Consider the following 72089-nt stretch of genomic DNA (forward strand, 5'->3'; position numbering starts at 1 on the left):
AATACTCTCAGAATATGACCTACCTCTAATCTCGTGGTTTGGTAGGAAAAATGTCATCCAAACGTATATTCTCCCCAAGATTCTATATAAAATGCAAATGTTACTGATTGCTTTACCACAAACATTTTTCACCAAATTAAGATCACTGTTCTCGAGTTATATATGGAAACAGAAACGCCCCAGACTGGCACATGAACTTCTGGTTAAAACTAGAGAGAAGGGAGGGATAGGCTTGCCAGATGTGCATACACTATATAAAGCGATTCAATTGAGAAGATGGATCAGTTTGGCTGGCTTCTCTGATCCGCAGAATATGTTCAGATGGTCTAAGAGAGCTTACAAAGGGGATTTACTGAGAGATTTATGGATCCCAGCCAAAACACGTATGAAGTTTGACCCATCAGATAATAACTTGCTTTTCAAAGGTGCTATAGTAGGCTGGACTTCTCTGTCACCCTCTCTAGCCCCTAAGATCTCGCCGTTATTACCTTCCAGCTTAATACCTGTGGTCGTTGGTAGGGACTCTTTGACCTTCAAACCTATGTGGGATCAGCTAGGACATGTGACAGTCTCAAAACTATTCCCGAGCGGAGGGATTCCGGACCTCACAGAGTTAAAGGAGCTACTTCCAAACTTTGTTCTCACTTTTTTGCATATTTCACACTTTAATAGATGTTGTGAGATCTTTTTACAAACCAACTATCCCTTCAGAGAACTTACTGATTTTGAAAGGAACCTTTATTCTACGGGACCAGAGTTTGGTAAGCTTTCTAGGATGATATCTGTAGTGAGAGAGGCTAAAAATCTGTTTGATCCTGGGTATATTGCGTCCTGGGAAAAGGAACTGGGTCTATCCTTTTCTGAAAATGATAAGCGTCAAATCCTCCAGAAGTCCCATGGCCATTCTAGATGTGTACGCTTGCAAGAAACACATTACAAGATTTTAGCTCGTTGGTATAAAACGCCTGAGTTTCTGTGTTCTCACGGATTATCACCATCGAACCTATGCTGGAGGTGTAACTCTCAGGTCGGTACACATGCACATATATGGTGGGTTTGTGTGCTCATACGCCCCTTTTGGTCTGAAATTGAGGGTAAAATAACAGACATCTTGGGCATAACGCTAACATTGACCCCGACCCTGGTTTTACTTGGGCTTCCTTTATCGGACAGAAGTCAACAGCCCTTAGTCTTAATTAGCCATTTACTTGCAGCAGCCAAGTCTCTAATCACCTTGAAATGGTTAAGTATTACTCCTCCTTCTACTAGTGAATGGATTGAAAAAGTACATCAAATCTGCAGATTTGAAGAGATGTCCAATAGGTCATGTCGCACACATCATAAGTTTCTTAAAACTTGGGATGCTTGGCTGAACTCTTCATATTGTGGAGAACATGAGCCAACTGTTCTTCCTAATGCATGAGTTTATGCCTGTAGAAATAGCTTGATGAAACACACTTACCACCCACCTCCTTCCATACCACCTCTCCTTCACTTCCCCCCCCCTCCTCCCCTCCCATCATCCTCCCTTACTTTTTATTTTTTACTTTTATACTTATTATTCTATGCATATTCTACACTAAATATACATCAACTCCTTATCTAGCTTATAGATATAAATAAAGTTGTTGTTCGGTAAGATGTCATCAGAATATGTAATCTATAGTTGCTGTAACACTAGTCATACATTGTATTGAGAATGTGTCATGTAAACTATTGTCGTTTTGATCCCGTTTGGGAATGCTTGTAACCTGTCATGACATTGTTGAGTGGCTTCCTTTAGCTATTCAAATTAATAAAAACACAGATGACAAAAAAAGAAAAACAATCATCCACGATACCTAGTCCCAGTTTGCAGGGCGGCACAGGACATCACTCTTGAAGTCAGACCAGTGCAACCAGGTGGTCGGTTGCATTGCAGCAGATAATGCTTCCAGTCGGTTAAGTACCACCGTGTCTTCCACCCTGTCTTCCAAGTCCAGTCTCAGTAGCCAAGAGTCTGCTCAATCCAATGCTCACCCTGATCCTCCTTCCTCCCACCATGAAGAGTCTGGGCAAACAAGTGATCCCACACTCGGATATTCCGAGGAGCTCTTTTCAGCACCATTCCTTGATTTGGAAGAGGAGATGGTGGATGATGAAGTCACTGACCCAACCTGGGAAGGTGGAAAGCCGAGCGAGGACAGCAGTACAGAGGGGGAGGGATCTGCTGCACCGAAACAGGCTGGAAGAGGCAGTGGGGTGTCAAAAAGGAAGAATGCGGGCCAAACCAAACAGGCCCGCAACTGTTCCATGGAGCACCCCCTTGCGGAAATCTCCCTTGCCAAGGGGTAGGTGTTCCACAGTATGGCGCTTTTTTGAGGAAAGTGTGGATGACAAAAGAATAGTAGTTTGCAACCTGTGCCGTACCAAAATGAGCCGGGGCGTGAACACTAGCAACCTCACCACCACCAGCATGATCCGCCACATGGCATCCAAGCAGCGTAATAAGTGGGACGAACACCTGGGTCCACAATCTGTGTCTGCGGGTCAAACCACTGCCTCCGTCCTGCGTTAAACAGTCCCTAGCCGCTGCAATTTTTTATTTTTCAAGGTGTGCCGTGCCCGCCTTACACCAACATGTGTCCAGTAACATCACACATGCCCTGACCAACGCAGTTACTGGGAAGGTCCACTTAACCACGGACACATGGATAAGTGCATTCGGCCAGGGACGCTACATTTCCCTGACGGCACACTGGGTGAATGTTGTGGAGGCCGGGAGTGAGTCATACCCTGGGATGGCACAGGTGCTACCGATGCCAAGGATTGTGGGTCCTAATTCCATCAGAGTTTCCGCCACCATCTACGTTAGTGGCTCCAACCCCCACTTCTCCTCCTCCACTTCCACCTCCGAACTATCCGTGTGCAGCACCAGTCAGTCATCAGTCGGTAGCTGGAAGCAGTGTAGCACTGCGGTGGGGAAGAGGCAACAGGCTGTGCTAAAGCTGATATGCTTAGGGGACAAACAGCACACCGCCGCAGAGCAGTGGCAGGGGATAAGAGACCAGACTGAGCTGTGGCTCTTGCCACTCAACCAAGAACCAGGCATGGTTGTGTCTGATAATGGCCGTAACTTGGTGGCGGAATTGGAGCTCACACACATCCCATGCCTATCCCACGTCTTAAACTTAGTGGTTCAGCGGTTTCCCTGAACCTACCCCAATTTGCCTGAGCTACTGGTGAAGGTGCACCGCGTGTGTGCACATTTCCAAAAGTCATCGACAGCTTCAGTTGTGCGACATGAGCACGCGCTGGAACTATACGTTCCACATGTTGGCCAAGCTTTGTGAGCAGCAGAGGGCAGTAGTGGAATACCAGCTGCAACATGGTCGTCGCCTTTCCAGTCAGCTTCCACTCTTCACAAGCAAGGAGTGGGCATGGATGTCTGACCTCTGTGAGGTTTTAAGAAACTTTGAGGAATCAACACAGATGGTGAGCGGCGATAACGCTATTATCAGCGTAACCATCCCACTTCTGTGTCTACTCAAACGCTCGCTGCTCACAATTAAGGATGACGCTTTGCATGTGGAAGAGGTGGAAATGAGGAAGACATTACATAGGGTGATAGCCAGACCACCCTCAATTCGTCTTCCAGCGCGAATTGGACGATGAAGAGGAGGAGCAGGAGACGGTTGCCTCCGCTACAGAGTGTAGTACCCATGGAAGTTTAATTCCACCTGTTCTGCATGGGTGGGCAGAAGAGGATGAGGAGATAGAGAGTGATCCCCCTGATGACAACAGCGAAGTCTTGCCTGTTGGTACTATGGCATACATGGCTGACTTCATGTTTGGCTGCCTTTCCAGCGACCCGCGCGTTATACGCATTTTAGACAACACGGATTACTGGTTCTTCTCCCTTCTCGACACCCGCTACAAAGAGAACTTCTCATCTCTCATTCCCCTGGCCTCCCATCACTGAGCCCAGTGGGAGCAACACCGTCAGAACCCACAAAGCCACACTCCCGGCGCTCACTGTCCTGCCTCTTCTCCTTCAACTCTCTCCTCCCAGTTGTCCTCCATTCCATCTTCCATCGTCACAGCGTCGCGTTCATCTGTCAAAAGGCAGGCTTCCTTGCCCCAAATGTTTGAGTGAAAAAAGATGATCACGCCAGATAACCCTCTTGCCCAACGGCTGACCACTGGCTTGTCAGAACTGCTAGCCCGCCAACTACTGCCATATAAACTGGTGGACTCAGAGGCCTTTAGAAAATTTGTGGCCATTGGAACACCACAATGGAATGTCCCCGGAAGGAAATATTTCTCCCAGAAGGGCATCTCGAAGCTATATGGCCACGTTCAGCGGCAAGTGAATGTATCTCTGGCACACAGTGTCGGTGCCAAGATACATCTGACCACAAACACGTGGTCTAGTAAACACGGGCAGGGAAGGTACATAACTTTTACTGCCCACTTGGTGAACCTTCTGACGGCCGTCAAGCATGCAACCCGTTACACCCGTGTAGATTTGGTATTACTGCCATGGATTGAATGCAGGCCTGCCTCTTCTCCTCCTCCTCCATCCTACCTCTCCTGACTCCTCCTTTTCTGCTGCTACCGTCTCTTCCGCTGCGCCCCCCAGAACCTATTTGACGTGCCAGGTGAGATGTTGCCATGCTGCGCTGCGTCTGTTGTGACTGGAAGCCAAGAGCCACACCGGTCCTGCACTCCTTTCAGCTTTGCGGTCACAGGCCAATCAGTGGCTAATCCCGCTCAATTTGACAGTTGGTAAAGTGGTGTGCGACAACCATGCCAATCTGCCGAGCACGCTGAAACAGGGCAAAATGACACACATGCTGTGCATGGCACACGTCCTGAACTTAGTCGTGCAGCGATTCGTTGCCAAGTACCCCGGGGTCCAGAACGTCTTGCGACAGGCCAGGAAAATCTCTGCCCATTTTAGAAGATCTTACATGGCCATGGCTCGCCTTGCTGACATTCAGCGGCGACACCACCTGCCCGTCAGACATCTTATTTGTGACTGCCCGACGCAATGGAACTCCACCTTGTATATGCTTGATTGGCTGCTCCAGCAGAAACGTGCAGTTAACGACTACCTGTACGAACTCTGCGGCAGGACAGGTTCTGCCAGTGGCTGCTAATGCGTGACACATGCAGACTTCTGCGGCCATTTGATGAGATCACCAAACTGGTCAGTCGCAGCCAGGGCGCTATCGGTGACATCGTACCTTATGCCTTCTTTCTGGAGCATGCAGGAAGATGAGGAAGTCGCAATGCTGGATGAATTCCCGGGGGGGGGGGGCTACTCCATCTGAGTCAACAACAGGAGTCTGAAGAGGAGTCAGAGGAGGAGAGTGCCGGGCGGAGGAGGATCAAGAAGAGCATGCTTTAAACTTTTCTGGGATCCCTGGTGTTGTCCGAGGCTGGGGGGAGGAGAATGAGGACGACATTATCCTGGGTGATGAGCAGGAGCCAGGCCACTCTACCGCTTCCAGTTAAGTGCAAATGGGGGCCTTCATGCTCCAGTGTTTGAAAAGGGACCACCGTATAAAAAGCATAAAGGGCAAGTGTCATGCCCTGCTCAGACGATGTGCGGAGGTCTGTCAGATTAGCAGCACGTGTCTAATCATTTGTTTTGGAGTCGTGCTAGATTCGCCTCCCTTCAGGTGCTCTGGGTGGGGTCATTGGCTTAAATTACTTTCACTCCCAGGGGGCCGTGCGAGTTATAGCTCAGTCAGTCTGTGGAAGTAAGGAGTGAATGATTGGCTTTTCCGGCTCAGATAAGATAAGTTGGTTTCTTATTTCTTTGGTTTGCTGTCTTGGCTTTTGTGTGTCGTCTGTCCCCTCCTGGTTCTGAGGGAGCAGGCTGTCCCTTTTTCCCCTTTCCCCATCTCAGGGATTCTAGGGTATTCTCAGCCCGCACGAGGGTCAATTTGAGAATCTGGTTATGCCTTTTGGGTTGACGAACGCGCCAGCGGTATTTCAGCGATTCGTCAATGACATTTTTCATCATTTGGTGGGGAGGTTCGAGGTAGTTTACTTGGATGACATTTTAATTTACTCTCCTGATCTGAAGACCCATCAGGATCATGTGAGACAGGTTTTGACGATCCTTCGGGAGAATAAATTTTATGCCAAATTGGAGAAATGTGTGTTTTCTGAGCAGGAGCTTCCGTTTTTGGGATATCTGCTTTCTGACTCTGGTTTTCGTATGGACCCCGAAAAGGTCTGGGCGGTTCTGGAATGGGACCGACCAGAGAATCAGAAAGCTTTGATGTGGTTTTTGAGGTTTACTAATTATTATAGAAAATTTATTTTGAACTATTCTACCATTGTAAGACCTCTGACTGATATGACAAAGAAGGGCGCCGACGTCTGTTTGGTCGGATGAGGCATTGCAGGCCTTTTCGACTATTAAGCAGTGTTTTGCGTCTGCTCCCATTCTGGTGCAGCCCGATGTGTCTCAGCCATTCGTGGTGGAGGTTGATGCATCAGAAGTGGGGGTTGGAGCGGTGCTATCGCAGGGTTCATCTCCTGGCAAGTGGGTCCTGTGTGCTTTTTTTTCCAAGAAGCTCTCGGTCGCCGAGAAGAATTATGATGTGGGAGATAGACAGTTGCTGGCCATCAAGTTGGCCTTTGAGGAATGGCGTCACTGGTTGGAGGGGGCGTCTCACCCCGTTACTGTATATACGGATCATAAGAATTTGGCTTACCTGCAATCTGCCAAGCGTCTTAACCCTAGACAGGCCAGATGGTCACTGTTTTTTACCAGGTTCAATTTTGTGGTTACTTTCCGCCCAGGGGTTAAAAACATCAAGGCAGATGCGTTGTCTTGCAGTTTTCCTGGGGGATGTGATTCAGAGGATCCTGCTCCGATTTTGGCTGATGGGGTGGTGGTCTCCACTCTGTACCCCGAATTGGAGATGGAGGTGTTGGGAGCCCAGGAGGGGGCTCCTGGTTCTTGTCCCCCAGGGAGGTTGTTTGTTCCCAAAGAACTGCGATACAAGGTATTCAAGGAACATCACGATACTGTCCTTGCTGGACATCCTGGTGGTAAGTCCACCTGTGACCTTGTGTCCCGGAGGTTCTGGTGGCCCGGGTTACGTAAGAGCATTGAGGATTACGTGGCAGCTTGTGAAACCTGTGCACGATCTACGATCTAAGGTTGCTCATACTCGACCGGCTGGTTCACTCCTTCCTTTGTCTATTCCATCTCGTCCTTGGACGCACTTGTCTATGGACTTTATTACGGATCTGCCGAGTTCCTCCGGGAAAACAGTTGTCACAGCCAGACAGTTGAGAAGCTCTGACAGGAGCCTTTCAGATCCTCCTCCTTGAATTTCTTTGTTTTGGTTTAGTTTCTCATCTCGTTAGTCTATCTCAGCTGTCATGCTGTTGGACTGATTACTGCCCTTTAAGTTCCTCCCCAGAATGCAGTAGTGTGCGGCTTATACAACTTCCTGGAGTGTGTGTGCATGCTGTTCCTTGTTCCCAGTCCACAGTCGTCTGCAAGATAAGATCTGTTTATGTATTTATGATTTTCTGTTTTCTGGATCCAGGTGACCCTGACTCCCTCCGTGTCTGTGTAGGGAGCCGGTGGTCATGTCCCCTCACTATTGTAGGGTCTTCAGGTGTAAGATAGTCGAGGTACGTGGATATGCGCCCATCCACCTTTGGGGTGGTCGCATAGGCTGAGCAATAATGGAGAGCGGCAGGTCTCTTGCAGGGGTCTCCCTTTTGTTCCTTAGTTGTGGATCCAGTGAGTCATTGTTTATATTGTATTGTCTTGTTTCCTGTACACCATCCGTGACAACAGTAATTTTGGTGGTAGTTGACCGTTTTAGCAAGATGGCTCACTTTATATCGTTAACTAGTCTGCCTAATGCCAAGACTCTTGCGCAGATTTTTGTTGATAATATCGTGAAATTGCATGGTATTCCTTCGGATGTGGTTTCTGATAGGGGCACGCAGTTTGTCTCCAGGTTTTGGAGGACGTTCTGCTCTCGGCTTGGCATTCAACTTTCGTTCTCTTCGGCTTTTCATCCGCAGTTGAATGGACAGACAGAGCGTACTAATTAAAACCAGGAGACCTACTTGAGGTGCTTTGTGGCGGAGAATCAGGAGGACTGGTCCTCATTCTTGTCCCTAGCAGAGTTTGCTTTGAATAACCGTAGGCAGCAGTCCACGGGTAAGTCGCCATTTTTTGGCGCATATGGTTTTCATCCTCAGTTTGGTACCTTTTCTGGGACTAGTTCCTCTGGGAGGCCAGAGGAGGAGAGATTTTCTTCTGCCTTGTCTTCTATCTGGCGGAGGATCCAAGTGAATTTGGAGACGATGGGTGAGAGGTATAAGCGAATGGCTGACAAGAGACGAGTGACTGGTCTGGACCTGTGTGTGGGTGATCTGGTGTGGTTGTCCACTAAAAATATTAAACTGAGAGTGCCATCTTGGAAACTGGGTCCAAGATTTATTGGCCCGTACAAAATATCTGCAGTGATCAATCCAGTAGCGTTTCGGCTGGATCTTCCACAGACTTGGAGGATCCATGATGTATTCCATAGGTCTTTATTGAAAAAATATGTGAGACCGGTGGAACCATCGCCATTGCCCCCTCCTCCTGTTCTGGTCGATGGAAATTTAGAGTTCGAGATCTCCAGGGTTCTTGACTCTAGAGTTCTTCGGGGTTCCCTTCAGTACCTGGTACACTGGAGGGGATACGGCCCTGAGGAGAGGATGTGGGTTCTGGCGCTGGATGTCAGTGCCAGCCGACTGGTTAGGGCTTTTCACAGATCCCACCCGGATAAGGTTGGTCCGGGGTGTCCGGAGGTCACCCGTAGAAGGGGGGGTACTGTCATGCCCTGCTCAGACGATGTGCGGAGGTCTGTCAGATTAGCAGCACGTGTCTAATCATTTGTTTTGGAGTCGTGCTAGATTCGCCTCCCTTCAGGTGCTCTGGGTGGGGTCATTGGCTTAAATTACTTTCACTCCCAGGGGGCCGTGCGGGTTATAGCTCAGTCAGTCTGTGGAAGTAAGGAGTGAAGGATTGGCTTTTCCGGCTCAGATAAGATAAGTTGGTTTCTTATTTCTTTGGTTTGCTGTCTTGGCTTTTGTGTGTCGTCTGTCCCCTCCTGGTTCTGAGGGAGCAGGCTGTCCCTTTTTCCCCTTTCCCCATCTCAGGGATTCTAGGGCATTCTCAGCCCAGGCATGAGGACACATTATTCCTACCTTCAAGGTCTGAATGTGGGCAAAGCAGAATAGGGAGAGCAGTTAGGGATTAGCTAGGAGGTGACCTTATCCCCAGCTTCTCGCCTAGAAAACGTGTTTTTTGATTTATGTATCTTATATCCTGTCCGCCGTGACAGCAAGGACCAGTACTGGGTGGCAACGTACTTAGACCCCCGATACAAACACAAAATGGCCAAAATGTTACCACCATCACAGAGGGCTGTCAGAATGCAGCACTTCCAGGCCTTGCTTCGAGAAATGCTGCACTCTGCTTTTGCGGACACTGGCAGAGGAATATCCACTGACAGAGAAACTGTTGCGGGTACCAATCCAACATAGCATGCAAGAAGAGGGTGGTTTGAAGATGTGTTGGTGACTTTGGATATGCGATCATTCTTGCAGCCAACCCATCGACAACTGTCCTCCGGATCCAGCCTCAGGGAACGCCTAGACCGACAGGTATCCGACTACATTGGGTTAACGGCCGATGTGGACGCTCTGAGAAGCGATGAACCCCTGGACTACTGGGTGTGCAGGCTTGACCTGTGGCCAGAGTCGGCACAATTTGCCATGGAACTGTTTGCTTGCCCCTCGTCCAGTGTCCTGTCCGAAAGGACGTTCAGCGCAGCAGGGGGGATTTTGACCGATAAGTGCACTCACCTAGCTCACGACAGTGTGGAATACCTCACATTTCTAAAAATGAATGAGGCATGGATTTCGGAGGAATTCAACACATGTGGCGAGTCGACCACGTTTGATTGAATTTCCTCAAGACAGCCCACAAATATCCATCACCACCCAGAACAAATCATGGTCCCTGTCTTAGGTAAATACAGAGAAAAACAAAATTACGTTAACGTATGCTTTTCTTTAATAGATACAAAAACGTGGAGTGCTGCACATTTGTATACATCAAACTGATAGGAAATAAAAAAATTATAGGCTCCAGCAGGGCACATTTTTGAGAGTTTCCTTTTAAGACGCATAAAAATGGCCCCTGATTAAAATACATATTTTTTGTGGTTCGTGAACATTTGATCTCGTTCGCACGATAGCGTTTGCGAACCGTCCCGGCCGATGTTTGGCAAACACTACAGTGTATTATAGAAACAATCATAAAATCACCTGTCAAAGTTCCCTTGTGGGACTAGTAAGAGTTAAAGAGTCACTGTACATTTGCACAATTTGTTTTAATAGAGAATGGTTTAACTTGCAAAATTCTAAATCACTAAAATCTAAGTCATGGCCACTAGGGGATCTCACTTCCACTTGATTTCTAGTCCACTCCCTGTTGCCACGCAAAATTCATGCCTACTAAAAGACACATAAGATGGCTCACAGGAAATGGCTGAGATAGAGATAGCTGAGATCCTGATCTCGATAAAAGAACCACTTCTACAGAGCTTTTGAAGATTTATAAAAGCCTCATTTTGTGTCTTTAAGTGTCATTTCCCCCTCCTTATCTGTTCTGTAAGCCCCAGAGCTGAAAACAGTGGGAAATAAGGGAAAGGACATCACAGCAGTACAGTGCTGGCAAATTTCACAGAAGGGAGATGCCCCTTGGTTCCGAGTGAAATGCATCTAGCTGTGCAGATGAAATTGTAAATAATATGGCTGAAAGAGACTTAGAGAAACCCAAAAAAGCCCTGTTCCTTCACAGTTATGATTGCACAAAGAAGCACAGCCATTATACAAACTTTGAAAACTCAGGAACTCTTTAAATTAAGTTTTATGAAATAAAAACCCCACTTTTACAAACAACTCTTTACTTTGAAAAAATAAATTGCAAAAATAAAATCCCCACCACATATTTGGTATCACTATGTCCATAATGACCCTATACACTATACAATTATGATGTCATTTATCCCTCATGGTGAATGATGTTTAAAAAAAGCTAGAATTGCTGTTTTTTACTTATTTGCCACAAAGAAATTGAATAAACGATTGAAAAATGTCAGGTACCCCAAATGAAACCATTGAAAAGTATAAGTCATTCCTCAATAAGGCAATGCAAAATAAATAACTTTATAGCTCTTGGATTGTGACAAAGAATAAATGAAAAAAAAAAAAACTACTTGGTCACTGAGACCCAAAACAGGTTGGTCACTAAGGTGTTAAATTTTCTTACTAGTCGGACAATGCCTTTAGCAGTAGGGGACACAGTATACCATATAAGATATATCTTAAAGGGGTTCTGCACTTTGTTTAAACTGATGATCTATCCCCTGGATAGATCATCAGCATCTGATCGGTGGGGGTCTGACACTCGGGACCCCCGCCAATCAGCTGTTTGAGAAGGCAGCGGCGCTCCAGCAGCGCCGCGGCCTTCTCACTGTTTACCTCTGGCTCAGTGACGTCACGACTTGTATCAACTTGCCTGGGCGCGGCTAAGCTCTGTTCACTTGAATGGAGCTTAGCCCCGCCCAGGCAAGTTGATACTAGTCGTGACGTCACTCGACCGGTGGTAAACAGTGAGAAAGCCGCTGCCTTCTCAAACAGCTGATCGTCGGGGGTCTCGGGTGTCGGAACCCTGCTGATCAGATGCTGATGATCTATCCAGAGGATAGATCATTTGTTTAAACAAAGTGCAGAACCCCTTTAATATGTATTTCAATATATTCCCTTTACTTGAAAGGGAACAGAAAACCAGAGACTGACAAAGAACAAAAAGCAGGAATTCCACATATGAGTAGAAGCATTTAAAAGTCGAAATTTCTTTTGTGTGCACAATTTGATTTGTCTTATCCAGATACGTATAATACACATACAGTGGGATGCGAAAGTTTGGGCAACCTTGTTAATCGTCATGATTTTCCTGTATCAATCGTTGGTTGTTATGATAAAAAATGTCAGTTAAATATATCATATAGGAGACACACACAGTGATATTTGAGAAGTGAAATGAAGTTTATTGGATTTACAGAAAGTGTGCTATAATTGTTTAAACAAAATTAGGCAAGTGCATAAATTTGGGCACCACAAAAAAGAAATGAAATCAATATTTAGTAGATCCTCCTTTTGCCGAAATTACTGCCTCTAAACGCTTCCTGTAGGTTCCAATGAGAGTCTGGATTCTGGTTGAAGGTATTTTGGACCATTCCTCTTTACAAAACATCTTTAGTTCATTCAGGTTTGATGGCTTCCGAGCATGGACAGCTCTCTTTAAGTCACACCACAGATTTTCAATTATATTCAGGTCTGGGGACTGAGATGGCCATTCCAGAACGTTGTACTTGTTCCTCTGCATAAATGCCTTAGTGGATTTTGAGCAGTGTTTAGGGTCGTTGTCTTGTTGAAAGATCCAGCCCCGACACAGCTTCAGCTTTGTCACTGATTCCTGGACATTGGTCTCCAGAATCTGCTGATACTGAGTGGAATCCATGCGTCCCTCAACTTTGACCAGATCCCCAGTCCCTGCACTGGCCACACAGCCCCACAGCATGATGGAACCACCACCATATTTTACTGTAGGTAGCAGGTGTTTTTCTTGGAATGCTGTGTTCTTTTTCCTCCATGCATAACGCCCCTTGTTATGGCCAAATAACTCAATTTTAGTTTCATCAGTCCACAGCACCTTATTCCAAAATGAAGCTGGCTTGTCCAAATGTGCTTTAGCCCACCTCAAGCGGCACTTTTTGTGCTGTGGGCGGAGAAAAGGCTTCCTCTGGATCACTCTCGCATACAGCATCTCCTTGTGTAAAGTGCGCCGAATGGTTGAACGATGCACAGTGACTCCATCTGCAGCAAGATGATGTTGTAGGTCTTTGGTGCTGGTCTGTGGGTTGACTCTGACTGTTCTCACCATTCGTCACTTCTGTCTATCCGAGATTTTTCTTGGTCTGCCACTTCGAGCCTTAACTTGAACGGAGCCTGTGGTCTTCCATTTCCTCAATATGTTCCTAACTGTGGAAACAGACAGCTGAAATCTCTGAGACAGCTTTCTGTATCCTTCCCCTAAACCATGATGGTGAACAATCTTTGTCTTCAGGTCATTTGAGAGTTGTTTTGAGACCCCCATGTTGCTACTCTTCAGAGAAAATTAAAAGAGGAGGGAAACTTACAATTGACCCCCTTAAATACTCTTTCTCATAATTGGATTCCCCTGTGTATGTAGGTCAGGGGTCACTGAGCTTACCAAGCCAATTTGAGTTCCAATAATTAGTTCTAAAGGTTTTGGAATCAATAAAATGAAAACAGTGCCCAAATTTATGCACCTGCCTAATTTAGTTTAAACAATTATAGCACACTTTCTGTAAATCCAATAAACTTCATTTCACTTCTCAAATATCACTGTGTGTGTCTCCTATATGATATATTTAACTGACATTTTTTATCGTAACAACCAACGATTTACACAGGAAAATCATGACGATTAACAAGGTTGCCCAAACTTTCGCATCCCACTGTACATTATGCAACAGTTGTCATATACAAAACCCCATAGTACAGTTAGGGTGCATTCACACGACCGTATGAACAGGTCTGCATCAGTTCAGCAATTTTGGGTGTGGATCTATTCATTTCAATGGGGCCGCAAAAGAGGCAGACAGCACACCGTGTGCTGTCTGCATTCGTAGTTCTGTTCGGCGGCCCCGAAAAAAAAGATAGAGCATGTTCTATTCTTGTCTGCAATCGGACAAAAATAGGCATTTCTATCATAGGACAGGCCATGTGCGGTCCGCAATGTGCGGACCGCAAAACACATACAGTCATCTGAATGTAACCTTATACCGTAAAGATAGAAAGTCGCGAGTTTGTGTGGTAGGCAATGGAAAACTCCCATACTTCAGGAGTTAAGGGTGAGGTCCACAAATGGCAGATCCGCAAAACACGGATACCGGCCATGTGCGTTCCGCATTTTGCAGACCGCACATGGCCGGCACTGTGATTGCGGACAAGAATAGGGCATGCACTATCTTTTTAGCGGGGCCGCAGAATGGAACAACGAATGCGGACAGCACATGGTGTGCTGTCCATATCTGTTGCATCACCATTGAAAAAAATGGGAATGCGGAACATATGCGGAACCATTCATATGGTCGTGTGAATGAGCCCTAAGTCCAAATGGTGCTTTATTTTTCATCCAGTACAACACAATACTTAGATGAAGCCACAGCACATTTCTATCTATAGTATATATTTACTCCTAATCATTGAAATTGCAACATCAAGGGGGACAAGTCGTAAGGTTTTGCAAATCAAGGAAGTAGGAGGTGTCACTTAGATCTGCAAATGATCAAATTTTCTGTCAGGCCAGGTTCACATCACAGTTTATTTTTCTGTTCATCTGATCCATCCACTCAATGGTAAAAAAAAAAAAAAAAGTATACATTTTTTTGTTTTACAATTGACCTCTATGGTGATCGGATGCCACTGTATTGCATCAGTCTGAGGCGTCCAATTGACATATATAAGTTTTTTGTATAAGTTAAATGGATGGGAAAAACATGATGTGAACCCAGCCTAAGGTGTATAAGCGCATATATTTCTGTGCATGGCACCCATACTAATAAATAAATCTGGTGTTGAAATATCAATGTTGAGGAGTATATATATAAATGTGTGTGTATAAGGTATATACAGTATATGTGTGTGTGTGTTTATGTCTGTGTGTGTAAATAAGTGTGCCTATAAATAGTGTACCTGCAGAACTTTAATATAAATATAATGAAAACCATTGTTATCTAATTGCACGTCTTTTGTTATACACAAATGTATAATACTGTATAATACTGTAGGTGGTTTTTGCTAGACACTTAAAATATTGAGCTCCAGATTATACCTGAATGATCCCCTTCTTTGCAGAATTTTACTGTAATGAGCTAAACAAAATACACTCAGTCTGAAAAAGTTAATCAATACCTTCTTTGTAGATGAAATATAGAGGAAAGGCGACCCCTATTGGCAACACGCATTCCACAAGGCAGTGAAATCCATGCTATAATGTGGAAGTAAAGTGGTCACAATTTCACACTGAAATGTAAATGCAATAATATCTTGTGTTATCAGAAAAATGAGGTGCAACAAAGTTGTTTTCTTATATGATGCCGCAGTGTTGTGTTGTTTTCCATAGTCTAGCAAAGGACAGTTATGGTATATTCCAAATCAAGCTGTTAGAAAAAATTGCCCCAATCATGGTTATAGATAGATCAGAGAGATTATGATAGATAGATAGATAGATAGATAGATAGATAGGAGATAAATAGGACCCCCGCCAATCTGAAATTGATGACCTTACTAGAGATAGGTCATGAATTGTCATTTTATGGAGAACCTCTTTAAGGGCACATTCAGCACTAAGGACTTGTGTACACCTATAAAAATGGCAGTTTTATGCCCCTTTTGTTTGAGTTGGTCTTTAGAGCATCAGTTATGCTCGGTTACAGTCCACTATGTCATGTATGTGCTATTTTGGGCTTATGAACAAGTCCTGTTTTCAGGACTCTTGGGGCTGGTTTCACATTTAGCCCTCTGCAGGGGTTTCGATTGAAGGGATATATCTGAATAGCTACAAATGCTATACAGTATACTGTGATGGGTCAAACAAAGCTCAAAGAATTCATCTTTGGACTCCATTTGACCATTTCCATTTGTTTCCAGCTTTTCCTCCAGACAGAACACTATGGTAAACCGCTGTTGTGTCCACAAATAAGCAGAACACAGACAGAAAGCAGGTCAGAGTCCAAAGATGAATCCTTTGATCTTCGGTCCACCCATTAAAGTGAAGGTACCCATTGCAGTATATAAGCGTATACAGTGTTCAGGTGTATACCCCTGACGACAAGCCCTGCAGAGGATTAAAACATGATGTGAACCCAGCCTTATTATGTCAAAAATAATGGATACACGATGAAATGGATCAGTGGATGATGGATATGAAGGGAATATGTTCTGTTTACATCCATCATTCATTCGGGTATTCCCATCTTAGACAATGGGGGCATATCGTTAGGATATGCCCCCATTGTCTGATAGGTGCGGGTCCCACCGCTGGGACCCGCACCTATATCAAGAATGGAGCGGGGAGCGCTGTGGCTGGAGGACCCCAGATTTCCTGGGGTCCATCCACCACCAAACGCTAATCCCCGCCTCTCCCATAGAAGTGAATGGGAGCGTGCCACGCATGCGCGGCCCATGCTCCCATTCATTTCTATGGGGCAGACGGAAATAGCTGAGCCAGTGCTCGGCTATTTTCAGTGGCCCCATAGAAATGGAGAGCGGCTGCGCATGCGCAGTGTGCTCTCCTTCACTTTCGGGGCTCCGTTCTCGATATAGGTACGGGTCCCTGTGGTGGGACCTGCACCTATAAGACAATGGGGGCATATCCTAGCGATATGCCCCCATTGTCTGAGATGAGAAAACCCCTTTAATGAAACCATTTTTCCCCAATTGTATTGCTCTGACAGATCAGAAGAACAGAAGGCTCAACGCAGATGTGAACAAGCCCTTAAAGGGAACCTGTCACCGGGATTTTGTGTATAGAGCCAAGGACATGGGTTGCTAGATGGCCGCTAAAACATCCGCAATACCCAGTCCCTATAGCTCTGTGTGCTTTTATTGTGTAAAAAAAACCGATTTGATACATATGCAAATTAACCTGAGATGAGTCCTGTCCCTGAGATGAGTCCTGTCCCTGAGATGAGTCAGGGACAGGACTCATCTCAGGTTAATTTGCATATGTATCAAATCGGTTTTTTGACACAATTTTCATACATCAGTCTAGACCAAACACTTGGTGTCACTACCACTATATACTAATGGATAGGGTGACTTTCAGTAATAAAATTAGGAAGGAAAATACTTGCATCCGTTTCTAATGGTGGGAGGATGAATCACCATACGCCTGACCAGGTCCGTTTAGAAGAAGGGAATAGAGTTCATTGACCAGAACTTTTTCCCATTGGGACAGCTGTTATTAAAGTGTGCTCTCTATCTCAGAAGACTTTGCCGTGTATAATCTGTAGCAGTCCCGCCCACAGTAGCAGGTTTTAGTGACTGACGCTATAGGAGATATATTTTTGTGTGTAAAGGGGCGGACCGGGAACCTAAAGTGGCCCCATTTTGTAGGCAGGTCCAAATTAACAGAAGGCAGGGTCAACATTACCCTAGTGCAAAACACCATCCTAGCAGAACCAAATAACACAGTGTAGCACAATATAATGCCCCAAAAGCTGGCCCTCTGTGGTGCCCATCAATAGCTACCATCTTCTGTCCTCCTCCTCCTCCTGTCTACGGAGCGGGGAGCTTAGGAGGTGAGGTGCAGGCCACAGCAGTTGAATTCAGGAGGACATGTGTGGTCACTGGCTGGGTACATGAGTACCTGATTCTCACAGTGTTAATTACCGCTGAGGACTTGGGTGGCCCCCTGGGGAATTGGCCCACCGGGAAATATCCCTGTATGGTCTATGGCCAATGCACCCCTGTGTGTGTAGAATGTAGGATTATTTTCTGTCCGCAAAAAAAACAGATCCATTAAAAATGGATAGCGCTTGGATGGCTTCCATGTGCATTGTTTTTCCACACTTCTACACGTGAATGGGCTGTCTCAGTTTGTCTCCACCGACAGCCCAGAGAAGCTCACACATTCAGCATGGAAGAGAATCCTGGATTTTCTCCAACAAAATGTGGATATATAACAAAGCAAGATATTTCCAATACGGGGGTGAGCAATACAATAACGAGTTATCTGCTGTCACAGCCTTCAAAAAGTACATTTTAGTATAAATGGCATATTTACGAAGTCCCAGAACCTTTTCATGAGACACATACAAGCAGAGGTGTAAAGCTCCTGGGCCCTTATACAAACTACAAAACTGGTTCCTTCATATGTGGGGGCCAAGGTGCAACCACTATCTGTGCACCCGTTGTAGCTGCGCCCCTGCATTTATTGTGGTGGGCACATTCTGTTGCTTACGGACTACATTCTAACTGGAAATACTGACGGTGTCCGTCACGACTTTTGTGGTCCGGCGAGCTGGCGGACGTGAGGCGCAAATCACAACCGGATTTGACAAGTACGGTTTTACGACCTATTCATCCTATAAGCGCCTTTCTCATCCTGTGGCCACATATTTACATTCTAACTATGGGGCACCAGAATTGCTTGGTGCTAGTGAATGAGCCCCATTAATTGGAGTGTTCTTGCTGCTCTGGCTTTCTAAATCCCTGGGGGCCATTTTATGGATTGGTTCCTACACAGCAGCCGCTGTCACCCTGTGGGACTCCCCCTGCCCATACACAGCCACTTCAGTTCTAGCTCTTCCTGAGAATTCCCATAACCTAACGCCTGCACTTTCCAAATAAATATGTGCTCAAACAAAAGGAGCCAGTGCCCCCCTCTCCTCCGACGCATTAATGGGTGTTCTCTGAGGTACACATGAACACAAATCAGATTCAGAGACTCCCCTTCTCCTCCTCCTCTTCACTACACCGAAGGCTGAATTGCGCATTGCTGGCTCGCCTCTCTGGCCGGACGTTATGTACTATTCATATGCCGGGGCGTGTCTGGGGCTCACTCTCTATATAGCCACAACTTGAATGAGAGAACAGATGGGAACCAGAACCTGGTGAGGGGCAAGTGGCAGGCCTAGAGCTGTCTACAGCAGGGGTAAAGTGTCGGTTCAGTGCCCTGAGTGGGGCGGATACCAGTGGGACTTCTCGGACTCCAGAGGTGTACGGGGACTCGTCACGTGACTCCCGAGACTTTGAGGAGCAGCAACATGTGCATGTGACGGAGCGCTGCAGCCAGGTGAGTACCTGACTTGTGGGGCAGCCTGTAGAAGACATGTGCTGCTCCTAACCCTCTCGTCTCTGTGTCCCCGCAGCTCCTGTGTCTGAGGCTTTCGCTACACAAGTTGTCTTCACCTCGCCACTTCGACTACTATGTTCTCCAGCCTATACGTGCTGTATGTGGCGGCGCTGGCGCTGCGGCTGAGCCAGCTGGCGGCGGCGGTGGGACCGGTAGTCCAATGCGAACCGTGTGATTCGAAAGCCGTGGAGCAGTGCAAGCCCCTGAGTCCGGACTGTGCCGAGTCCGTCCAAGAGCCGCTGTGCGGCTGCTGCTGGACCTGTGCCCTGAGCGAGGGCAGCCAGTGCGGGGTGTACAGCCAGAAGTGCGGCTCCGGGCTGCAGTGTAGACCGGGACCTGAAGAGCCCAAACCGCTGCACGCGCTGCTCATGGGGCGGGGAGAGTGCGTCAATGTCACGGCCGGGAGGGAGCGGAGCCGCGCGCTGCAAGGTGAGTGTGCTGCAGGTGAGGAGCCGGCGCTGACCTGGGATTCGCAGGATCGCGGACTTCTAAATTCACTGCTAGATTCAAGGGATCTCTTGACACATGCACTTTTTATTTGTAATTATATATATATCTTTTTATTTTTAAGTTCTTTTTAGTCTTTTTAGTTAAGGTTCTATTTTTTAACCTCTTAGTGACCCAATTTTTTTATTAGATTTTTTTTCCCCCATCCTTCCCAGAGATCAATATGGCTTGTTTTTTTTGCAGGACAAGTTGTAGTTTTTAATGGCATTAGAGGTAGATATACAGTTGCAAGAAAAAGTATGTGAACCCTTTGGAATGATATGAATTTCTGCACAAATAGGTTATAACATGTGATCTGATCTTCATCTAAGTCACAACACTAGACAATCACAGTCTGCTTAAACTACTAACACACAAAGAATTAAATGCTACCATGTTTTTATTGAACACACCATGTAAACATTCACAGTGCAGGTGGAAAAAGTATGTGAACCCTTGGATTTAACCCCTTAAGGACTCTATTTCACCTTAAGGACCAGGCCATTTTTTGCAAATCTGACCAGTGTCACTTTAACCACTTCAACCCCCCTAGCTGAAACCCCCTTAATGACTAGACCACTTTTTACACTTCTGCATTACACTACTTTCACCGTTTATTGCTCGGTCATGCAACTTACCACCCAAATGAATTTTACCTCCTTTTCTTCTCACTAATAGCGCTTTCATTTGGTGGTATTTCATTGCTGCTGACATTTTTACTTTTTTGTTATTAATCGAAATTTAACGATTTTTTTTGCAAAAAAATGACATTTTTCACTTTCAGTTGTAAAATTTTGCAAAAAAAACGACATCCATATATAAATTTTTCGCTAAATTTATTGTTCTACATGTCTTTGATAAAAAAAATGGTTTGGGTAAAAGTTATGGCGTTTACAAACTATGGTACAAAAATATGAATTTCCGCTTTTTGAAGCAGCTCTGACATTCTGAGCACCTGTCATGTTTCCTGAGGTTCTACAATGCCCAGACAGTATAAACACCCCACAAATGACCCTATTTTGGAAAGTAGACACCCTAAGGTATTCACTGATGGGCATAGTGAGTTCATAGAACTTTTTATTTTTTGTCACAAGTTAGCGGAACATGATTTATTTTTTTCTTTTTTTTTCTTACAAAGTCTCATATTCCACTAACTTGTGACAAAAAATAAAAAATTCTAGGAACTCGCTATGCCCCTCACGGAAAACCCTGAGGTGTCGTCTTTCCAAAATGGGGTCACTTGTGGGGTAGTTATACTGCCCTGGCATTTTAGGGGCCCATATGCGTGAGAAGTAGTTTGCAATCAAAATCTGTAAAAAATAACCGGTGAAATCCGAAAGGTGCTCTTTGGAATGTGTGCCCCTTTGCCCACCTAGGCTGCAAAAAAGTGTCACACATGTGGTATCGCCGTACTCAGGAGAAGTTGGGGAATGTGTTTTGCGGTGTCATTTTACATATACCCATGCTGGGTGAGAGAAATATCTTGGCAAAAGACAACTTTTCCCATTTTTTTAATTTTTTTTTATACAAAGTTGGCATCTGACCAAGATATTTCTCTCACCCAGCATCGGTATATGTAAAAAGACACCCCAAAACACATTCCCCAACTTCTCCTGAGTACGGCGATACCAGATGTGTGACACTTTTTTGCAGCCTAGATGCGCAAAGCGGCCCAAATTCCTTTTAGGAGGGCATTTTTAGACATTTGGATCCCAGACTTCTTCTCACGCTTTCGGGCCCCTAAAATGCCAGGGCAGTATAAATTCCCCACATGTGACCCCATTTTGGAAAGAAGACACCCCAAGGTATTCAATGAGGGGCATGGCGAGTTCATAGAATTTTTTTTTTTTTTTTTTTGGCACAAGTTAGCGGAAATAGATTTTTTCTTTTTTTGTATTTTCTCACAAAGTCTCCCTTTCCGCTAACTTGGGACAAACATTTAAATCTTTCATGGACTCAATATGCCCCTCACGGAATACCTTGGGGTGTCTTCTTTCCGAAATGGGGTCACATGTGGGGTATTTATACTGCCATGGCATTTTAGGGGCCCTAAAGCGTGAGAAGAAGTCTGGAATATAAATGTCTAAAAAATTTTACGCATTTGGATTCCGTGAGGGGTATGGGGAGTTCATGTGAGATTTTATTTTTTGACACAAGTTAGTGGAATATGAGACTTTTTTTTTTTACAATTTCCACTAACTTGGGCCAAAAAAATGTCTGAATGGAGCCTTACAGGGGGGTGATCAATGACAGGGGGGTGATCACCCATATAGACTCCCTGATCACCCCCCTGTCATTGATCACCCCCCTGTAAGGCTCCATTCAGACGTCCGTATGTGTTTTGCGGATCCGATCCGTGGATCCGTAAAAATCATACGGACGTCTGGAGCCTTACAGGGGGGTGATCAATGACAGGGGGTGATCAGGGAGTGTATATGAGGTGATCACCCCCCCCCCCCCCCCTGTAAGGCTGTAAGGCTCCAGTCAGACGTCCGCATGTGTTTTGTGGATCCGTAAAATTCATACGGACGTCTGAATGGAGCCTGACAGGGGGGTGATCAGGGAGTCTATATGGGGTGATCAGTGGTTCATAAGGGGTTAATAAGTGACAGGGGGTGGTGTGTAGTGTAGTGTAGTGGTGTTTGGTGCTACTTTTACTGAGCTGCCTGTGTCCTCTGGTGGTCGATCCAAACAAAAGGGACCACCAGAGGACCAGGTAGCAGGTATATTAGACGCTGTTATCAAAACGGCGTCTAATATACCTGTTAGGGGTTAAAAAAAATTGCATCTCCAGCCTGCCAGCGAACGATCGCCGCTGGCAGGCTGGAGATCCACTCGCTTACCTTCCGTTCCTGTGAACGCGCGCGCCTGTGTGCGCGCGTTCACAGGAAATCTTGGCTATCGCGAGAGGACGCGTATATGCGTCCACCCAGAAGAGCAGGGCCGCCGCCAGGACGCAATCCTGCGTACGGCGGTCCTGAGCAGGTTAAGTGCTGATAACTTTAAAATGCTTTGACTTATCCAGGCCATTCTGAGTTTTTTTTTTTTCGTCACATATTGTACTTCATGACACTGGTAAAATGAAGTAAAAAACAAAATTTTTATTTAAAAAATAAAATAATTTTTACAAAAAATTTGTAAAAATTTGCAAATTTCCAAGTTTCAATTTCTCTACTTCTATAATGCCTCCAAAAATAGTTATTACTTTACATTTCCCATATGTCTACTTCATGTTTGGATCATTTTGGGAATGACATTTTATTTTTTGGGGAAGCAAATCTTGAAATTTTTCAGAAATTTTCAAAAACCTAATTTTTAGGGACCAGTTCAGGTCTGAAGTCCCTTTGTGAGGCTTACATAATAGAAACCACCCAAAAATGACCCCATCTAAGAAACTACACCCTCAAGGTATTCAAAACAGATTTTACAAACGTTGTTAACCCTTTAGGTGTTCCACAAGAGTTATTGGCAAATGGAGATGAAATTTCAGAATTTCAAATTTTTTTGGGCAAATTTTCCATTTGAATCCATTTTTCCCAGTAACTAAGCATGGGTTAGCCAAACAAAACTCAATATTTATGGCCCTGATTCTGTAGTTTACAGAAACACCCCATATGTGGTCGTAAACAGCTGTACGGGCACAGGGCAGGGTGCAGAAGGAAAGGAATGCCATACAGTTTTTAGAAGGCAGGTTTTTTTTGGACACCATGTCCCATTTGAAGCCCCCCTGATGCACCCCTAGAGTAGAAACTCCAAAAAAGTGGCCCCATTTTAGAAACTATGGGATAGGGTGGCAGTATTGTTGGTACTAGTTTAGGGTACATATGATTTTTGGTTGCTCTATATTACACTTTTTGTGAGGCAAGATAATAAGAAATAGCTGTTTTGGCACCGTTTTTATTTTTTGTTAGTTACAACATTCATCTGACAGGTTAGATCATGTGATATTTTTATAGACCAGGTTGTCACGGATGCGGCGATACCTAATATGTATACTTTTTAATTTTTTATTTATGTAAGTTTTGCACAATGATTTCATTTTTGAAGCAAAAAATCATGTTTTAGTGTTTCCTTAGTCTGAGAGACATCATTTTTTCAGTTTTTGGGCGATTACCTTGGGTAGGGTATGATTTTTGCAGGATGAGATTACTGTTTTATTGGCACTATTTTGGGGTGCGTGCAATAACTTAAACCAAACGTTTCCTGTTGTTGTAGATCAGACGTGCACAACTGTCAGGAGTAATTCTTGACCATTCCTCTTTACAGAACGGTTTCAGTTCAACAATATTCTTGGGATGTCTGGAGTGAATCGCTTTCTTGAGGTCATGCCACAGCATCTCAATTGGGTTGAGGTCAGGACTCTGACTGGGCCACTCCAGAAGGTGTATTTTCTTCTTGTTTAAGCCATTCTGTTGTTGAGTTACTTCTATGCTTTGGGTCGTTGTCCTGTTGTAACACCCTTCTTCTGTTGAGCTTCAGCTAGTGGACAGATGGCCTTAAGTTCTCCTGCAAAATGTCTTGATAAACTTGGGAATTCATTTTTCCTTCGATGATAGCAATCCGTCCAGGCCCTGACGCAGCAAAGTAGCCCCAAACCATGATGCCCCCACCACCATACTTCACAGTTGGGATGAGGTTTTGATGTTGGTGTGCTGTGCCTCTTTTTCTCCACACATGGTGTTGTGTGTTTCTTCCAAACAACTCAACTTTGGTTTCATCTGTCCACAGAATATTTTGCCAGTACTGCTGTGGAACATCCAGGTGCTCTTGGGCAAACTGTAAATGTGCAGCAATGTTTTTTTTTGACAGCAGTGGCTTCCTCTGTGGTATCCTCCCATGAAATCCATTCTTGTTTAGTGTTTTACGTATCGTAGATTCGCTAACAGGGATGTTAGCATATGCCAGAGACTTTTGTAAGTCTTTAGCTGACACTCTAGGATTCTTCACCTCATTGAGCAGTCTGCGTTGTGCTCTTGCAGTCATCTTTACAGGACGGCCACTCCTAGGGAGAGTAGCAGCAGTGCTGAACTTTCTCCATTTATAGACAATTTGTCTTACCATGGATTGATGAACAGCAAGGCTTTTGGAGATACTTTTATAACCCTTTCCAGCGTTATGTAAGTCAACAATTCTTAATCGTAGGTCTTCTGAGAGCTCTTTTGTGCGAGGCATCATTCACATCAGGTAATGCTTCTTGTGAAAAGCAAACCCAGAACTGGTGTTTTTTTTTTATAGGGCAGCTGTAACCAACACCTCCAATCTCATCTCATTGATTGGACTCTACTTGGCTGACACCTCACTCCAATTAGCTCTTGGAGATTTCATTAGTCTAGGGCAGGGATCAGCAACCTTCGGCACTCCAGCTGTTGTGAAACTACAACTCCCAGCATGCTGCTTTCACTTCTATGGGAGTTCAGAGAACAGCCAAGAATCATGTGCATGATGGGAGATGTAGTTTCACAACACCTGGAGTGCCGAAGGTTGCTGATCCCTGGTCTAGGGGTTCATATACTTTTTCCACCTGCACTGTGAATGTTTACATGATGTGTTCAATAAAAACATGGTAACATTTAATTCTTTGTGTTATTAGTTTAAGCCGACTGTGATTGTTTATTGTTGTGACTTAGATGAAGATCAGATCACATTTTATGACCAATTTGTGCAGAAATTCAGATCATTACAAAGGGTTCACATACTTTTTCTTGCAACTGTAATTTACCCTGCTGATATGAGCGTCGGACCATTTCATGCTCCGATTCTCTCCTTTGCCCTGCATTGAATCGCGCAGGGTAAAGGCTTTTTCTGGAGATCCGGGGACTTATCAGCCTCTCCATGGGTAAAGCTTGGCACAGGCTTCCGCCTAGCAGTGAGCCTGCTCACTTTCCCGGTACAAATGGGCAGGTTTTAGCGCTGCTCTAGCCTGTAAACCGGGAACATTGCTAGGTTGAAGCCTCCGCCTAGCAGTGTAAAAAACATAAACAAACAGCCCTTGCCCTGGGCGATACAATGTAGGGCAAGGGAGAGCATCGGAGCATTAAATGTTCCGATGCTCATATCTGAGGGCCTGTCTGGGTGAAAACAGGGATATGTCCGGCTTCAGCTCAGAACCGGAAACACCCCTTTAACTCCTGTTTTTTGGGGGGATAGGAAAAAAAACAGCAATACCACCGCTGAGTTTATAACTTTTGCAGATTTACTCTAGGCCAGTCTGATTAGTGATGCCAACTATGTATAGATTTTTATTTATTTTCTTTTTTCTTTAATGTTTTACTACTTTTGCAACGCTGCATCACAAGGCCCATCATTCTTTTATTTTTTATTTTTTTTTATGCTTTGTTCTATGGACATGTGGAGGCTTGATTTATGTGGGACGACTTGTAATTTTCATTGCCATAATTGTGGGGTACATAAAAAAATATAAAAAAAATGTGTTATTTTGTTGGTGACGAATAGGCAAAAAACAGCAATTTTGGCAGTTTTTTGTTTTGACGTTTACCTTACTACACATGATATCTGTGTAGTGCAGGTTGTATGTATGCGGTTATCCCAAATTCGTGGTGGGTATTTTAGTTTTGCATCTTTATCCATTGGGAAGTTTTAACCCCCTTTTTTTTTTTTTTTGTCTTGTTTTTTATTGCTTCTATAATACTCTGTACTGCTTATGCAATACAGAGTATTATGCTGTCTGTTCTATACTGACAGTCACCAGTAGCAGGGCTCCAGATGGCGACCAAAATGGTCGCCAATGCGACTTAGAATTTACAAATGGCGACAAGACTTTTTAGTCTTGTCGCCATTTGCGACCAGACCCGCCACCGCAGCACTGCCGTTGAATACAGCGGCGGGGCACAGGAGCTGATAGTTCTCTTCCCCGCCGCAGATGTTCTTCTCAGCAGCGCAGTGGAGGAGTCTCTGCCTCCCCCCCCCTTTGCTGCTGCTGCTGCTGCCGCCAATAAGGAGAGAGACGGGAGGAGGAGGGGAGGGGCTGTGGCCACTGCGCCACCAATGAAGATAACTGACCTGTTAATACAAATACAGGAGGCGGGTGCCGGAATCAAATAGCCGGCACCCGACCTCTATGACAGGGAGCTGCGATCAGCGGCAGTTAACCCTTCTGGTGCAGTACCTGAGGGGTTAACTGCAGCGGATCGCAGCTCCCTGTCATAGAGGTCGGGTGCCGGCTATTTGATTCCGGCACCCGCCTCCTGTATTTGTATTAACAGGTCAGTTATCTTCATTGGTGGCGCAGTGCGCCCCCTCCTCTTCCCAACACCCCAGTAAAATAAACATTGGTGGCGCAGTGCCAATGAGGGTTAAAAAAATAAAAATTAACTCAACTCCTCCAATTGATCACGTAGCTGCCGGTCTCCTGTTCTTTCTTCAGGACCTGTCAAAGGACCTGTGGTGACATCACTGAGCTAATCACATGGTCCATTACCATGGTGATGGATCATTTGATCTACCATGTGATGAGCACAGTGATGTCACCACAGGTCCTTTGACAGGTCCTGAAGAAAGAACAGGAGACCGGCAGCTACGCGATCAATTGGAGGAGTTGAGTTATTTTATATTTGTATCCTGAGGTGAACCGGTCAATCCTCTGCCTGGACCGCTCTCTTGTCATACACTGCCTCCTTAGAAACGGTACAATATATGTAGGTATACTCAAGGCCACTGTCAGTCAGTATTTGGTCTGTGTTTTATATCCGTATTTGTAAGCCAGGCTTGGGAGAGGAACCTACAGAGAAAAAGTATCCTGAAAAGATTTATGCCTCATCAGGGTTTTCAACCCACTCCTGGTTTGCTTACTAAGGCCTCTTTCACACATCCATGATTATGTCTGTGACGAGATGCTCAGTGTTTCATCTGTAAAGAGTCTGTTCCGGGTGTCTTATTTTTTATTTTTGGCCTGTGTTTGTCTCCTGTATTAGAGCATCTCCTACCAATGGTTAATGAAAACCACTGACAGAACACCGATATTGTCCGTATTCTTTAATTGGTTTTCATGGATCCCCCAGACTTCAATCAGTGTCCTTGTTTCGCACCACAGACTATAGTGCATGTCTCTGCTGTTTTTCCACTGACCCACTAATACATCTGATGGAAAACACAAACATGTGAAAGAGGCCTAAGGGCTCATGCACATGGCTGTTTCCCGGCCGTCCCCGTATTGCGGCCCGCAAACAGAGGGTCCGCAATATGCGGGCACTGGCCATGTGCACCCTGCATCACTGATGCGAACCCATTCATTTCAATGGGTCCACGGTGCAGAACGGAGGTACGGAACCCCCCACCCCGGAAGCACTCTCCGTTCCTCCGCTCCACAAAAAAATAGAACATGTTCTATTTTTTTTTTTTGCCTTGTAGACGGATCACGGACCCATTCAAGTTGAATGGGTCTGGATCCATCTGCAGAATCTGCATGGATGTTGCCAGTGCGTTGGGGACCGCAGATTGCGGTCCCTAATGCACGGAACAGCCAACCAACGGCCGTGTGCATGAGCCCTTAGGCTCCATTCACACGTCCGTGTTGTGTTGCGGACCCGCAAATTGCGGATCCACAACACACCCGCCCAGCACCCCTATAGAAATGCCTATTGTCCGCAAGCTGCGGACAAGAATAGGACATGTTCTATCTTTTGCGGACCTGAAGATCAGGGCCGCGCTCCGCAAATGCGGATGCTGACAGCACACTGTGTGCTGTCCGCATCCATTCCGTCCCCATAGAAAATGAATGGGTCCGCACCCGTTCCGCAAAATTGCAGAACGGGTGCGGACCCATTTGCGGACGTGTGAATGGAGCCTTATACTGATGAAAAATACTGAATGAGAAAGTGTTCTTATTCTCATTAAGGCCACTTTCACAGGGTCAATAGTTGGTCAGTGTTTTGTATCAGTATTTGGAAGACAAAAGCCTTTAGGGACTTCATGCGGACACTGGTCTTAATAAGCCCTGCGCTGTCGGTGGATCCACGAAGTTATGTAGAGGCGCCGGCCTCTACATAACTTTGGAGAATCAACTGCCACTTCTAAATCCAGATTTAGACCATTTTCTGCCAGTTCATCCCCTTTCCCCAACCACACAACGCTCCCTTTGTTAGACCGGGTGTGAGTTGGGGAAAAGTTTCAGATTGTGACGCAAAGAACCTTGGCGCTGCAATCTGTTGCAGAAATATGCAGACATAACCCCGTGGTGTTGGGGGAAGAGGGGGGGGAGGAGCAGCCAATGGCAAGCAGGGATAGGGGAAGAGCCTCACCGGTGACGCTAGGGAGGCTCGTCCCCGCCTGCTATTGGCTGCTACCCCCTCCCGACACCGGATGTTTTCATCAGTTTGCAGGGAGAAGTCCATTGAAGGAAGGCCACTGCTCAGAATGTAATCTTTGACCGTTCAGGCTGGCTGAAAACAATGAATATGCGGAGGATACGCTGAGCAGTCATTTGTAATGTATAGCAAAGTCTGCACTTCTTAATTCGCTTACTATTTTGGATGCATGTATTATGCATAAATGTCCCATTTTTCGGATAATATATGCCAATCTTCTAAGCAAAAGTCACCGTATTTTGTCAACTGGGTAACATGACTTTTTTTAAGCCTTTTGTGAATGTATGGCAGGCAAAGGTGTTAAAGGGGTTGTCCGGGTTCAGAGCTGAACCCGGACATACCCTTATTTTCACCCAGGCAGCCTTCCTGATGTTGGCATCGGAGCATCTCGTGCTCCGATGCGCTCCCTTGCCCTGCGCTAGATCACGCAGGGCAAGGTCTCTTATGTTTTCAATAACACACTGCCGGGCGGAAATTTCCGCCCGGCATTGTGTTCGGTGACTTCACCGGCTCTGATGGGTGGGCTTTAGCGCTGCCCTAACCGTTTTACTGGAGGAAAAAAGACAATGCAGCAGCACCCTGCAAATCAGATAAAGTACAACAATGCCATAGTCCCTTGTAATGGAGACCATTATGGCACCAAAAATGGTAAAAGGCAGAGTGGATCCAGCATGCATGTGGATCCAACACTCCCTGAATTTTATGGCGGCCATTGTGGTGGATAACAGGTAGTATTTAGTGTTAGGACCTGTCTAACAGAGATCGCCTTGACGTACGGCAGACGGGCTCAGATGGTTTTGTACAAAATGCATTGGCCAAGCATCTCACTTTATAAATAAGCGTAGCATTAGCACTATAATTTTTGTGACTATGGCATTGTTGTACTTTATCTGATTTGCAGGGTGCAGTTGCATTGTCTTTTTTTCCCTCTAGGTCTTTGCCATGGCAGCGTGCACCTGCGCACTGGGAGGTGCTGACTAACCCTCTTTTTTTGCAGACTAAGGCCCCTTTCACACGGGCGAGTATTCCGCGCGGATGCGATGCGTGAGGTGAACGCATTGCACCCGCACTGAATACCGACCCATTCATTTCTATGGGGCTGTTCACATGAGCGGTGATTTTCACGCATCACTTGTGCGTTGCGTGAAAATCGCAGCATGCTCTATATTGTGCGTTTTTCACGCAACGCAGGCTCCATAGAAGTGAATGGGGTTGCGTGAAAATCGCAAGCAAGTGCGGATGCGGTGCGATTTTCACGCATGGTTGCTAGGTGACAGTCTATTCACTGTATTTTCCCTTATAACATGGTTATAAGGGAAAATAATAGCATACAGAATGCATAGTACAATAGCGCTGGAGGGGTTAAAAAAAATAATAATTATTAACTCACCTTCTCCTCTTGTTCGCTTAGTTCCCGGTCTCTTCTTTACTTCTTTAATGATGAACTACCGGCTAGGACCTGTGGTGACGTTGGAGCATGTGATCTGACGTCACCAAAGGTCCTTTAGCCCACAGCTCATCATTAAAGAAGTAAAGAGACCGGGAACTACGCGAACAAGAGGAGAAGGTGAGTTAATTTTTTTTAATTTTTTTTAACCCTCAATTGATCACCTACTAAGCATTCTGTATTCAGAATGCTATTATTTTCCCTTTATAACCATGTTATAAGGGAAAATAATAACATCTACACAACACCTAACCCAAGCCTGAACTTCTGTGAAGAAGTTCGGGTTTGGGTACCAAACATGCGTGATTTTTCTCACGCGAGTGCAAAACGCATTACAATGTTTTGCACTCGCGCGGAAAAATCGCGGGTGTTCCCGCAACGCACCCGCACATTTTCCCGCAACACCCGTGTGAAAGAGGCCTAACCGTTTACTGGCTAGGGCAGCGCTAAATCATGCAATGCAACAGCTCACTGCAAACCAAATAAAGTACACAATTGCATCATAATTGCAAATGCTATACTAATAAGTTAGAGATGCTTGGCAAATCGTTTTGTACAAAATTATTTGAGCCCGTCTGCCGGACGTCAAGGCGATCTCTAGTTAGACTGGTTCCTAACAATAAATTTTACCTGTTATGTGCCATGACGGCTACCATATAATTCAGAAAGTGCAGGTTCCACATGCATGCTGGATCCGCCTGAATTTCTGTCATTTTTGGTGCCAAAATGGCCTCCATTATATCCACGGAAAGCAGTTACCAGCATGCATGCCGGGCCCACTCCACACCACACCTGGCGCCAAAAGGTCACCAAAGACTGCAATGAGAGTCCACACACTATCTCTCTCCTGGTGCCAGATGGCTTCAGTGAGTGAGGGGGAGCAGGCCAAGCTATATACTAACACTAATTAAAATCAGCCAATGGGGCAGACTAGCTGGTCAGGAGTGCACGACTAAGGAGGCAGTTCAGCTCTGAACCCGGACAACCCCTTTTACGCCTTCCCAACTGTACCTTGTAAATTTAAATGGCAGTTGGGAGAAGGACCCTTTGCAAAACTGCCACATATTTTAGTCTTTCTTCCACATCAATCGCAAAATTTAAGGGACAGATATGGCTGTATTGGTCCGTTTGCTGACACAGATCACTCAGACCGTTGGCTGTTATTAACCCTTTCCAAACCCTTTTGGAAAGGTCCATGTGCCAGCATTCTGTTAATGTATTGTACATGCTGTGTTCAATGACTGTGCACTCCTGCACGCAGCCCCGTTGGTATAATCGAGCTGTCCCGCTGACAGCCCAATCACAAAGCCTGAACACAGGGTTCATATGAGATATTTGTGAATACTAGGGAACCCCGTGGTGACATCAAAGAGCTTCCCTGTGCAGAGGGGGTTGGAGACATGCAGATAAGAGCTACATCTTCTATTCATGTCTGACCTATACAGATTGTTGACAACACGGATTTATGGTGTGCTACACTTTTCCCATACCCCCAGCCCTTACGCAGGCATGGTAGAGGAGTAGGTGTACTACTTACTCCACTGTGCACATTTAAGGTGATTTCCCCCTGTACCTTCACCCAGATTCCCCTCTAGGTCCATACCATCAGACTCTTCTGCCCATTTTCCCTGCAAGCTGCTGTTGTCGCTCATTCTCCAGGCTCAATCCACCAGTTATTGGATCACTTTGCTGCCTGGCTTCCCCTTTTTTTAAATTTTTTTTATATATTTTTTTTATTGTGCAAATTGCCAACTCTTATTATGGGTGATTTTTTTAAATTCCCTCCCATTGACAATCCAATCTCATCAGCCTCCCTTCCTTTCTATAATCTCATCTCCCACCACTTGCTTCCTCTATCACACACAAAGATGGCAATACTCTTTAATCAAGTCTTTTTTTTCCGCAAATGCCCAGTTTCTGACTTTCAACTTACCCTTTCCACTTTCTGACCACAATCTTCTCTACTATAAACATCTCTCATCTCTCTCGTGACATTTCTACCTTTCACACATAGAGAAACCAATATGTCATTAACCCCCTTGACAAAGTGAGGGGTTGTGTCTGGCAAGGCAGGTGTTTTCCTCCCAGCATGTGCGGCTGGACTGGTTTCCAGCCAGGTGAGGTCAAATACCGGACCAGGGTTTAAGTGCTGGTCTGGGTTTTAGCAGCACCTGGCTGTCCTTAAATAGGCAGCTGGGCTTAGCAGAGATGTCTCTGTTTTGGGATCTGAGGCTTGGTGCCGTGCTGGAGGGCCGAGAGCCGCACGCTGGGGAAACAGGCCCCCTAAAGCCTGCTGTGGACTACTGGAGGCAGAACTGCCAGCAAACTTGTGTTATATGAACTTTCCATTCTGTGTGAATTAACACCAAGACTGAAAAGTTGCGTTCTGTTTTGTGCAATTGCCTCAAGTGTGAATAAACACTGACGTTTTGAGTTAAGAACTTGTCTTTTGCCTCTGTACTGCGCCCACTTACCCTATCTACCAGAGCTAATTCCCCACACCCCCATCCACCTTTTGTCATCCTACAGTTATCACTGGCCCCAGTCTCTTCAGTCTCTTGACTTGACCTGTCTCTAGAGATGAAGGAAGATTAAACTCCTGGAACATCTGGTCTACTTTAGCCTAAGTTACCTCTCTGCTAACTCTCTTCTTGACTTCTCACAACCTGGCTTTTGCACTTTACATTCTACAGAAACTGCTCTTACCAAAATGTCTAATGATCTCCAGACAGCAAAAAGTAATCGCAACTACTCTATACTGATTATCCTGGATCTTTCTGCAATATTTCACACTGTAGACCACAAACTTCATGGTATGCTCCACTCTAATGGCCTTAATGACACAGCCCTCTCCTGTTTTACTTCCTATCTCTCTGGCAGTTCTTTTAGGGTACTTTCACACTAGCGTATTTATTTTCTGGTATTGAGTTCTGTCACAGGAGCTCAATACCGGAAAAAAACTGATCCATTTTATCCTAATGCATTCTGAATGGAGAGCATTCCGTTCAGGGTGCATCAGTTCAGTCCCTCTTATGTTTTTTGGCTGGAGAAAATACCGCAGCATGCTGCAGTTTTCTCTCCAGCTAAAAATCCTGAACACTTGCCCGATCCGGCATTATATTCCATTGAAATGCATTGATGCCGGTTCCGGTCACAAGTGTTCCAGAAAAACGGATCTGGTTTTGCGGTCTGTTCATGCGCAGACCTTTAAAAATGTGAAAAAGATAAATACCAGATCCGTTTTTCCGGATGACAATTGGAAAGACTGATCCGGTACTGCAATGCATTTGTCAGACGGATCCACGTCCGGATCCGTCTGACAAATGCATCCGTTTGCGTCCAGATTGCCAGCGACGGAACTGCCTGCCGGAATCCTCTGCTGCAAGTGTAAAAGTACCCTTAGTGTATAATTTGCTGGTTCTTCAAAACTTCTCACCCTCTTGCTGTTGGAGTTCCTCAGGGTGCTGTCCTAGGTCCCTCTCCTCTTTTCTCTCTACACAGCTCCTATTGAGATGACCATCAGCAGACTTTGTTTTCAGTACCATCTCTGTGCTGATGACTAGATACCTCCATCCTGTGACATCACTCCAACAGTACTATAAAATATCTCATGTGAGGTCTCTCAAACTGAACTTCATCTACTATCCTACCTGAACCTGATATTTCAATTTAAGTCTGTGGTACTATCATAACCCTGGGCAGCATGCCTGCTGTCTTGGAGATATATTTGACTAAGGCCCCTTTCACACGAGCGATAATTCTGTGCGGGTGCAAAGTTGGATTTTAAAGCACTTATTTATTAAAGCTTGAACACGTTGTTTGGAAGCTGGATTTTTCCTTTTCATTTTTGATACCACTATCTCTCTTAGTTCCTGGCGTATGTCCGTGCCTCCTTACAAACACAAGACCAGGTGAGCCTCGACAACTCTTTTCCATAGCCTCACCACGATGGCCATACAAGGAGATTGACCCCTGACCTCTGTAGGAAGCAGAGAGGTTTAAATACCCCCCTCCCACCACCAAACACCAGTGTTTCCTATCCCTACAGAGGACAGGGGCGGAGAAAGGTCTCCATGTGCAGCCGCCGTGGAGATGAAGGTCCTGCATGATGTGGAGTCGCATACCTGCTTCGGCGGGACCCCCCTGTCAGCCCGCGGTCTTGTACTAACGTTGGGCAGGGGGGCGGGGGGAGAGACTCTCCTCCGGTTCATCTGGGGCCTGCTCCCGGAGCACAGACGCCCGACGCCTTCCCTGAAACCACAGCCGGGTTGCGCGCTCAGCGCCATGCGGCGCTATACAAATTTGTCACTTCCGGCCAGCAGTTACGTCACCGGAAGTGACGCGGACGGCCTTCTGATGGCGGTATCCGGTCAAAAAAATTCAAATGGATCCCCCTGCTGCAGCGTCCTGTGGTGAGTGATCACTCTCTGCTACCCCTCCAGGATGTCTGCGTCTGAGCACACTGAGGCCTCTACCCTGCCGTCCGTATGTTCCCCATAGGGGAGAGTTTTGTTTCTTCTCTCACCTGGGCACACTATTGTGGATCTTTTCCCTAGTTCTAATGGGCTTTTCTGGCTGTTCCAGACTGCTAAAGATCCGCTGAGACAGCCCAAGAGATCCTCAAAGTGTATTTCATGCTTTAAGCGTTTACCTGATGACCCTCCTAAGAAATTGTGCGGGGACTTCATTGCTAAAATTGTCAGTGAGGAACAGCCGTCCCTCATGGACAAAATTAGATCTATGATGCAGGAAGAGATTAAGTCCTTCTTTGCAGCCATTTCTGCACTACAAAGAGAGAAACCCGCTTTTACGGAGCCCCCATCCAAACGTCACAAATCAGGCGATTGTTTCATCTGATCCTGAAGATTATGGTGATTCGGCTTCCTCTTCTAAATATGTTGAGGATGAAGATAAACTCTCTGAGCGAGAATTTTCAGAGAGCAGAAGAAAATTTCATTCCTCTTCTGAAGATATGCCTGAGCTTTTAAAGGCCGTTAGGGCTACTATGGGGGTGGAGGAGGTGCATTCTACTCCGTCAGTACAAGACGAGATGTTTGGAGGTCTCAGGGTGAAGAAATCCAAAGTCTTCCCTATTAATGAAAACCTCAAGGGGATGATTTTGGATTAATGGGTGGATCCGGAGAAACAGCTAGGAGTTGCCAAATCCTTCCAAAATCTGCTTCTTTTTGATCAGGAAGAGGCTAAGACCTTCAACACTATTCCTAAAATTGCCGCCCAGGTAGCTAGAGTCAATAAGACCAGCCTACCATTTGAAGATGCCTCACAGCTCAAAGACACGATGGATAGGAAGGCAGACTGTCTGGGGAGGCGGCCATGTTCACACTTAAGTCAAACATAGCGGCCACATCAGTTGCCAGATCTGTCTGGCTCTCAGAGTTAGAGAATAGGGCTTCCAGCGATTCCCCAACGGTGGAGATTTTGGGTGCCATTCCCCTGTTAAAATCTGCTACCGCCTTCTTAGCGGATGTCTCTGCTGAGTCGGTACGCTTTGCAGCAAGGGATGCGGGTCTGTCCAATGCGACCTGCCGTGCCTTGTGGGTTAAGTGCTGGTCGGTTGACAAGGTGTGGAAATCCAGACTATGTGCCATTCCTTTTTCTGGGGAGTATATCTTCGGCCCAGAATTAGATAAAATTTTAGAAAAAGCCTCTGATAAAAAGGGGTTCCCGGAGGAAAGTTTATAGAAGGAAGTATCCCTTTCGTGCCCCTTCCAACCAAAATAAACAATACAGTGGTAAGGGCAAGTCAGGCCGTTTCAGTTATCCCAAAGGGGGTAGAGGTAAAGCTCCCTCCTCTTCCTCCCAAAAAGGAAAGTAGAACCAGTGATATCAGGGTAGGGGGGAGACTGAGGATGTTTTTTCCCTGTTGGGAGGAAATATCCTCAAACTCATGGGCTCTGAGGATTATAGAGTCAGGATACAGAATACAGTTCTCAAACCCTCCCCCAAAAAGATTCATAGTCACCAAAATTGTGGTCCCAGACCCCAATCATCCTATTCGCGTAGGCCTATTTTGGAACTACTCGCAAAAGGGGTAGTGGCGGAAGTACCACCGTCCGAACAGGGAAAGGGGTTCTATTCGAACCTCTTCCTAGTGAAAAAGGAGGGTTCCTATCGAACTACACTGCTCAAAAAAATAAAGGGAACACTTAAACAACACAATGTAACTCCAAGTCAATCACACTTCTGTGAAATCAAACTGTCCACTTAGGAAGCAACACTGACAATCAATTTCACATGCTGTTTTGCAAATGGGATAGACAACAGGTGGAAATTATAGGCAATTAGCAAGACACCCCCAATAAAGGAGTGGTTCTGCAGGTGGTGAGCACAGACCACTTCTCAGTTCCTATGCTTCCTGGCTGATGTTTTGGTCACTTTTGAATACTGGCGGTGCTTTCACTCTAGTGGTAGCATGAGATGGAGTCTACAACCCACACAAGTGGCTCAGGTAGTGCAGCTTATCCAGGATGGCACATCAATGCGAGCTGTGGCAAGAAGGTTTGCTGTGTCTGTCAGCGTAGTGTCCAGAGCATGGAAGCACTACCAGGAGACAGGCCAGTACATCAGGAGACGTGGAGGAGGCCGTATGAGGGCAACAACCCAGCAGCGGGACCGCTACCTCCGCCTTTGTGCAAGGAGGAACAGGAGGAGCACTGCCAGAGCCCTGCAAAATGACCTTCAGCAGGCCACAAATGTGCATGTGTCTGCTCAAACGGTCAGAAACAGACTCCATGAGGGTGATATGAGGGCCCGACGTCCACGGGTGGGGGTTGTGCTTACAGCCCAACACTGTGCAGGACGTTTGGCATTTGCCAGAGAACACCAAGATTGGCAAATTCGCCATTGGTGCCCTGTGCTCTTCACAGATGAAAGCAGGTTCACACTGAGCACATGTGACAGACGTGACAGTCTGGAGACGCCGTGGAGAACGTTCTGCTGCCTGCAACATCCTCCAGCATGACCGGTTTGGCATTGGGTCAGTAATGGTGTGGGGTGGCATTTCTTTGGAGGGCCGCACAGCCCTCCATGTGCTCGCCAGAGGTAGCCTGACTGCCATTAGGTACCGAGATCCTCAGACCCCTTGTGAGACCATATGCTGGTGCGGTTGGCCCTGGGTTCCTTCTAATGCAAGACAATGCTAGACCTCATGTGGCTGGAGTGTCAGCAGTTCCTGCAAGACGAAGGCATTGATGCTATGGACTGGCCCGCCCGTTCCCCAGACCTGAATCCAATTGAGCACATCTGGGACATCATGTCTCGCTCTATCCACAAACGTCACGTTGCACCACAGACTGTCCAGGAGTTGGCAGATGCTTTAGTCCAGGTCTGGGAGGAGATCCCTCAGGAGACCATCCGCCACCTCATCAGGAGCATACACAGGCGTTGTAGGGAGGTCATACAGGCACGTGGAGGCCACGCACACTACTGAGCTTCATTTTGACTTGTTTTAAGGACATTACATCAAAGTTGGATCAGCCTGTAGTGTGTTTTTCCACTTTTTTTTTTGAGTGTGACTCCAAATCCAGACCTCCATGGGTTGAAAAATTTGATTTCCATTTTTTAATTTTTGTGTGATTTTGTTGTCAGCACATTCAACTATGTAAAGAACAAAGTATTTCAGAAGAATATTTAATTAATTCAGATCTAGGATGTGTTTATTTTTGTGTTCCCTTTATTTTTTTGAGCAGTGTATAATAAACTTAAAGCTCCTGAACAAGTACATTGCCTATCAGAAATTCTGGATGGAGACCCTAAAATCAATAGTTCCTCTGCTTCAGAACAATTCAGTAATGTGTACGGTCGACCTGACCGACTCTTGCTATCATGTCCTGATACATCCCAGCTCTCAGCGGTTCCTGAGGTTCGCGGTCAGAGACCATCTAGGCAGAGTTCTCCACTTCCAATTCACCTCTCTCCCCTTCGGCATATCCTCAGCCCCTCAGGTTTTTACAAAACTAATGATCGAGGTAGTTGCCTACCTAAGGAAGGAAGGTCTGACAGTTTTCCCATACTTAGAAGATTTTCTGATCTCAAACAGTTCTGCTCTCCTACTGCAGAGAGATCAGAATTTCTTCCGTCAGACCCTGGAGAGATTAGGTTGGGTTATCAACATAGGAAAGTCACAGTTAAAACAGACAACAAGGATCCAGTTCTTGGGGGTCATTCTGGATTCACAGAGATGGCTAACTTGTTTGCCTCTGAGCAAGAAACAGGACATCCAAAAGAGAATCTCCATCTTCAACTCCAAGATGTCCTACTCCATCAGGGACTCAATGAGTCTCTTAGGGATCCTTACATCCTGCATACCATCTGTTCAGTGGGGCCAGATCCACTTCCGAACCCTGCAGATGTGGATCCTCAGGGTCTGGGACAGAAGGGAGTCTTCCCTAGACCAAAAAGTGATCATCCCTCAAAAGGATAAAAACCTCCCTCCTCTGGTGCAAAAACAGGCTCCATATCTCCAAGGGGGTGACGTGGTCAAAAAATCCCTACACCAAGATCACCACGGATGCAAGCCAGTGCGGCTGGGGAGCGAAGGTCGGAGATGCTTATTACAAAGGAGTCTGGCCAAAGTCAATCAGTCTCCAATCGTCGAATTTTCGAGAATTGATGGCAGTCTGGGAAACTCTAAAGAAAACCAAAACTCATCTTCAAGGCCATCACATAAGGGTCCTGTCAGACAATACGACAGTGATAAAATATTTAAATCATCAGGGAGACACGGGATCAAGCAGCCTGCTAGATTTGTCGGCAAGAATATTCATCTGGGCAGAAGCGAATGTTCATTCAGGGTCTGCAGTCCACCTAAAAGGGTCCTTAAATGTGGAAGCAGACTACCTCAGCCGGAAAAAGATAGACCACTCAGAATGGTCCTTAAACAAGGAAGTTTTCCTGACTATGACGGAAAAATGGGGCAGACCAGCAATAGATCTCTTTGCCACACGGGTAAACTCCAAATTGGCAGTTTTTTGTTACCTAAATCCCAGAGACAGCCCGAAACTTCTGGGCGCATTCTCTTTCAGATAGAATCAACGTCTTTATTACGCCTTCCCTCCTCTTCCGCTAATCCCGAGGGTGGTACAGAAAATCATTCAGGACAAGGCTTCAGTCATACTAGTAACGCCCAACTGGCCGAAAAAGAGCTGGTTCCCAATCTTGTGGAACCTTGCCAGCGAGGATCCTTGGATCCTGCCAAAGAGGAGAGACCTCCTTTACCAAGGTCTGATTCTTCACCCAGACCCGGACTTCCTCAACCTAGCAGCCAGGATCCTGAGACCCAGATGCTAAGGCATCAGGGATTATTAGATGCAGTAATTTCCACCCTCAAAGCCTCCAGAAAGAAGGTCCCCTTTTCAATTTACCTGTAAATCTGGAAACTTTTCTGCTCGTGGTCAGGTTTACCCTCGCCAGATACCTCCGCTCCAAATATCCAATTAATTCTGAACTTCTTACAAAAAGGATTTGACATGGGGTTGAGACCATCCAAAGTCCAGGTATCAGCCCTCAGTTGCTTTTATGACACCGAATTGGCAAATCATAAGTGGATAAGGCGATTCATAAAGGCAATAACAAGGTTACGTCCGACTCTAAGGTCCCATGTCCCCACCTGGGATTTAAATATTGTCCTTAAGAGACTATCACATTCTCCATTTGAGCCTCTGAGTGACTGCTCCTTGAAACTAAAATCTTTCAAGACCGCATTCCTGGTGGCCATCACCTCAGCCAGAAGAATGTGAGCAACAAGCACTATCGATTAGAGAGCCCTACCTACAGGTCCTGGACGACAGGATAATTCTAAAACTAGATCCGTGTTTTCTGCCGAAAGTGGTTTCGAAGTTTCATAAAGACCAGGAGATCACTCTACCTTCACTGTTTAACAACCAGTCAAATGATTGGGAATCTATCCTTCATTCGCTTGATGTTAGACAGGCAGTTCTTGATTACTTAGAAACCACAAAAGATTTCAGGAAGTCGGACTGCCTCTTTATCCAGTTTGGAGGAAGAAACAAGGGTCAGAAGGTTTCCAAGTCCTCCATTGCCAGATGGATCAAAGCTACCATCGCTTCTTGTTATTCCTTACAGAATCTGTCTTGCCCTGATAATATCAAAGCCCATTCTACTACGGCAATGTCGTCTTCTCAAGCAGAAAGAGCGGGTGTCTCTCTTGAGGAGATCTGTAAGGCAGCCACTTGGTCCAGCATCCATACTTTTGCCAAACATTCCTGCCCCTACAGAGCTCAGGGGTCAATCTCCTTGTATGGCCGTCGTGGTGATCTCATGGAAAATGAATTACCGGTAAGTACTAATTCCGGCTTTTTGTATTCAAGTGAATGGGTCCGCATCCGTGATGCGGAATGCACACGGCCGGTGTCCAGTGTATTGCGGACCCGCCGTATGCAGGCCGCAATATGGCCACGGGGGACACACTGTCGTGTGCAAGAGGCCTTAAACTGATATTTTCCAGAATAAACCTTGTGTTTTCACATGCGTTATTCTACACTTATGCACTTAAATAGAGGCTTAATAATATATACACACCTGATTTGGTTTACAGGGTTGCTAGTCTCGGACTTAACGTTTTGTGAATATTTATATTTGTGTGTAGCAGAAAGACGGCTGAGGTCAGCAAATAGTGGCTAACCCAAATTCATAAAGCTTGCCAATTCTGTTTTTAATAAGCCCAATAAATGAGAAGAAGGCAAAGTAAGAAAAGCATAAAGGATACATTTCTAGTCACTCCAGACCATGTATATGGTTTACGTGTGCCATTCTGGGAAATCTAGCCAGCATGAATGGAGAAAAACGCTCAATTGCCTGAAGTTTAAATAGTTGCCTTTTACAATATTGTGGAACGCCTTTTTATGTGACAATGTGCTCTGCTGAGATTATGCCACTGCAATTTACTTTGAGCCTCCCGTATAACATACTGTTATTAAGCCTTCAGTACACTTGAGTCATGAGTTTTACTAAAGGTATTTTAAGGTAACGTCATCCCCAGTTTTATAGGATATTAACCTGGAACTCTTGTATATGTCATGGGTAATGCCAGATTCAGGGTACAGCTATCATCTGCATAATAACCATAAGGCCCAGGCATTAGTTCAGTCGGTATCTGCACAGAACTGTACTCAGACCCCTTCACTATCTATTGTGTCTATACCATTTTAGCATTGATTTACCTTATTTTATAAAGGCTTCACTCCACAATTTAGGGGAGCTACTTTTTACTGAAATAGGCATTTATACTGTAATTTATTAGAGGTATTTGCCATGTTTTCTATAGGTTGCTAAGAAAATTTATAACAGAAGGACCTGTTTTGCCAGCAGGGTCATCCCAGGATAGATTCTGATCCTATCGCCTGACATTCACAGCAGATGCCTGACAAATTTTTCAGCAAAGTACGGCCCATTGTAAATGGTTTGTGAAAATAATCATGCGGTAGCCTGCAAGTAATTTTACTTTGACTATGATTCTTCAGATTTCTTAGTGATTACCCATAAGTACTAATGAGTGGTAAATAATGATTCAAACATTCAGTGTACTTCATAAGTGTGTGTGTTTTTTTTTTTGTTTTTGTTTTTGTTTTTTTGTTGTTTTTTTTTAGCTCATCTAGCTAAAGTTACCTTTAAGACACAGCCGTATTTCACCTTAAGGACCAGGCCATTTTTTTGCAAATCTGACCAGTGGTGATAACTTTAAAATGCTTTGACTTATCCAGGCCATTCTGAGATTTTTATTTTTTTTCCGTCACATATTGTACTTCATGACACTGGTAAAATTAAGTAAAAAAAATGCATTTTTATTTATAAAAAAAAAAAAAACATTTGTAAAAAATTGCAAATTTCCAAGTTTTACATTTCTCTACTTCTATAATACATAGTAATACCTCCAAAAATAGTTATTACTTTACATTCCCCATATTGTCTACTTCATGTTTGGATCATTTTGGGAATGATATTTTATATTTTGGGGATGTTACAAGGTTTAGAAGCAAATCTTGAAATTTTCAAAAACCCAATTTTTAGGGACCAGTTTAGGTCTGAAGTCACTTTGTGAGACTTACGTAATAGAAACCACCCAAAAATGAAACTACACCCCTCCAAGATATTCAAAACTGATTTTACAAACAGCGTTAACACTTTAGGTGTTGCACAAGAGTTAATGGCAAATGGAGATAAAATTTCAGAATTTTTTTTTTTTGGGTTAATCAATTTTTTCCAGTAACAAAGCAAGGGTTAACAGCCAAATAAAATGCTATATATATTGCCCTGATTCTGTTTGCAGAAAGACCCCATATGTGGCCGTAAACTACTGTACGGGCACACAGTAGGGCGTAGCGGGAACGGTCCGCCATATGGTTTTTGGAAGGCAGATTTTGCTGGACTGGTTGGTTTATTTACACCATGTCCCATTTGAAGCCCCCCTGATGCACCAGAAACTCCATAAAAGTGACCCCATCTAAGAAACTACACCCCTCAAGGTATTCAAAACAGATTTTACAAACTTTGTTAACCCTTTATGTGGTGCACAAGAGTTATTTGCAAAAAGAATGGGCTTTTATTCTAGGGGTGCATCAGGGGGGCTTGCTATTACAATTTTTGTAATGTAAGGTGACAAAAAAAAAACCTTTTTTGCAGCGATTTTATTTTTTTTAACAGTGTTCATCTGAGGGGTTAGGGGCGGGGGTATTTTTATAGAGCAGATTCTTACGGACGCGGCGATACCTAATTTTTTTATTTTTTAGTTTGTGTCAAGTCTGAGAACCAGGTTTTTATCTGATTGTCAGTGGCTAAATTGGGATATAAATTTAGTACTCCATGGAAGTGTTGTACTCCCTGAAGCAACCAATAATGCAGAGGCCCGGAAGATCGGGGCACGTCTCACACTGAGTAGTGGTGTTCTTCCGCATCTTCCTCCTGTGACACACTCTACACCTTTTTTGGGTCCGTCCCTTTTCTCCAGTATGGGGGATCACACCTGGAAAGTGTTGGCCAGGGACTATCTGGGCGCCTCCAGTTCCCGAGGTACTCCGGCCTGCTCTTTCCCGGTCCGAAAAGATCAGGTCCTTGAGGACTGCCTCATAGAACTGAAGGAATGTCCCTGTGTTGCCAGCGCTCCGGGACAGCACAAAAAAGTTGTACAAGGCAACCTGAACCAAGTAGACTGCAACTTTTTTGTACCATGCCCGGGTTTTGAGCATGACTTTATATGGCTTGAGGACTTGATCAGAGAGATCAACTCCTCCCATATACCAATTGTAGTTGACGATACAATCGGGCTTGAGGACCGTTGCCGCGGTACCTCGGACAGGGGTGATGCCGTTACCATGAACTGTGGACAGTACAACAACATCCCTCTTGTCCTTATATCTGACCAGCAACAGGTTTCCAGTGGTAAGGGCACGGGTCTCACCCCTGGGGATAGGTACCTGGAGGGAGTGGGCAGGGAGGCCCATGGATCTGGCGGCGGGGGCCTGGAACAATGCGATACTAGTATAAGTTATCCACGTACAGGTGGTAACCCTTATCTAGCAGTGGGTGCATAAGGTCCCACACAAGTTTCCCGCTAACACCCAGAGTGGGGGGACATTCTGGGGGTTCAATACAGGAATCTCGCCCCTCGTACACACGAAACTTGTAAGTGTACCCTGAGGTACTCTCACAAAGTTTGTACAGCTTCACGCCATACCTCGCCCGCTTAGAGGGAACATACTGGTGGAAAATGAGTCTCCCCTTAAACGCAATGAGACTCATCAACCGCGACCTCCCTTCCAGGTACATAGGCCTGTACAAATTTGGCCCCAAAGTGATCGAGGACCAGCCTGATTTTGTACAGGCAGTCATAGGCAGGATCACCTTGGGGGGGACATGCTGCATTAGCTGAATAATGCAGGCATTTCCGGATGGCCTCAAACCGGGAACGTGTCATGGCCGTACTGTAAAGTGGGGTCTGGTAGAGGACGTCCCCACTCCAGTAATGCCTGACACTAGGTTTCTTGACTAGGCCCATGTGCAGCACGAGGCCCCAAAACGTCCTCCTCTCGGCTGCACTGACCAGGGTCGAGCCACTGGCCTAGCCAAAAAGGAGCCCGGGTGTTAAGCAACGAACTGTTGGGCGTACAAGTTCGTCTGCTCCACCATCAGATTTACAAAGTGGTCACTGAAAAAAGACTAAAATGGTCATATTTAGTGAAGCCCACTGTGGAAATCTGGATTCCTGGTTGGCTTACAAAATCAGGAATCACGGGCTCAAATCGATCTGGGGTACACCAGGCAAGTTCACCGGCAGGGGGCTCTAGTGGATTTAACTGGTGGGCTGGAAAACTAGTTCGAGCCCCAGAGCTGCTTGTACTAGTGTGGGCCACAGAGTCCCTAGCATGGTGGTCCCTTTGCTCCGCCTGGCGGTGTCTCCGCTGCCTTGGGGGCTCATCGCAAGATGAGGAGGACGCGGATGACAACAGGGAAGTGGGGTCATCCTCTTCCTCACTGGGACTCTCTGACTCTGAGGCAAGCTGGGCGTATGCCTCCTCAGCCGAGAACATCCGGCGGGCCATAGGGGAGTGTGTGTCAGACAAAAAAGAAAAGACTAACTAAAAAAAGGGGGAAAAAATTCAAAATCGCTGATCAACCGTCCGAAGTTGATCAGCAGTGGGGTGTGCGATGCGCTAACATTGGCCGGACGCTAAGAGTGCACCCAAAAAAAAGTTGGGGGGGCAGGGGGGTAAGCTGCAGTACCCCTGGGGGTCTAGGGTCACACAGCTGTGCTGTGGACCCCAGACACCCGATTTAGGGTGATGCAACAAAAAAAAAATATTTTTTTTTTCTCACTAACTTTCCCTGAATATCCCTGCCTAACCCAACCTTTCCCTAACTTTTCCCTAAATACCTGAGGGGTGCTGGGGCACAGATGGGGGTGCTGGCTGGCCAGCTTACCAATGAGAGCGATCCTGAGAGGTGATGGCAAACCGTAATATTACAACTAAATGAATGTGTTAATTTTTGTATTAATAGGGAATTTCAGCAAATCTGATGAGGACATGCTGCCTGACAGTGACACGCCACCACCGTCTAACGCACAGAGAATGTCGTATAGTAATTCTCAGCCCAAAATAGAAATCATTAGGAAGGAACAAGCCAAAATTACTCAGCGATACAAAGTGGATCCACAAAGCACAGACACCTTAAACTACTTTACAGAATCCAAGCAGGATATGGAATATGTAAGTATTTGTTGTGCATCTAAGGCTACTTTCACACCTGCGTTAGGTGCGGATCCGTCTGGTATCTGCACCGACGGATCCGCACCTATAATGCAAACGCTTGTATTCGTTCAGAACTGATCAGTTTGCATTACCATGAGCAAAAAGAAATAATAAAAAAAATTTTTGTTCATGATTATGGAAACAGATCCGTTTTGACTTACATTGAAAGTCAATAGGAGGCGGATCCGTTTTCAATTGCACCATATTGTGTCAGTGAAAACTGATCCGTCCCCATTGACTTACATTGTAAGTCAGGACAGATCCGTTTGGCTCCGCTCCGCATGAAGGCTGAACGGAGGCAAACTGATGCATTCTGAACGGATCCTTATCCATTCAGAATGCATTGGGGCTAAACTGATCCGTTTTGGGCCGCTTGGGAGAGCCTTGAAACTGATCTCACAAGCGGACCCAGAAACGCCAGTGTGAAAGTAGCCTAAGCGATAGCACCAAAGAGCATGAACATGTAAAAATAATTGCGCATCCAAAGGTACAAAACATATATAATATTTTATTTCTGTCACAAGGATAATCACTATTGAAGTAAAGCCATGGCCTATTAGCACTTAGTACCTTATTTCCAGATGTGCCTTTGTTTTAGCAATAGATGTTTTCTATCTTCTGATAATCCAGTTTAATGAAAATGAGCCAGTAAGGTGCCCAGAGGGGCGTCATTCTTGCAGGAAGGAGCCCAGACACATCTTCTGCTAGTGCCCAAGCCCGTCCTCATGCTGGGGGCAGGGAAAAGGGGGGCAGAGTTATGGGTTGAATGTGATGTAGATGGGGTGGGTGGGCACATTGTGGCGGGGGGCATGCCTGGGCTCCTTCCTGCAAGAATGACGCCCCTCTGGGCACCTTACTGGCTCATTTGCATACCAAATAAACTGGATTTTCAGAGGATAAAAACATCTATTGCTGAAACAAAGGCACATCTGGAAATAAGGTATTAAGTGCTATTAGGCCATGGCTTTACTTCAATGGCGATTATACTGGTGACAGATTTCCTTTAAATTCTGAAAACCGCAATACTGTGATTTACAAGATAAGTACCACCATCTAAGTGCAAACAAAAAAACACCAATGTGGCCCAGTTCATAACAAGAATATTACCCCAGGTCACTTGTATATCATGATACAGTAAACCAAGCAATATGTGACCTCAAATGATCCTGCAAAAGGTTAAATACCGATTTTTATATGGCGTAACAGGTCCTGGAGCCAGGGGCCTGCACTGAACTGTGCCTCTTGTGTATTGCCAGATGGACCAGCTTCCTCAGGGGTCTGTGAGTAAAATCTTGGCTTCCTTAGCACCTGTCAGATAAAAAATAGATCTATAAATCTAGGGTAGTAATTAATGTTCTATTTGCAATTGTGGGGGGGAGGTGGGGCTGTGCAATGTAATGAGACTTGAATCGCCCCATAAAAAGATTAGCGTTACTTTTGGCAAATGGAGGGTTTGTTAAAAAAAAAAAGTTAGTAATAGACTGGAAGCTGAGGATTATGGTTTCAGCACATGGGCTGTAGATAATTGCAATGGCATTTGGAATTAAAAGTAAGGGCACATGCATCAGTTGGTTGTCTAATAGATCATTGGATATGCTTGTTGGGGGACGAGAGACTGAGGTTGGGCGTGTAATTTCTTTCTCTCTCTCAGTATTGGACATTAGTTTTATAGTTACTAAATGTTATATTTGTGTAATTTCAAGATGTTTATGAGAACCATGAGAAAGCCGATCCATCTGGCAATGCGCGAGTCCCTGGCTTCAGAACCATTTACTCCCCATAATCATTATCTAACCTTTTACAGGACCATTTGATGTCATATATAATTCTTCATTTTTTTTAAATTAACATTTTAAGGTTTTCTCCCTTTTTGGATGCATGATTATGTTTGTGGTCCTGCTTTTTTAGTCCTATCTCTTTATTGTATATTTTATTGTACGTGTTGTGTGAATTGGGCCATTTAATCTGTGCCTCTTCAGATTAGTGTATGCCTACTCATACTTTTGATTGGCCTATTGCCTTTTTCCAAGAAACTAAAAAACGATCTAGGAGGGATTATTAGTCTCTTAAATTCATAGAGGAAATTTTACATAATTATAATTTTTGGTACAGTAAAACTACTGGGTGAAATGCAGCATAATGCTATGATCAATGAATTGTAAAGTTCAAAACACCTTTATTTATGGAGCTGTCAACTTTGCCATTTTAAATTAAGTGCTGAATTCCTACAAAAAAAATAAAGATTAACAGCCTTTTTTTTTTTTTTATCTAAATGCGGTGTAAAAGCACAAACGGCATATTTCTAGGTGCAGTGGCTCCTAGGATTTCTGTACTGACTGACACAGTAAAGCCTCCTTCACACATCCATGTCCATGCTCAAATCCGTGAGCAGGTGGTCAGTGATGCATCCGTGAAGGATCCGTGTTGGGTCTGTGTATCTGTTTTTTGCTGTCTGTGTTGCATCCGTGTTTCACTGACACTGAACAGCTGAAAAATAATTTTCATAACATCTCTTCTTAATGATCCGTGAAACACAGATGGCATCCGTGGATTTCACGGACCCATAGACTATAATGGACGTGATGGATCTGTGAACATGGACAAAATAGACCATGCTTCCATGCTAAAAACACGGACCGTGCTAAAACACTGATGTCTGAATACACACGTGGAGAACATGTACAGCACACGTGAGGCTTGACATTAATTTTGAGTGAATAGGTCTACAATGTTGTCTTCACAGGGTCCATGTCGAAGAGAAATGGAAGGCATATTAAATCACTTAAAGATCTTGAACATCTTGAGCCCTAGAGGATTTCATATTCCGAACTGCGATAAGAAAGGATTTTACAAGAAAAAACAAGTAGGTTGCACTTACTGCAGAGAATCCACATTGCCTTATTTGTATTTTGTTTCCATCTAACTCTAATAAACTTAAATTACCATTGACTGTAATCTTAAAATATCAGGTCGGGACACTGTTTTTATGTGCCTTTGCAACAATCAAAGCTTCATCATAGTTCCTCAGTCACTGTTGGCACTAAATTTAACACCAGTCTTGATTAGCTTTAAAAACAAGTATGCCTTCTGGATGAGTAACCAGGAGGCTAAAAGTTATGTTCACCATATGACTGAGAGATCGTTTCCTTAAATTCTAACTGGTGGTATGAGAGTTCCTAGAAGAACTTGGTGTATCTTGTTACCAATAGAAACCTGAGCAAGCCATTAATCTTTGTGTATGGCTTAAATATACCAGTTACATATATGCAAACACACTTTGTGCACACATTTTAATAGTTTAAAACTATATACAAAGTTTTCATTGTAACAGCAAAAATTGCTATATATAATAGCCTTTAAATTGTCCCAATCGCCAGGAACTACAGCAAAACTAAACAGCCAGAAGCAAAAATGTTAATTAAAAAAAAAAAAAAAAAAACTTTTGCATGGCCTGGGGTGCTATATGGAAATGAACCAACGACCCTGCATCAAAACTGATTTTCTCTCTGATGATGGAGCCTCCTTTATTAAAACTGCCCACTTTGTTCATAGCAATCCAAATCGCCAGTCAGCAGCTTTTCCAAAGCAGCTATGGGGTTAAAGGAGTTTTTGACTTTTATACTTAATACCTATCCCCAGGATAGGTAATCACTATCTGATTAGTGGGGTCTGACCCCTGGGACCCCCTCCAATCAGCTATTTGAGGAGGCAGTGGTGCCACGGTGAGCACTGCGGCCTCCTCACAGCTCCGTAAATTGTATGGCTGCTGTGCTTAGTATCGCAGCTCAGCCCTATTTACTTTAATGGGACTTTGTTGCGCCTAGGCCACATGACCGATGAACCTTTTTATGCCACACATCATTCTCCTTGTGGTATACCTAACATATAAACTTCTATTATAGGTGTGATTATGATTCTAGACATGCAGCAGCATGCATTACCTGTTGTGAAATGCCACAGATTATGCAGTGGATAAAATCCAGGGTGAAAGTGAGTGAAATTTTGTCAAGGATTTTAAGTTGATTCAACAGAATAAGGGTCCATTCACACGTCCGCAGTGTTTTGCGGATCTGCAAAACACCGGGCTGGCACCCCAATAGAAATGGCTATTCTTGTCCGCAGATGCGGAGCCACGGACCGGAAATGCGGATAGCACAAAGCACACTGTGTGCTGTCCCCATTGAAAAGGAATGGGTCCGCACCCGTTCCGCATAATTGCGGAACGGACCCGGACCCAAAGTGCGGACGTGTCAATGGACCCTAAGGCTAGGTTCACACACTGCGTAAATATTAAAAGGAGTTTCCCAGTTCTTGGGAATTGTTGGCCTATCCTTAGAATAAGTGAGGGCCTGACTTGGCACCCCCACATATCTGCTTTTAATGGGGCAGTGGTGCTGCAGTGAGATCCTGCTTACCAGGCACAGGTCCTTGCTTTTAGTTACCTGGTGTGCATGTTAGTTTACTCCAGCCCTGTCCTATTCAAGTGAATGGAACAGAGTTGCAATACAAAGCGCATTCACCAAGAATCTGACCCCTGCCAATCTAATAATGGGGGCTGTCATTGACCTGCTGGAATTTGAGATTGAGGTTGTTTTTTTTTATTTTACCAGTTATTTCATACAGAAACCTTCTACTCAACTTTTTTGGCATTAAACAGACATTGCATTTTAAATCCTCAAGACATGCTGACCTTTTTAGCTGCATGCTTGGCAACTAGCTTGGGTATATAGGTTTACTTAACCAGCATGGACAATGTGCTATTTTCCTCTTGGCAATAAACCGAATAATGAAATCATTGCTAATTTTAAACATCTGATATTCGTACCAGCAGCATTTTGTTCATACACGCTATACTATATACAGTAGTATAGCTTTCCTGAAACACTTGTTTGTTGGCATTTATGTTACAATAAGTGAGGCTGCAGATTTGCAGAGAGGCTGACAGAGCTGTTTGGGCTCCATTCACACGTCCGTGGTGTGTTGCGGACCCGCAAATTGTGGATCCGAAACACAACCGCCCGGCACCCCTATAGAAATGCCTATTCTTGTCCGCAAGCTGCGGACAAGAATAGGACATGTTCTATCTTTTGCAGACCTGAATTTCGGGGCCGCGCTCCGCAAATGCGGATAGCACACTGTGTGCTGTCTGCATCCATTCCGTCCCCATAGAAAATGAATGGGTCCGCACCCGTTCCGCAAAATTGCGGAACGGATGTGTACCCATTTGCGGATGTGTTAATGGAGCCTTAAGGAGTTATGCCATGAACTCAAGTTATCCCTGTCTGCAGGGCTGCATCTCCCCACCCCTCCCCCATCATTTAAGGCTGACACTTTGTCACAATACTCTTCCACATTAAGACTGTAAGATCTAAATGAAGTTGGTATTTTTAGGATGCTGTCACACTTGCTGGTGCCACACACCCAAGCTGTGGCCATTGACAGTCTGCAGCTCTTGGCAGCATCACAGCCACCTCTCAGCCATGTGATAGTTTGGCACTTGTGACAGCACTAGAACTAGAGCGAATCGAACTTCGGATCATAGATCTGAAGTTGATTAGTTCAGAACTTCGTTTGAATGCTGCACTGACACCCGTTTCTGTCAGCATTCAAATTTTTGGCCTTAGTGGAGGTGAAAATCCACCTACCCGAAATCCCATGAGACTTTGTTGTATGTAATCCGATAATTAAACAGAAAATACATTTTAAAACTGGGATCTGAGGTTTTAAAATGTATTTTCAGTTTAATAATCAAAGTCAGATTACATAAAACAAAGTCTCGCAGGACTTCGGGTAGACAGACTTTTACCTCTGCTAAGGCCATACGTTTGAATGCTGTACGGAGACAGGTCTCCATGCAGTGTTCTAATGAAGTTCTGAACGAATATATGATCCGAAGTCCGATTCGCTCATCACTAGACAGCACCCTTTAAAATGGTTGTCCACCTTCTATTAATTGATTGCCTATCCTCAAGATAGTCCATCACTGGCCGATTGGCAGGGGTCCTGACAACTCAGACCCCTTATGATCAGCTGTTCCACAATGGCTCTGGCACCGGAAGCAGACAGCTGTGTGAACTTTGTAATGGACTGAGGTAGTCACTTCAGCGCAGTTCCCATTGATTTCAATGAGGGCAGCACTACATTGACAAGTCCAGTCCACTACAAAATAGACAGAGCAGTCTGTTTCCTGTACTGGAGATAATTCTGAACAGCTAATCTGCAGCGGTGTAGGGTGTCGGTCACCAATGATCTAGTGATGGCCTATCATGAGCATAAAGTTGGACAACCCCATTAATGTCCTATAGCTGTATTTAGTAAACCATCCTTACTTCACTCTTGGTGCAAGGTGTTTGAGTACTTTGCTCACTAAAAAGCTCTGTAGAAACTGTTACACAGGCAATTGGTAAAGCTGAGGTTTGCAGTTCGAAAATGCCCTTAGAATCCCCCCATTCAGAGTGTGCTGCTGTGAAAAATATCACAACCCCAGGCAGAATGGGGAAAAATGACAATGTAGAAGTAGTTTTACATTGATTATAGGCTACTGTGATGACTACTTGGTTTTATAAATTTCCTATGATAGAATTTTAACTGATTGTTAGTAATTTAATATTTTTATAATTCTACAGTGTCGTCCATCAAAAGGCAGAAAAAGAGGAAATTGCTGGTGTGTGGATAAATATGGCCAGCCTCTTCCAGGATATGATGTGAACAATAAAGGAGATGCCAACTGCTATAACTTGGAAAGCAAATGAGTTCATTAACTGACAACTGTTGGTGACGAAAATGATTATTAAAGTTATTGGAAGGAATAGAAGAAAACCGCAAAAAATACTTGACCTGAAGCTGCAAATTAATCTTTACATGAAGGTTGACTATTGTATTATATTGTGGACATCACAGCTAAAACCTGCCACTGATAACTTGTAGCTTCAGCGCTGAATTTCCATGTTATTCTGCACTATTGACCCTAAAAAGTGTCTAGTGGGGGTAAAAAAAAAGCACTTCACAATGGATTCAGGGAAAAGACACCGGTGACCAATTCAGTTTTGCAACATACTCGTTCTTAGAACAGATGAAGCGCAATCTTTTTACGTCTGCCGGATTAAGCTTTTTTTTTTTTTTTTTTTTCCTTTTCTTTTTTCCTTTCCTTTCACCAGATCTTTTGATCTCTTGGGAAATTTATCTGCACGGGTACCTTATGAGGACTTGCTATTTTCTGTCTAAGTATGCTATAAATATTGTTAGTCTGTATTTAATATATTTTTATATAAACTTTATTTAAACATAAATTATACTTTATTGACCCTTAAAGCCTTTTATTTTATTGTCATGGTGGGGCTTGCTATACACAATTGTTAGTTGAAAAAATATACAAATGGCGCTCAGTGTGTGGTATTATGATGCTTCTATGGGACAACTCCAAAATGTGGCATATGATTGAGTATATACGTATTGGATCTGTGTCAAAGACTCCTGTGTGCCTCAGATTATGATAAAAATAAGTACACGGAGAAACTCGCCAGCTCCTCAACTGATACATTCCTCTGGTGCATGAATATTCAGAGCCGGCTGCCTGGTACAGGTACGGTACATCCACTTGCAGAAATCTGATCCAGCCTGTGGTGTAAAAAAATAATTCACAGATGATACAATAAAAACAAGATCTTCTGTTATGTTTCAAGCTAATGTGCATCTTTTAATCATAGCATTAAGAGAGATCAAAGACGCCCCACCCCCCATTTACGCACAGTTGTAACAAAGTGTGTGCATAACAGTAAAATCATGGAAATTAATACAAATCCACAAAAGTTGTACTATTACAAATGGCAACAACAATGTTGCATGTTGGCTGTATTCAACATATGTTAAAGATTAATAGAAATAACGTGGCCTTTTTTTTTTAGTTTTTTTTTAAAAAAACATTCCAAAAATGTTTTAGCGGAAACTCCATAATGAAAATGGTTGCAAAGGTGTTCATAGCCCAAAATTTTTTTCTAATGTCATTATTTTCTACTTGCAGACATCTTTCTGCCTAGTGTTTAAAGGGGAAATTGGGTTAGTAAACCCTTTTTTTATATTTGTCGCCACATTACAAGACCCATAACATTTTGTTTTCTATTGGTTGAGGTGGAGAATTTTTTTATTTGTACGGTTTTGGAATTGCATAGGATTTTTTTCTTTATTATTTTTACTCTAGTTTTTGAGTTGGAGGCTGAACAAACTATTCTGACATTATGTTTTTATACAACGTTCAACACTTGATATAGCAGTTAATTGTACTGACCCATAGAATAAAGTTAACTTAGGCCTCTTTCACACGAACATAAGGGATCCGTGCCCCTGCTGTGGACTGCATACAGTGGTTCCGCAATACACAGTTCACCAGCTGTGTACATTCTAACAAACATTAGTGATTTTTTTTTTTTTTGTTTGGGTGACTTAATTAGATGGCGGAGGTGCAGTAGACATCGCTTATCTGGACTTTAGGAAGGCTTTTGATACTGTCCCACATAGAAGGCTTATCAATAAATTGCAGTCTTTGTGCATGGACTCCCATATTGTTGAATGGATTAGGCAGTGGCTGAGGGACAGACAACAGAGGGTTGTAGTCAATGGAGTATATTCAGACCTTGGTCTTGTTATCAGTGGGGTACCTCAGGGATCTGTTCTGGGACCCATATTGTTTAATATATATCAGTGAAATTGCAGAAGGCGTCGATTGTAAGGTGTGTCTTTTTGCTGATGACACATAGATTTGTAACAGGGTTGATGTTCCTGGATGGATACACCAAATGGAAAAGGATTTATGGAAAACTAGAGGAATGGTCAAAAATCTGGCAACTAAAATTTAATGTTGATAAGTGCAAGGTAATGCACCTGGGGCATAAAAACCCAAGAGCAGAATATAAAATCAATGATACAGTCCTCAGTATCTGAGGAAAGGGATTTAGGGGTCATTATTTCAGAAGACTTAAAGGTAGGCAGACAATGTCATAGAGCAGCAGGAAATGCTAGCAGAATGCTTGGGTGTATAGGGAGAGGCATTACTAGTAGAAAGATGGAGGTGCTCATGCCGCTCTACAGAGCACTAGTGAGTCCTCATTTGGAGTATTGTGCTCAGTACTAGAGACCATATCTCCAGAAGGATATTGATACTTTGGAGAGAGTTCAGAGAAGAGCTACTAAACTAGTACATGGATTGCAGGATAAAACTTACCAGGAAAGATTAAAGGACCTTAACATGTATAGCTTGGAAGAAAGACGAGACAGAGGGGATATGATAGAAACTTTTAAATACATAAAGGGAATCAACAAGGTAAAAGAGGAGAGAATATTTAAAAGAAGAAAAACTACTACAAAGAGGACAGTTTTAAATTAGAGGGGCAAAGGTTTAAAAGTAATATCGGGAAGTATTACTTTACTGAGAGAGTAGTGGATGCATGGAACAGCCTTCCTGCAGAAGTGGTAGCTGCAAATACAGTGAAGGAGTTTAAGCATGCATGGGATAGGCATAAGGCCATCCTTCATATAAGATAGGGTCAAGGGCTATTCATAGTATTCAGTATATTGGGCAGACTAGATGGGCCAAATGGTTCTTATCTGCCAACACATTCTATGTTTCTATTCCGCATCACGGATGCGGACCCATTCACTTGAATGGGTCTGAAAATCCGGAGATGTGGTACGGAATGGAAGCACTATGAAGTGCTTCTGTGGTGTTCCGTGCTTCCATTCAGCAAATAGAACTTGTTCTATCTTTTTGCGGATCGCAGACCCCATTCAAGTGAATATGCATGCGGCTGCCCCAAGGTTGGGGCCCGTGCATTGCGGTCCACAGCACGAGCACGGAGCCCTTACGTTCGTGGGCAAAGGGCCTTATACAGTATAGGAACACAATCAAAACAAATACTAAAAAACTATGGCAATTTTTGTTTTGTCATGCCACTCCCCCCCCCCCCCCCCCCCCCAAAAAAAATAATTATGCAAAAGTCATATGGTGTGTTCCCCCCAAAAAATGCAGTTTATAAATATTGGTTGAGGGTTCCATTCACAACTAATCCATATGGTCTGTACTTTATAAACCCTTTAAATGACCAGGCCTGAAAAAGACTTAACCAGACTGAAAAAAAAAAAAATTAAATTTATAATATATATATAATATTTTATTTTTTTTATTATTTTTTTTACTAAAATATATATCTCTTTCTTTATATTTTAAATATACAAACTGACCCCAAAGATATTAGAATGGGTTCCCTATTTGGTGTTGGTCATTTTGATGTATAATATGTATAGTTTTGTGTGAGCAGAGGCAACTGTTTCTGTTGGCATTTTTATTTATTTTTTTACTTATTTTTTAAATATCTTTTGGCACATAATATGACCTCCAAGAGGTCACAAAGGGGGCACTGCACACAGATAGAGCCAATGTTCACGTGATCTCAGGTTCTACTCACTGCATCGTGCTCCCTGAGATCTATGATACAATTTAAAACAGAGCAGCGCTCACCTGCGTGTATAAACCTTGAAGCACGGACACATCCCGGACCCGAATGAATCAACTTGGAAAGGAAAGGAAAAGTAAAGTTCAGCTTCAAAAATTATTGATCCTTTATTTAATGTGGTTAAAACAACACTGGGTACACTGTCTGCATGTTTCGGACCCTACAATCCTGGTCCTTACTCATGACAATAGTACCTATCTCCCCGATTCTTTATAAACCCCCCATCACACCTGTCCGAAAGGACTATGGTGTCATGTGATTTTCGAGTTCGGGTGATAAATAAAATCTGGAAAATTTCTATAACATCCAATACATATGAGCAAGAAATGATGAACAAAGAAAGAAAAGGAAAAAACCTATACTTTACATAAACACTATACAAAAAAAACATGTTTAAAACCTAACAGCAAAAAGACATTATTGGTATTGCAAAATTAAATCCTATCTTCTATTGAGGCCAGTTGGAAAACATGTTCCCAGTTCGAACATCCAGAAAGCCTCTCGGCAGAGAAGCTTTTTCCTGTAATCACCGTCCCAAACGGGTGGAGTAACCCTTTTCACTCCCTGGACTGTAAGTGATTCAGTATTTCTACCATGTACTACCGCAAAATGTAAACTTGCTGCGGACATATTGCGAGTTTTGAAGTGTGGCACATCAGATATGTGTTTACGGACTCTGGTTTTAATTGAATTTGTAGTACATCCTACTATCGTGCCGCATATGCTCTGCGATAAAACCTATTGCTAATGCCCTCAGCTTCCCGTAAGAAAATGGTGGTATCAGAACAATTACGTCTCGACTTCACCAATTCTCCCTTAGAGATATTGCAGGTCACATGTGAAGGGTGACATGAAGTGGCCAATAAGGTGGTATTACCTGCTGTTTCCTTTCTATAAGTAGACATGCATACCCCTGAACCTAAAACATCCCCAACCAAACAAAGGTCCTGAAAATATATGAACCGTGCATCATGGGATAGGCTGAAAGCAAGGGATTCCAAACAGCTATTTAGATAGATATTAAGAGATGGTATGAGCGCCACATCGCCCGACCATACAATGAGCAGGTCATCGATGTAGCGGCCATACCACTTAATATACTGAAAGTTTGGATTGGAATCAGAAAATATAAAAAGTGTTTCTACCACCAAGCCATATATATATGTTGGCTATGGAGGGAGAGAACGTCGCTCCCATTGAGACTCCAGATACCTGTAGAAAAAAAAATCCCTGCTGAACATAAAAAAATTGTGTTTCAACAAAAAATCAACAGATGAATTCCTGGAGTGCCGATGTATAGCTACTGTAGACACTAAGAAACCACTGCAAGGCTATTAGCGCCTGATCATGGGGTATATTAGAATACAAGGACACTACATCCGCAGTAATCCAAGTGTAATTGTCCCGCCACTGAAATGTAGAAAAGGATTGCAATACTCTTCTGGTATCATTAATAAAGCCGGGCATAGAAGGAACCAAAGGCTGGAGGAGTGAATCGACCCATTCAGAAAATATCTCAGAATATTAAAAATAAAAAAAAATACTTATGCGTTGACAGCACAGGCTGCAGATGGCAACACTATTGTCAGCAGCGGACATGTTAAAAAAAAGCCCACACAGCGGAGCCATGTGACGGCGTCCTGGGAGCGCTAGATGTGACCGTGCATGGTGGATGGCTCGCTCCAGATACATTTGCAGTCTGCTTTCTGCCTCCCGTGCACTGCGAGTTGTGCCTGCTTCTCCTACTTCTACCCCCTAGCTGCTGCTCTGTATCTCCCTCTGAACTCCCCTCCTCTTCCTCTCTTGTGGGCACCCACGTGACATCCATCGACACGTCATCATCGTCACCTTCACCAGCACTGACATTAGAGATCTCGGAGTAGGCAGCAACAGCGGGGACCTCCGTCCTTGGGCTGATCTCGTCAGACCGCTGGGTGGCGGCTGTTGCTACCTCCTCCTGTGCTATTTGCATTTGGAATCTGTTGCTGTCAACTCTCAAGATGAGATCCAAAGAGCTGTCACTATCAGTAAAGCAAGCCATCATTAGGCTGAAAAAACAAAACAAACCCATCAGAGAGCTAACAAAAACATTAGTTATGGCCAAAACAACGGTTTGGAACATTCTTAGAAAGAAGGAATGCACTGGTGAGCTCAGCAACACCAAAAGACCCGGAAGAGCACGGAAAACAACTGTGGTGGATAACCGAAGAATTCTTTCCCTGGTGAAGAAAACACCCTTCACCACAGTTGGCCAGATCAAGAACACTCTCCAGGAGGTAGGTGTATGTGTGTCAAAGTCAACAATCAAGAGATGACTTCACCATAGTGAATACAGAGGGTTCACCACAAGATGTAAATTATTGGCCTCAAAAACAGGAAGGCCAGATTAGAGTTTGCCAAACTACATCTAAAAAAGCCTTCACAGTTCTGGAACAACATCCTATGGACAGATGAGACCAAGATCAACTTGTACCAGAGTGATAGGAAGAGAAGAGTATTGAGAAGGAAAGGAACTGCTCATGATCCTATGCATACCACCTCATCAGTGAAGCATGGTGGTGGTAGTGTATGGCGTGGGCATGTATGGCTGCCAATGGAACTGGTTCTCTTGTATTTATTGATGATGTCACTGCTGACAAAAGCAGCAGAATGAATTCTAAAGTGTTTCGGGCAATATTATCTGCTCATATTCACAGTGCAGATGGACAATGACCCAAAGCATACTGCAAAAGCAACCAAAAAGAGTTTTTTAAGGGAAAGAAGTGGAATGTTATGCAATGGCCAAGTCAATCACCCGACCTGAATCCGATTAAGCATGCATTTCACTTGCTGAGGACAAAACTGAAGGGAAAATGCCCCAAGAACAAGCAGGAACTGAAGACAGTTGCAGTAGAGGCCTGGCAGAGCATCACCAGGGATGAAACCCAGCGTCTGGTGATGTCTATACGTTTCAGACTTCAGGCTGTAATTGACTGCAAAGGATTTGCAACCAAGTATTAAAAAGTGAAAGTTTGATTTATAATCATTATTCTGTCCCATTACATTTGGTCCCTTTACAAGTGGGAGACACATATGCAAACTGATGTAATTCCTACACCGTTCACCTGATTTGGATGTAAATACCCTCAAATTAAAGCTGACAGTCTGCAGTTAAAGCACATCTTGTTAGTTTCATTTCAAATCCACTGTGGTGGTGTATAGAGCCAAAATGTTAGAATTGTGTCGATGTCCCAATATTTATGGACCTGACTGTATATTCTAAGTAGATCACACCCCTTTAGTATGTGACACCTATCAATAGCACACCTATACCAGTCCTTAAAAGGACTTTTGTGGCCCTGTTAGCTAGCGTTTGGTGTCCCTAGCAGTCTGTCCCTGCTCCACACAGCAACTTCTCCCTACACTGGCAAAAGACTGAATGTAAAATGGCGGCCAGATCGGGTTTATTTATAGGGTAGGGGGTGTGTCCATGTGCTGAAATGTCTCAATTGGCTGTCCTGTCCCACCTGATGGATGTGTCATGGGTCAAAGTTCTGCACAATGCAAAAGAATATTGCGCCGGTGGACATCGCCATATGTTCGCCTGTTTAGCGAACCGCGAAATAGGAAAGTTTGCCGCAAAACGACCGCCGGGCGAACCGTGAGGCCATCTCTAATTCTAACATCTGTTGCTGGTAAACAGTTTGAAAGTTTTCTAAGAGATGCTTTTCTGGAGTAGGTCAATGAAAATAAGTGTATAATGTAGTATCAGCACAGCTTCATGAGAAAACGGTCCAGTCAAACTAATCTAATCAGTTTCTATGAGGAGGTAAGTTCTAGACTGGACAAAGGCGAGTCAAAGGATATCATATAAAGTCAGGTCCATAAATATTGGGACACCGACACAATTCTAACATTTTTGGCTCCATATACCACCACAATGGATTTGAAAAAAAACAAAGAAGATGTGCTTTAACTGCAGACTGTCAGCTTTAATTTGTTCTGATCTAGGAGACTTTAAGGTGGCTGTGAGGGATCTTCAGCATAGGTTCCAGTGTCGCGGGTATCCTCAGCGATATCTGAAACAGGCATACCATCATTCATTGAGTACAAACAAGGACCTTCTGTTATCCCCCAAAAAGAGAGATACAAGTGAGAGTACTGTCAGGATCATTGGCACGTACGACAGTGCCCATGAGGCTGTACGTCAAGTACTCGTTGAACACTGGGATATACTCAAATCGGATCCCGACATTGGCAGTATGATTCCATCTAGACCCTCAGTCACCTACCGGCGTAGCAACAACCTACGTGATATGTTGACACACAGCCAATATGTAAGTCCCAAACCACAGTCTTGGTTGCGGAATTCGCTCACAGGGACATTTCCCTGTGGATCGTGCAAATTCTGTGGATTTATTGATAAGACCAAGAGTTTTGCCAGCAGCACTTTAGAGAGAACCTTTTTTATCAGGTAATTTTACAACTGTAAGTCGGTTGGGGTTATTTACCTTATGACATGTGTTTGCGGCATCAAATATGTTGGCAAAACTATCAGAGAGCTCAGGCGTCGCATTGGGGAACATGTCTTGGATATTACGAATTTAAAAGACACCCCGATTGCACGCCATGTATTAGAATTTCACAATGGTAACACATCATCTGTTAAATTTCAGGTGATTGATTCTGTGAAGATGTCATCCAGAGGCGGTGATGGCGACCGTATTCTGTTACAGAAAGAGGCAAGATGGATTTTTTCCTAAAAAACTATTAAACCATCCGGCCTCAATGATGCCATTTCATATGTCCCCTTTATATGAATGGACATCGATCTGTTTTCAGATCTGCGTCCTTTCATGTTGTTAATTAGAGGGATATTTTGTAGAGATACATGAGCCCTTGTCTACATATGTAGCTGAGTGTCAGCACTCCTTATGAGGATGCTCGTTTGTGGTTTCACTCCATTGATTATTCACTATTAGGTTTGTAGCTGCGGTGACAGTATATACTGAACCGCTATGATTTTCCCTGGTTATTATGCGGCGCATCGCGCTTCCCCTGAGACCGATATAATCCCTCCCGCTGCTTTGCTAGTGTTGTGTCCTGTACCGAGCCTCCTGGCCGGATTGGCTGGCAGGCGGGGGCTGTGTCTAGCAGGGCGGGGTTTTACCCTGTAAATCTCGGCATCTAGGAGCTGCTTCGCGGCCATTACAACGCCGGCTAGTCTGCACACCAGCACGCTGCGCCTCAATCTAGAGGTTGTTAGCCTAGGCAGGACAGTGGATCATAAGTGACCACATCATACCTCACACTAGAGGAAGTTGGTGCTAGTGCGATCACTCTACTGCTGCCTATTGTTCTCAGCCTCTGTTAATACCATATGTCAGAGACTTTGGCTATATCACTGGTGGTGGACGCCCACAGCCTCGGTTAAATATACAGCCTAGGAGATTTTGGACTGCACTACCTGTGGTGTTTACGTTTACGGCCTCTGTCATACACCTACGTCAGAGGTTTTGGGCTATATTATTGATAGTATTTGTCTACAGCCTCGGTTAAATATACAACTGAGAGGCGGTGGCCTGTACTACCTATGGTGCTTGTTGCTCCTGATGAAATGTATTTTCAATGCATGGAAACGTGTAGAGCTTAGACCATCAAGGATAGGGGAGGGCTATCACAGCTCCAGACATACTCAGTGGCGCTAACTGTGTTTGCCCGATCTGTATCCTGCACCTGTACTATGTTAGTGCAGTGAATGTCTGCGCGCTGACATTCACTGTTAGGAGAGTTACCTGGTGTTTCTTGTACCTGTGGTAGCTTAGCCCCCTTAGTGTTGGTGGGTTTTAGTTGTGGGATCCATCGGCTGCCACTTGGTGGCTTTCCCGCCGCCTGTGTGGCTGGTTTAGGTGAGGCCCCACAAATGAGTGTAGATTTACGTTACTGCCTTTTGCAGTGTTTCAGTAGATACCCCTTTATTCTAACAAAATAAGCTAAAAAAATATTTGTTATTTTGTTTTAGCGTTCTATTTTCACTTAGATTTGTTTTATTTACATCCAAATCAGGCGAACAGTGTACGAATTACAACAGTTTGCATATGCGCTTCCCACTTGTTAAGGGACCAAAAGTAATGGGACATAATAATCATAAATCAAACTTTCACCTTATTATACTTGGTTGAAAATCCTTTGCAGTCGATTACAGCCTGAAGTCTGGAATGCATAGACATCACCAGATGCTGGGTTTCATCCCTGGTGATGCTCTGCCAGGCCTCTACTGCAACTGTCTTCAGTTCCTGCTTGTTCTTGGGGCATTTTCCCTTCAGTTTTGTCCTCAGCAAGTGAAATGCATGCTCAATCGGATTCAGGTCAGGTGACTCACTAGGCCATTGCATAACATTCCACTTCTTTCCCTTAAAATCTTTGGTTGCTTTTGCAGCATGCTTTGGGTCATTGTCCATCTGCATTGTGAAGCGCCATCCAATGAGTTCTGAAGCATTTGACTGAATATGAGCAAATAATATTGTCCGAATCACTTCAGAATTCATCCTGCTGCTTTTGTGAGTAGTCACATCATCAATAAATACAAGAGAACCAGTTCCATTGGCAGCGATACATGCCCACGCCATGACACTACCACCACCATGTTTCACTGATGAGGTGGTATGCTTAGGATCATGAGCAGTTCCTTTCCTTCTCCATACTCTTCTCTTACCATCACACACCGTACAAGTTGATCTTGGTCTCATCTGTCCATAGGATGTTGTTCCAGAACTGTGAAGGCTTTTTTAGATGTCGTTTGGCAAACTCTAGTCTGGCCTTCCTGTTTTTAAGGCTCACCAATGGTTTACATCTTGTATTTATTTACTCTCTGTATTCACTCTGGTGAAGTCTTCTCTTGATTGTTGACTTTGACACACATACACCTACCTCCTGGAGAGTTTTCTTGATCTGGCCAACTGTTGTGAAGGGTGTTTTCTTCACCAGGGAAAGAATTCTTCAGTCATCCACCACAGTTGTTTTCTGTGGTCTTCCGGGTCTTTTATTGTTGCTGAGCTCACCGATGCGTTCCGTCTTTTTAAGAGTGTTCCAAACCGTTGTTTTGGCCACGCCTAATGTTTTTGCTATCTCTCTGATGGGTTTGTTTTGTTTTTTTCAGCCTAATGATGGCTTGCTTCACTGATAGAAATTTCAATAATCCGCAGCACTCGCCGGTAGTTGGTGAAAAATGGTGATTTATTCACTCAGACTGCCAGATTACAGCAAAGTTTCGACCTTGGTTGGTTTTTATCAAGCAATGAAGTCCCATATCCCAAAGTGCCTTAAATAGTGTATGTAGGTGGGTACATTAGTGGGTGTGTATAGTTCCTCCTCCCAAAGAGAGCTCAAGAAAAGCATCAATAACATCAAAGTGATTGGTCTTAAAACACACAGTGATAAAATCAATACATTCCATTATACCTTATTTGTAAATGATGATCTCTGTGATGGCCCCGCATTCCACGCTGATCATGGTATTGCGCCAAATGCCGGCGTCCCCTCCTCATTGCGCATGCATCAGCGTCCTTCACCAGCTACTAGGCAACGGAGGCGTTATGTGGCATTGGCCAATGAAAAAAGGGCCATCCCTGACGTCAGAAATTGCCGCCTCCGGAGCCAATAAGAAAAATCCAACAAGGGGAAGCTGGAGCCAATAGAAAAAAGGCCTATTATGACGTCAGCTGTTGCCGCGTGGAGGGGAGATTACTCCACTTCTCAACACGGCCTAAAAGCTGGCTAATCATCTCCGGTCGTCAGGGAGACAGGGACGCTTCCATAAATAGAAGCGGAGTGGTCGTCTTACCTGTCACACGGAGCTATAAAGGCCAACAACAATTTATCATTAGGTGGAGTGCCAGTCAAGCCTGCCATGTCATTTTTTAGAGGCCATTAATGAGCTGTTACAGTCCATCAGTCTCTAGCTGGAAATCCATACACTATAGCATAGTACCTCTAGGGTGACAATCAGCGACCGCCAGTTGAACACCCGCATGAGGCCACCATGTTCACATACACTCTACCCCAGGAAACTGGCCACATCTCCTATCCATATTACCGGATTGGACGTGTGCCAAATTATTTTGGGGGATCGTGGATACAGGAAAATTACCCTCCGTTGGTCATGATAACCAACCGCAGGATCAAGAGTGTATTCACCCATGCATCAGCTAGAGAACCACCCATAAGAACATGGTCCCTCCAGGGATACAACGTGCAAAAGCCAGCTGAACACCCATTTGAGGTTCCTATGTACACATTCGCTCCGCCCCAGGAAACAGACCATACCTCCTATCCATATTACTGGACTGGACGTGTGTCACGTTATTTTGGGGGATGCACCATTTTTCACCAACTACCGGCGAGTGCTGCGGATTATTGACATTTCTGGAAGAGTCGGGACCCCCAGCCAGGATCCTTATCTGCGTGCACCATCCTGCTTGCAAGCCTCTTCACTGGTCTGTACCCAAGTGTGTGGGATCTCGGATGAGTAGTGCTGCCAATCTTTGAGTTTTTCTACATTGTGGCTTTCCTTTGGCGTGCACACTAGAGAATGGACTTCTTTCATTATTAGAGAAGGATTTTTTATGTTTGCATCATAAAAATGGCAGCAGCTGGAAGCTCTATTTACACGGATGAGTAGGTAGTCCGGATACTGGGACACACCTCAGAGGAAGACTCCTTTTTAAATAAACCAACTGTGGACTTGGTCAAACGTAAACTTGAACAAGAAAAAAAGCTATGTATTTCACATGAACTTCATCTTTCAACCTTACGCGAATATTACAGAACGGAGCGTATTCCCAGAGGACTTAGATCCCACCTCAGACCAATTTTGTTACCTAATAATCAGGATTTTTGTGAAAAACCTGAGAGGATTTCAAACCGTTATTCTATGGACGTCATGTTGCTGAACATGGAATTTCTACAGATTGAAATAGAGAATAATCGTAGACGCATGGATACATTGGAGGCTCAACTAGATACCCTATTTCCTCCATCAGAGGCAACAACAATGAAAACCAAGATAGATGGCGATCTACAAAAATATCGACACAACATTGAAATTACCAAAAGACAGAAATGGCACAGAGACCTAGATGACTACATGAAAGGGGACGTATATAAAAAACTAAATTCCAGAATCAGACAGCTCACGACCTCAGTATCGATGTCCGCACGGGAAAGGAGCAATCCCCATAAGATGCATAAAGAATGATCCCAGCAGACGTACTTTCTCTTCAAGATATGCTTTATTAAACGGTTCATAGAATGCTTTTCGGCATGTCAGCCTTCCTTAACTGCACAGTGCAAACTGACCCTATCTCACATTTTATAGACATGGATCGCAGTCACATGATCATGACATCATCAATCAATTAGTAACACAGGAACTGACATCACTAACTGATGGTACAAACACCTGACGTCCTGATTCATGTCCTTCCAAGCTAACTTCGTGGCATTGCAGTCTGCGAAAAAATAACAAATGTGAAAACCGAATTAAAAACACATGACCTCATAATCCCTATCCAGCCCTTTTGGATACAACGTATCCAATGTGTGTATCCAAAAGGCCTCCCTGCGTAACAACAGTCTCTTTAAATCACCTCCCCTCCTTGGTTGATGTACCTGCTCTATGACCTGATATTTCAATTGTGCGATAGAATGATTATGGTTATGAAAATGAGAGGGAATGGGTAACAGCAAATTTTCTTTCCGTATTGTGGATTTATGTTTAGATATGCGATCTTTCACCATTTGAATCGTCTCTCCCACATACAACAACCCACACGGGCATTTAATAGGATAAATGACATTTTTTGTGTGTTACAAGTGTAGTAGCCTCTAATCTTGTAGGCCTTCCTAGTGCGTGGGTGATAGAAATATTGTCCCTTTTGTACATTACTGCATTGCATGCAGTGGAGACAAGGAATTGTACCTCCCTTTTGGCTGACCAAAGTTCTCTGAGTCTGTGTTTTTGTACTGGTTCCTATATCTGAGTGAACCAGATGATCCCTCAGGTTGGGACTACGTTTATTGTATATGAGAGGTGGATTTTTAAACTCCTCTACCATGGGATAAGATTTACCCAGGATGTTTGCGCACAATATTATCGAAAAGATGGTTGTATGGATGATATTTATGAACAAATGGTATGCGTGCACCTGCATTCCTATCCCTTGCTCTAATTATGCCTTCGCTAGCATTCCTAGCTTCCCTGAGTACCCCCTCTGGGTAGCCTCTGTCCCGGAACCTGGAAGACATCTCTTCCATTCTCAAGGTTTGTGTTTCAGGAGTTGACACTATCCTTTTAATCCTTAAAAATTGGGAGGTTAATGTCCATCTGGAATGTATAAAAGTGACTAATCGGGGAAAATGACAAGCCCCTCTCCAACATATTCATAGTGTTCACATCGATAGACTTAGAAGATAGATTGATTACCACCAAGGGTTGCCTACCTGAGACCGCGTTGTCACATTCGGTTGCAGGGGTCGCTGTAGACCTCCGATGTTTTCTGCCCGTCCGGCGTTTCCTCGAGGAGGACGTCGTCCGAAGCCCCGCCTGAAAAAAGGGCATGTCACCTGCGAGTTGTTCGAGTCGCTGCCCGAGCTTGAGGTATACCGATATCCAGACTTGGATCCTCCTCTGTAGCCAGGTCAAGATTAGGGATGAGCGAACCCGAACTGTATAGTTCGGGTTCGTACCGAATTTTGGGGTGTCCGTGACACGGACCCGAACCCGAACATTTTCGTAAAAGTCCGGGTTCGGGTTCGGTGTTCGGCGCTTTCTTGGCGCTTTTTGAAAGGCTGCAAAGCAGCCAATCAACAAGCGTCATACTACTTGCCCCAAGAGGCCATCACAGCCTTGCCTACTATTGGCATGGCTGTGATTGGCCAGTGCAGCATGTGACCCAGCCTCTATATAAGCTTGGGTCACGTAGCGCTGCACGTCACTCTGCTGATTCAAGCATAGGGAGAGGTTGCAGCTGCGACGTTAGGGCGAGATTAGGCAGATTAACTCCTCCAAAAGACTTCATTCTGTGATCGATCTGCAGCTGTGGATCATTGAAGTGCTATTATTGACTTGCTCACTTTTTTGAGGCTGCCCAGAGCGTTTTTAGATCACTTTTTTTCTGGGGTGATCGGCGGCCATTTTGTGACTTGTGGTGCGCCAGCACGAGCTATCACCAAGTGTATTTAACCATCGATAGTGTGGTTATTTTGTGCTATATCCTACATCAGCTGCAGGCTGAGCCTGTGTCACCCAAGTGCATTTAACCATCAACAGTGTGGTTATTTTTTGGCCATATATTACATCAGGGGCAAGTTGAGCCTGTCACCCAGCGCCTAAAAAATAGACCTGACATTTATATTCAACCAAATCTGCACAGTTTTAGCTGGTCAAGTTATTTGTAGTGACCGTCAAAGCAGACTTTTTGTTCTGGGTTGAAAAAGCATTCCCAAATTTCCCATTCTGAAAATAACTAGTTTGTGGTATTTCAGGCCTACTTGAAATCTATCCCAAAAAGAAAATCTTACATTGAAGTTATTGATAGTGTCATTCAGAAAAACCTAAGACACACGCTAGCGTGCTGATAGAAGTGTCATTCTGTGATTAAACCTATAACTGTCACACAGCGCAAAAGAAAAACAGGTCTCACATCTCTATTCAACCAAATCTGCACAGTTTTAGCTGGTCAAGTTATTTGTAGTGACCGTCAAAGCAGACTTTTTGTTCTGGGTTGAAAAAGCATTCCCAAATTTGCCATTCTCAAAATTGTGGTGAATGGGAACAATGAGGAAAACATCTAATAAGGGACGCGGACGTGGACATGGTCGTGGTGGTGTTAGTGGACCCTCTGGTGCTGGGAGAGGACGTGGCCGTTCTGCCACAGCCACACGTCCTAGTGAACCAACTACCTCAGGTCCCAGTAGCCAGCAGAATTTACAGCGATATTTGGTGGGGCCCAATGCCGTTCTAAGGATGGTAAGGCCTGAGCAGGTACAGGCATTAGTCAATTGGGTGGCCGACAGTGGATCCAGCACGTTCACATTATCTCCCACCCAGTCTTATGCAGAAAGCGCACAGATGGCGCATGCAAACCAAGCCCATCGGTCTGTCACATCACCCCCATGCATATCAGGGAAACTGTCTGAGCCTCAAGTTATGCAGCAGTCTCTCATGCCGTTTGAAGACTCTGCTGCCAGGGTTTCCCAAGGGCATCCACCTAGCCCTTCCCCAGGGGTGGAAGAGATAGAATGCACTAACGCACAACCACTTATTTTTCCTGATGATGAGGACATGGGAATACCACCTCAGCACGTCTCTGATGATGACGAAACACAGTTGCCAACTGCTGCGTCTTTCTGCAGTGTGCAGACTGAACAGGAGGTCAGGGATCAAGACTGGGTGGAAGACGATGCAGGGGACGATGAGGTCCTAGACCCCACATGGAATGAAGGTCGTGCCACTGACTTTCACAGTTCGGAGGAAGAGACAATGTGCTGACGACAAGACCCGAGTGGTTTGCACGCTGTGCCATCAGAGCCTGAAGCGAGGCATTAACGTTCTGAACCTTAGCACAACCTGCATGACCAGGCACCTGCATGCAAAGCATGAACTGCAGTGGAGTAAACACCTTAAAAACAAGGAAGTCACTCAGGCTCCCCCTGCTACCTCTTCTGCTGCTGCCGCCTCGGCCTCTTCTGCTGCTGCCGCCGCCTCGGCCTCTTCCTCTGCCTCTGGAGGAACGTTGGCACCTGCCGCCCAGCAAACATGGGATGTACCACCAACACCACCACCTGCGTCACCAAGCATCTCAACCATGTCACACGGCAGCGTTCAGCTCTCCATCTCACAAACATTTGAGAGAAAGCGTAAATTCCCACCTAGCTACCCTCGATCCCTGGCCCTGAATGCCAGCATTTCTAAACTACTGGCCTATGAAATGCTGTCATTTAGGCTGGTGGACACACACAGCTTCAAACAGCTCATGTCACTTGCTGTCCCACAGTATGTTGTTCCCAGCCGCCACTACTTCTCCAAGAGAGCCGTGCCTTCCCTGCACAAACAAGTGTCCGATAAAATCAAGTGTGCACTGCGCAACGCCATCTGTGGCAAGGTCTACCTAACCACAGATACGTGGACCAGTAAGCACGGCCAGGGACGCTATATCTCCCTAACTGCACACTGGGTAAATGTAGTGGCGGCTGGGCCCCAGGCGGAGAGCTGTTTGGCGCACGTCCTTCCGCCGCCAAGGATCGCAGGGCAACATTCTTTGCCTCCTGTCTCCTCCTCCTCCTACTCAGCTTCCTCCTCCTCTTCTTCCACCTGCTCATCCAGTCAGCCACACACCTTCACCACCAACTTCAGCACAGCACGGGGTAAACGTCAGCAGGCCATTCTGAAACTCATATGTTTGGGGGAAAGGCCCCACACCGCACAGGAGTTGTGGCGGGGTATAGAACAACAGACCGACGAGTGGTTGCTGCCGGTGAGCCTCAAGCCCGGCCTGGTGGTGTGCGATAATGGGCGAAATCTCGTTGCAGCTCTGGGACTAGCCGGTTTGACGCACATCCCTTGCCTGGCGCATGTGCTGAATTTGGTGGTGCAGAAGTTCATTCGCAACTACCCCGACATGTCAGAGCTGCTGCATAAAGTGCGGGCCGTCTGTTCGCGCTTCCGGCGTTCACACCCTGCCGCTGCTCGCCTGTCTGCGCTACAGCGTAACTTCGGCCTTCCCGCTCACCGCCTCATATGCGACGTGCCCACCAGGTGGAACTCCACCTTGCATATGCTGGACAGACTGTGCGAGCAGCAGCAGGCCATAGTGGAGTTTCAGCTGCAGTACGCACGGGTCAGTCGCACTGCGGATCAGACACACTTCACCACCAATGACTGGGCCTCCATGCGAGACCTGTGTGCCCTGTTGCGCTGTTTCGAGTACTCCACCAACATGGCCAGTGGCGATGACGCCGTTATCAGCGTTACAATACCACTTCTATGTCTCCTTGAGAAAACACTTAGGGCGATGATGGAAGAGGAGGTGGCCCAGGAGGAAGAGGAGGAAGAGGGGTCATTTTTAGCACTTTCATGCCAGTCTCTTCAAAGTGACTCAGAGGTAGGTTTTTTGCAACACCAGAGGCCAGGTACAAATGTGGCCAGACAGGGCCCACTACTGGAGGACGAGGAGGACGAGGATGAGGAGGAGGTGGAGGAGGATGAGGATGAGGCATGTTCACAGCGGGGTGGCACCCAAAGCAGCTCGGGCCCATCACTGGTGCGTGGCTGGGGGGAAACACAGGACGATGACGATACGCCTCCCACAGAGGACAGCTTGTCCTTACCTCTGGGCAGCCTGGCACACATGAGCGACTACATGCTGCAGTGCCTGCGCAACAACAGCAGAGTTGCCCACATTTTAACGTGTGCGGACTACTGGGTGGCCACCCTGCTGGATCCCCGGTACAAAGACAATGTGCCCACCTTACTTCCTACACTGGAGCGTGATAGGAAGATGCGCGAGTACAAGCGCACGTTGGTAGACGCGCTACTGAGAGCATTCCCAAATGTCACAGGGGAACCAGTGGAAGCCCAAGGCGAAGGCAGAGGAGGAGCAAGAGGTCGCCAACGCAGCTGTGTCACGGCCAGCTCCTCTGAGGGCAGGGTTAGCATGGCAGAGATGTGGAAAAGTTTTGTCACCACGCCACAGCTAACTGCACCACCACCTGATACGGAACGTGTTAGCAGGAGGCAACATTTCACTAACATGGTGGAACAGTACCTGTGCACACCCCTCCACGTACTGACTGATGGTTCGGCCCCATTCAACTTCTGGGTCTCCAAATTGTCCACGTGGCCAGAGCTAGCCTTTTATGCCTTGGAGGTGCTGGCCTGCCCGGCGGCCAGCGTTTTGTCTGAACGTGTATTCAGCACGGCAGGGGGCGTCATTACAGACAAACGCAGCCGCCTGTCTACAGCCAATGTGGACAAGCTGACGTTCATAAAAATGAAACAGGCATGGATCCCACAGGACCTGTCCATCCCTTGTGCAGATTAGATATTAACTACCTCCCCTTAACAATATATTATTCTACTCCAGGGCACTTCCTCATTCAATACTATTTTTAATTTCATTTTACCATTATATTGCGGGGCAACCCAAAGTTGAATGAACCTCTCCTCTGTCTGGGTGCCGGGGCCTAAATGTGTGACAGTGGCCTGTTCCAGTGGTGGGTGACGTGAAGCCTGATTCTCTGCTATGACATGAATACAGATTCTGCGCTGACATAAGGCCAGATTCTCTGTTACGGGACCTCTCTCCTCTGCCGGGGCCTAAATGTGTGACAGTGGCCTGTTCCAGTGGTGGGTGACGTGAAGCCTGATTCTCTGCTATGACATGAATACAGATTCTGTGCTGACATAAGGCCAGATTCTCTGTTACGGGACCTCTCTCCTCTGCCTGGGTGCCTGGGCCTAAATGTGTGACAGTGGCCTGTTCCAGTGGTGGGTGACGTGAAGCCTGATTCTCTGCTATGACATGAAGACAGATTCTGCGCTGACATAAGGCCAGATTCTCTGTTACGGGACCGCTCTCCTCTGTCTGGGTGCCGGAGCCTAAATGTGTGACAGTGGCCTGTTCCAGTGGTGGGTGACGTGAAGCCTGATTCTCTGCTATGACATGAAGACAGATTCTGCGCTGACATAAGGCCAGATTCTCTGTTACGGGACCGCTCTCCTCTGTCTGGGTGCCGGGTCCTAAATGTGTGACAGTGGCCTGTTCCAGTGGTGGGTGACGTGAAGCCTAATTCTCTGCTATGACATGAAGACTGATTCTGCGCTGACATGAAGCCAGATTCTCTGCTATGGCATGAAGAGACTGATTCTCTGCTGACATGAAGCCAGATTCTTTGCTATGGCATGAAGAGACTGATTCTCTGCTGACATGAAGCCAGATTCTTTGCTATGGCATGAAGAGACTGATTCTC

At 45.0% G+C, this 72089-nt stretch overlaps 1 protein-coding gene across 1 annotated transcript; it reads left to right on the forward strand.

Annotated features, from left to right (window-relative positions):
• Window positions 1-18761: 18761 nt before the first annotated feature.
• Window positions 18762-53347, forward strand: IGFBP3 (insulin like growth factor binding protein 3). Its single transcript, XM_040433251.1, has 5 exons — window positions 18762-18976; window positions 19053-19465; window positions 45326-45534; window positions 48320-48439; window positions 52203-53347. Exons 2-5 carry the CDS (start codon window positions 19111-19113, stop codon window positions 52326-52328), a joined length of 810 nt encoding a protein of 269 aa, XP_040289185.1. The 5' UTR covers window positions 18762-18976; window positions 19053-19110; the 3' UTR covers window positions 52329-53347.
• Window positions 53348-72089: the final 18742 nt, after the last annotated feature.

Source organism: Bufo bufo, chromosome 5 (genome assembly GCF_905171765.1).
Source record: "Bufo bufo chromosome 5, aBufBuf1.1, whole genome shotgun sequence".
Classification (NCBI taxonomy): Eukaryota; Metazoa; Chordata; class Amphibia; order Anura; family Bufonidae; genus Bufo; species Bufo bufo.

Bases quoted from the DNA above. Each gene is read 5' to 3' on its own strand.
- IGFBP3 (XM_040433251.1), top strand. From the start codon at position 19,111: ATGTTCTCCAGCCTATACGTGCTGTATGTGGCGGCGCTGGCGCTGCGG. The intron at 19,466-45,325 runs GTGAGTGTGCTG...TTGTATTAATAG, and splicing joins GCGGAGCCGCGCGCTGCAAG to GGAATTTCAGCAAATCTGAT. The intron at 45,535-48,319 runs GTAAGTATTTGT...TTGTCTTCACAG, and splicing joins CCAAGCAGGATATGGAATAT to GGTCCATGTCGAAGAGAAAT.